The 72,089-nt window shown below is 38.9% G+C and overlaps 1 protein-coding gene across 1 annotated transcript; it reads right to left on the bottom strand.

Moving 5' to 3' along the window:
- Nucleotides 1–25,761: 25,761 nt before the first annotated feature.
- On the bottom strand, nt 25,762–58,969 carry LOC139742289 (uncharacterized). Its single transcript, XM_071652868.1, has 3 exons — nt 57,541–58,969; nt 53,820–53,965; nt 25,762–25,858 (listed from the first exon to the last, which is right to left on the bottom strand). The coding sequence occupies exons 1-3, from the start codon at nt 58,966–58,968 to the stop codon at nt 25,762–25,764; spliced, it is 1,671 nt and encodes a 556-aa protein (XP_071508969.1). The 5' UTR covers nt 58,969.
- Nucleotides 58,970–72,089: the final 13,120 nt, after the last annotated feature.

Genomic DNA, 72,089 nt, shown 5'->3' on the forward strand with positions numbered 1-72,089 from the left:
CAGACATTGCTTCCCGTAGGAAAGCACCACGGCTCTATCACACAAATGCATGTGAGATGTTTATTTTGGGCTAAGAAAACACACACACACTCACTCACATACATGAGTAAAGACGCAGACACACGCACACGCGCACACAACACACACACACACACACACATCCACCCACCCACACACACGCAAGAAAAAGAAATGACCCGGCGTCTGATATCATGCATGAAAAACTTTTAATGAAGACAGAGAGAAAACAAACCAATAAAACTGTATAAAAAAATACACAATAATTCAATTGCGTTAATACGTAAATATTGTTGTCATCCTAGGTGTACACCATATTTTGATTGAGAAGATATTTCGAGGAAAATTAAGTAAATATAGTTTTCTGTTGTTATAAAAAGATCTAGTGTAGTACTCAATGTTTGTCGTAAAGAGACACTGCTCACCAGTATGGTTTGACAACTGGACGCACATTCCAGTCAGGTCTTCGCATATAATCTAAATCACTGATAAATTCTAATTGGTTAAATGCCAATAAGAATTCCACGTTAAGCCTTCTAGTGTTAAAAAAATCGTAGTTTGGAATCTGAAGAAAAAAAGTTTTTGTTTGTTTGCTTGTTTGATTGTTTAATTGCTTGTTTCTTTCTTTCTTTTTCTTATCTGAGAAGATGACTGGATAGCCTAAGTCTAATCGAGTGTTTAAAATGTGGAGGTTTTATGTAAAAATTCGACAAAGTAAAATGAACGAAGTTGGAACGGCAAATTTTGTCCATGATGTCAAATAAATTGAAATCCTGTCTCTAGATGTATCTCTCTCTGTTATCCAGTTCTGTACAAGTGACATTGATATGAATCTACAGAGAAAAATGAATGGGTATAAGTTCGTGAGATTCATTGCATGATAATAATATTTTAGCATATTAAAGTGTTGACTTTTTGAAACCGTGCCATTTCCTCGTCTTTTCTGCATCCCATTGTATTCCTGCAAAGCGGTCAACATTGAAAAGAACTGCAACACAAAAATCAATGCAAATGATGCCAGTCGGAAAACTTCAGTCAGTGAGAAGTGAAAGGATTTTTAAAGAATTATAATCTAGTTCTAATTTGTTACTTTTCCTGTGATATTCGTATGAAGTAACATGTTGAGAGTTCAGAATTAGTTAGCTGACGAAAACCTAGGAGGGACTCCTGCATTTCATCATGATTTGACTGCAACTTCGGAGAAAGGTGAAGCCACACCATCTGTTAAAACGAAAAGTTTACGAAGATGAGTGTCATAACGTCAATTTCATTTAAAATTGGGGAATTTCCCTTGCAATTTACACTCTCTTTGTTATAAATCTGTTTTAAGGCCAAACTTTAAAGATTGATGAGAAATAAATTCGCAATGGACTATGATCAGAATTATATATTACAAAAAAAAAACAACATACACACACACACACACACACACACTCACACACACACACACACACACACACACACACACTCACACACACACACACACACACACACACACACACACACACACACCCTTGGATGCTTTGGAAACCGAGAGGAAACGGGTGGATGAAAGCTGCCCTGTGCCAAAAACTAACGCTAAAGAAAAAGCAAGACTACTCACTTGGCTGCCTGCAAGTCGAGCGGCATGATAGCGTAAGCGAGTGCGCGAGCTAATGCACTCCTAGCGCCGCAGCCAGTGCGAGAGAGATGGTTAGCAACTACCTGTTAGAATACACACGTACACATTCGGCGGCGCCACAAAATAGACCTGTGGAATTGGTTGGCGTCGTATGTACAGTATAACCAACGGAGAGTTATGATTCGGGTTAGGAAGGGGCTGGGTATATGCCCCTCTCTTCTTTTGCTTCCCTCCCCTTCTGTATCTGCCTGCGTCTTACTCTTCCACTAGGTTATTTCAGCTTATAACAGTAAATATGGATATTATGAATCGAGAACTTTAGCATAGTATTTGTTTTACTAAACAAATACTAAACTGAACGTATGGAATTACCTTCAGAAAGAATTATTACAGAGAACTTGTATGCGGTTTTGATGATACTGATGGATGTAAGTAATACAGTAGTGCCTTGCTGAAACCCTTATTTTCTCTTTCACACTTGATGTAACTTTGCTGAACTTTATAGCAATTTGTTAAATATCAAATCTCATCACCTCTGAAAATTAATATGATAATAAGATTATGAAAGATCAACAATGAGATCATGGCAGCTTTAAGTTTTTCTTCATTACTCGAAATTTCGTATATACATTTCTTATATTAGATTTCAAATATTTCATGTATTTATGAATCTAGTATATTATGATTTTCTTAGAAAACAAGAAAATAGGCGCAATACCAAGCTCATAGCTGATACCAAATCGAAATCAAATGAAGATTTTGGTCTACAGGGTAATTTTTTTTGTTTCCTTATAACTCTTGTGTTTTCTTCCTCTGCTTTGCTTATGTCAAGTCTGACCAAACGTGACTTTATCTGATATAAACATTGAGGACTTTTCTTCTTGTCCTTCCATCCATGTATCTATCCATTTCTCTTCTAAATTCCCTCCCTGCCTCTCCTTAGATTTCGTCTCACTCTTTTATAGCTGTATATATATTTTATATTTATTTGTGTGTGTGTCTGTATGTGTATGTCATCTATATATAAACACACACACACACACACTCATATATATATATATATATATATATATATATATGTATATGTATATATATATATAGAGAGAGATATGTATATATATATATATATATATATATATATATATATATATATAATATATATATATGTGTGTGGGGGGGGGGAATATATATATATATATATATATATATATATATATATATATATATATCTTCCTCTCTTTCTCTAGTCTTGCTTCTCCAATCTAACCCTCCAGGACTGACGACATAAAAGACGGCAACCCGATCGAAGCCGCAGTCGATAACACCCAGATCGAGTCGACTTCAAGTTTTTACAATCTCGGAAATAAATCTCGCTGACAGGCGCATACTGTCGAAGGTAAATCGAACCCTGGCCCGCTTCGTTTAGTTTGTATATAATACCCAGCTCTCTTTTCTCTCACCCCACCCCTCCCCCCCCCCACCCCAACTCCCACTCCCTCTCTCTCCTGAACGTGGATAGGACTTGGGAGTGGACGGAGAAGACAACAGCTCTGTGGCGATATTTCAAAAAATGCCAGATGCTAAAGACTTCGGTAGAAATTGTCAGAAGATATAAGTGACTTGGTGAAGCAAGATGATATCTTATTTTGTGCTGTTAAGTATCACAGAAGTGTCAGTCCATCATTACTCACGTATTTACACATATGGTGACGGACTGGTGGAAGTGAGAGTGTAGTGTATGGTGCATATTTGATGTATTTGCACTTGATGTACCACGACTTGACTGCCATGTAATTGCAGGTCGTATAAACTGCATTTTCTTCCTCAAATTCAACAGCTGTTTTCTGAAAATGTGTTCTGCTTTGACATGAAAAATATTCCCTATAATGTAGATTAAGAACATTGTAACTCCAAAGGATATGGACATGCAGATACACAAGCAAAAAATAAAATGAAATAAAAGAGAACTAAAGCAGAAAGAACCCCCCCCCCCGTCCCAACCTTCTCCCCAAACCACCCCACTGTTTCAGATTCTTCCCCAGCAACCGTAACCTGTGGAATACATAGAGACAACATCCATCAACTCGCAGCAAAAGCTGTGCATTATCTCTTCTTTCTCTCTCTCTCTCCGCCGCACGATCGATGGGCAAATACAATTTGTGAGAGTGTTTCTCCCTTATTTCCCGCGTTCTCGCTTTCACCCCCCCCCCCCTCCTTCCATCCTAACTCCACTCTCATGACAGCAAGGACGAACGTTTGAGAACGAGGCAGGTGTTTCTGGGTCCTTATTCTATTTCCTTTTATTATCTCTCTCTATCTCTCTTCTTTGTCCTTGCAATTTTGCTTGCCGTCAGACACATTATTTGGATTGCATTCCACATAACTGTACATATTGCAGAATACATTAGGGCTGAGATATCTCATCGTCGGGTGCATAGCACGTAAATAAGAAGAAAGAGAATATAGATGTAGGTTAAATGGTTACTTAGGCTTCTCCAAATCTTATTTAAAATCAATCGAAGAAGACTTTTTAAGCTTTCGTATAATCATGATGGGAATCACTTTAATGAATAATCAACGATAATTGTACAGTCATGAATTTAACATGAAATAGGTCCTGTGAAAAAAAATACACTGCTGGCAAACACCGTTCACATAACAAATAACGAGGAAAGATCATGGAGATTGTGCAAGCACCAAATAAAGCAACACAAATACTAAATAATGGTATAGTGCCGGTGAGCATGGATGATATTGACAACAGTAATTATTTCATCTATCTTTTTTTTTGGCCTTCTGTCAATGTTTTTCATATCACTACTGTATATTCAATTTTCATTGTCCATTTCAGTTCAAGATCTATTCAGTTTTTGATTTTTAAAAACTCATGACATATATTTTGAAGTATATGCTTAAATCAGCGGTTATAATCCTCCATTAAAGCAGTCGATTTTCAGTTGGACTTACGCAGTTCTGACAAGAGCACGTGACAAAGGTGAGAGTCATGTATCGCAGAGAGAGCGAAGATGTCTTGATCTTTACTGATTGCTACGAGGAAAACACCAGAAATAGCTCCACACCTGGTGCTCCGATATAACAAAACTAAGAAAAAAAATCTCCGCCAAGCTACTCTTCCCTTGTTTGTATTTTCTCATAAATTCGATATATGGCCTATCGTCTCTATAGCTCTTCTAAGACTCTCGGCGCCTAATGCGAGTCCAATCCAGAAGTCATTATTCCGTAATTACGACGAGCTCTTAAAATGCAGCTCATTTGAGGGGCAACAGGCTTGCAATTATTCCCAGTTTCTCTTTTTTTTCTTTTTCTTTTTTCTTTTCTTCTCATGCTATCGCCGTTCCTTTCGCTAATTGCAATATCTTCCCTTGGATTCGGATGGGAACTTAATTGGTCGATATATGAACCGGTTATTGCCATAATGGGATGAGCAGATTAAAGACGCGACGGGAAAAAATAGTAGCAGGAAAGGATTGGAAATCGGAGGACTTACTCAGAAGAAAGAGAGAAAGGGAGACAAAGCCACATGAATATGGACATAATATAGGCAACTCTGAATGAATAATTGTGGAGGCAATGCTTATATATATATATATAAATATATGTATGTATGTATATATATATATATATATATATATGCGTGTGTGTGTGTGTGTGCGTGTGTGTTAATGTACAAATGGATGTAGATCTATATGCATGTTACATGCAAGGCATTTATAGTATACCTGCATAATGTTTCTGAATGTGAATTTACAAGAAAAAAAAAACACGTAATTTCATTGGAGAATATAGTTTTTTGATTAACAGAATTGTGTTTTTACAGACAAGAAGAATCAAAAATTTGTAATCGTATTTTGTATTTTCTATTTCAAGCTTACTTATTTTGATGGTAATCTGTTGAATGATAAGTATTAAGTAAAATTGGTTGAAGATTAGATATTTAGCTGAAAAGTTTAGAGTGTGTTACTTTGTGTAACATTTTCACTGATGTTCTTTCTACAGAAAATAATATTGATATTTTATCTCAGTATATCATTATGAATTGTTTATTTACTTCTGATAATACAGATGATTTTTATTTTGTTATTATATTGCATATCTTATATCTTTGTTATGTTTGCTACTTGTATAATCATATTTAATCAAATATCATTCTTCAATGCTACATATTTGGGCTGGCCTGCTCGGAAGCGACAGCAATTCATATTGCTTTTGGCAGCCCAGACCAACATGTAGCATTTTTCTCTCTTTCTTGGACTGTGCCATCTTTGTGAGCAATGCATTTGTATTTGTACTGACGTACTGTATTATTTCTTGGTCAAATATCTAATGATATTAATGATAGATAGATAGATAGATATATAGATAGATATATGGATGGATATGTGGATAGATAGATAAATGGATAGATAGATGGATAGATAGATAAATGGATAGATAGATGGATAGATAGATAAATAGATAGATAGATAGAAAGATAGATGGATGGATAGATAGATAGATGGATAGATAGGAAGATAGATGGATATATTTATATATTGATAGATAGATAGATGGATATATGGATAGATAGATAAATGGATAGATAGATGAATAGATAGATAGATAGATAGATAGATAGATAGATAGATTAATAGATAGATGGATAGATAGATAGATAGATACGATATTTAAATAATTTTGCGATAGACATGGGAGAGATTTCACGAAGTCAAGTTCGGGCAGAGAAATGAATAGCTAGCCAGATAGACAGACAGGTATATGAACAGACTAAAAGAGGCAAACATGAAAATGAAATATCTACTATATGCGAATATTACACAGAAAAAAAAAAGGAAAGCACGCAGAGCAAAAAGTGATATATTCTTTGAAGAATGATATGTCCAAGATATACCTGTAGTGATAAGAATTGTAATTTGTTTAAAAAAAAAACCCGAAAGGAATGACAACTTTGGAGAAAGGCAAAACAACGGACAAGTAGTCAAGTAACCACAAAGGATTTTCTTTGTCAGCCAATGAGACATCCTAACGATCAAATGTCTTCTTGTACAATCACAGTTGTGTCAGTGCTCTCATCTAAACCAAGTTGCCATCTTGGATATTATACTTCAAATATTAAAACACATACGTCATTGCAAAATTGTTATTTTAGAGGTATTATTGCAGGTTTCCACTCAGACATAATTATATACACGTGTAAAACCTACAATGTATGAGTGGGTTTGTGAGAGAGTGTTTTGCTAATATTTGTGTGTGTTGAAAATCAAAATGAACGAATGTATATCATATATGTATGTGTGTGTGTGTGTGTGTGCGTGCGTGTGTGTGTTGCGTTGTGTGTGTGTGTGTGTGTGTGTGTGTGTGTGTAATGTTACTACCATGATAAACACTCCAAATTGTTCAATTTCCCCCAGAATGCCAAAGTAACTATCAAATGGTAATTGGTATAAAGTCTCCAATGCACCTGAGACCAACCCCCAACCCGAAGGTTAATCTAAAGGATGGACATCTGCATATAGAAAAGCCCGCCTACAATAATTGTATTACGTCTAATCCAGCTATTTCCTGCTGCTACTGAAGGCAGCGGACAATTGCTCGCAATGTTCCCCAGTGCTCCCGGGGGAAGATCCCGACAATATGCGGAGAAGAGAAAGGTAGAGTTTTGAATGAGAGTCAATATGAAAGGAGGCGCTGTAACGGCTCTATAGTTTAATAGCAGGGAAGGAATGAATTCAATATGAAAAGGCTCAAACATTTGGTCCCGTAATCATTTGACTGTCAATATTGCTTCATTCTCCAGTCTTAGCCGCTCATTAGACTTCCCCACTTTCCGAAATTAATCCCCACACTCGGACTACCGTGTGTTTTAGCAATTACTCGCCCAGCAAAGAGGGCGGTATATTTAACAACAAAAAAATAATAACTCGCCTGCCCCACTCCTCTTGAGAAGCACGTGACCAGTCCATAAAAGGTAAAAACCAATGCACGCTCATTACGGACACTGTTCATTATGACGATTTGGGCAATCGACATTGATTACCTCACACGGCAGTCATCAACCTGAAGAATGGGTCTGTCGCTCTCAGCGAGACGTTCCTTATACTCGGTCATTGATTTTTATCACGTCTGCGCAGAAAATGGATGTCTTCAACGCATTTCCAGGAAAGGTGTATTTAAGCAGAGCTAGAAATTATGATAACATCAACTGCACAATTCTCATAAGAAAATCGTCAAGACTTACAACTTTGTGTGTGATCTTTATGTGGATACAAATAGATTGTAATGATTTTTTTTTAAAGGAGACTTTTCACACTAACGCACACACTCTCTCTCACACACACAGACACGGACACACACACACACACACACACACACACACGCACACACACACACGCACACACACACACGCAAATATGATAATTATCCACAGACGTGAATATGCATATATTTCTTATCCAATTTGAATAGAAACGCTCTTAGAAGGACCAATTACCTTGCATGTGGGTTTATGAGATAACGGAGGGAGACTAACTTCATATCTACCTCAGACAGAAATAATGAACCTAGACGCCATTAGAAATAAATGATTTGAACTAACTCATCTCGCACTATGCCAAGCGTTAGGAAACTTTTTTTTTTCGGGAGGGGGGGTGAGCTCTAGTACGGAGTGATTTGATCCCAAATGTGAGCCTTTGGGATCATCAACCTAACTTAATCAATGTATAGAACGCACTATGCGTTCATTTTGAGAAACAGTAAAACTAGACAGTTGTTCGGTTCGAGTTATTAAGTGATTCATAAGTTATTAATGTTCGGTTGAAATTATAACATCCACATCGGATTTTTCTAAATAAAATTGTTAAGGAATATCTTTTGCCGATGTCGTCGAGAATATTACGCATCTATATTGAACACTTCGTGAAAAACAGTAACAACGAACGGGGTGCTTGATATTTCTTGGCTATTTCATGCGTGTAACGCTCAGAATTATTACGTAACTGCACGACAAATATATGGGATATTTAAAGCTATTGAAACAATAATTGTAAGGTTCACCTCGTCTCTCTCATCTCTAAACAATGACCTTTGTAAACTGACTGATCTAATCGACGTCTTGTTAGTAGTATGAATCGTTTTTCAAATCAATCTCATTATTGATCACCGCTCTTTAATTTCTTTACAGAGTCGTATATCCATTAGTACTTTTTTCAATCCCTTCTAATGGAATTACTGTATATTGTAATATGTATGACGGACATTAACGAGTAGCACAATCATATCAAAATAATTTGAGAAAAACAAACTTTGACATTTAAAAAAAGAATTATCAATGTGCTCCAAAATTGTGCGAACCCTTTGGGTTCAATGATATCGAATTCATTGTTACTTGCCATACGATTAAAACTTTTTTGTGTTTCATTGTCAGGATTATATTACTTCAATTCCAGTTGACACGCTTTCCCAAATGCGAAATACAAATTTTCCAGGCGGCAATTAGTGTTAGAAAAATTATCTCCGTGACACTGCAGGTTTTAATCAAAATATAAAGCTTCGAATTGCACAAACTCGATGAAGAGTTCATTAGATGACTCCATTCGTTTTATTTGACAAAGAATGTGATATAATTGAATCTGTGTAAAGGAATCTGTACTGTGGAGTTAAGTGCAAAGTTAAGAATAAAATCAAACCTGTATCGACGGACGTGTAGTTTCACGTCTGTATATCAGTGCCCTGGGGATCTTTTTTATTTTCATGTGCGAACTGAAATCTCATATATTAACCTTTCCGGAGAAGTAAGAAGACAGTAAAAGAAATGAAATCAAATTAAATGAAGCTCAATTCTCACAGTATGTTAAATGTTTGCATCGATATGAGTGTCGTTCATCTCTCCATTTTTTCCTCTTTTTTCTTCACGTGGTGAGAGAAGTATCAAAGCGTATCTATTTCCTTCGTGTAACCAGTGAGAACTGTGCTTCTCTGAGGAATTGTTGATTGGCATGGCAACAAGATAGAGTCAGCCTGTAGCTCCTGGAAAATTTCATTTCGCCTAAAAGTGTCGCCTGAAGAAAGAAGACCAGCGAGGAGAAGGATAATGGCAGAGAAATGCAGAGGGAGAGGGAGAGAGATGGGATAGACAGGGAAAGGAAAGAAAGGGAAAATGAAATTATAATAGCGATAGTGCAAGAAAAGTACACATGGTCTTGTCGAAGAAGTTCACGAAGTACAGCGCCGAAGAAGGGTGCGTGATGGAGGCATTTTCTGTTCATCAGAGACCGGTCCGGGATCCAGTGGTGTGTGCAATATGCACACGACTTGGTGGGAGATTCTGGTACACGAGCGCATGAAACCAGATCTGTTTACTATCGAAAAATTATCCAAATATGACCGACGCGACGGCAAATATGGGTTACATTTACGGATTCTCCTCAGAACGAGCAGGAAAATCAATGATGACGTCATCCGCGTCTCTCTGAGGGTGTATCCGTGTCGCCAATGTTCCAATTCTTTTTTTTCCTTATTTCTGGTAGGTCGACTTCCATCTCTCTCTCTCTTTCCCTCTCTTTCTTCCTATATCTTTCTTTCTCTCTCTCTCTCTCTCTCTGCATGGTTCCATTGCCAATCACAGTATTCGAGGAGCACATCAGCAGGGCTGCCTGTACAGAACGTTTGCCTTTAATGCCGACTTTCCAAATATAGGTTATGGGAGACCCGTCTCAATGTCACTTACTTGATTGTATCAAGAAAGCAGGCGGGTCCCAGCGGTAGCAAGCAGAGCATACAGTCTCGTGGAGGTATACCCCTAACTAACTCTGTAGGCGCGGACGATGGACTCTTCCATGCTATAAAAGATCACGAGAAGCGAAAGGTTAGGCCCTACTCAACGTTTGGAAGCTAACGTACTAAAACTGAAGAGTGAGGTTGGTTTTAACCCTTTGAATACGAGTCCCGAGCACACTCTCCGATTGTTCGTGTCACACGTTTTGTTGTTGTCGTTGTTGCTGTTTTATGTTTTATCTGTCCCTAGATCGACAAGTTTAATGGAGATACCTAAAGGCAATGAAAAAAGGCGGAAAAGTAGTATTTATTTTGTAATGAAGAGATTAAACAAAATGCATGTAAAACGTATTTAATTCCGGTTATGAGGTTTACTAAATGAAGATTGAAGAGGCAAAATTTGGAAATTCAGTTTTGCACTCAAAGTTTCAGATAAAATATTCTCACAAAATGCGGTTACTGTTTAGAGTATGAACTTTGACGTAATCTCTTCATAAAAGAGAAACAAGAAAATGTAAAGGGAATAGGGAATGTAAGGGAATGTAAATGAGTAGAGAATGCATCGTAAGCAAATGGTAGAAGATACTGTATGCTCCTGTCGCGTAATTTCAGAGTGATAACATCATTTTCTCCCCCCGGAGGAATCCCAGTCTTATCCCAGTTTTTATATCCCTATCTCTCTCTCTCCCAAACACACTCACCCATCCACCCTCTCTCCCTTTCTCCCCCCCCCCCTTCTTCTCTCTCATGTGAGGTGCACAGGACTTTTGCCAGACTGTGATGCCAAGGTGGTGACCGGTTTCCCGCGATCAATCCGGGCAGTCTGATGTTTCGGCGACCGGGGATTTGTAGCGCGAGAAACTTCCGCGCCACTTTCTGTTCCAGGCGTTCGATAGATCCACACAATCACATAGCAAACGAGCCACTCCAAACAAGGGCCCAGCTATTGTTACAGCGCTGAGTGCATGCATTCTTGGCGGGAAATTAGAGCGTGCATTAAGTGGCCTGTCGAAATCAAGCTCGGATTCGAGCGCGCCGGCAACACGATACGACAGGGAAGTAGCTAGGCACGCACGCAACAGGCTTAGCTGATAATGAGGCATGCTCGTCAGCGAAATTGAAAAGACGTGGGACAGCTAGCAGAGTGAAGGGGGAACGGGAACATGAGGAGAAGAAGTAGGATGAGAAAGAGGAGGAGGAGGAGGGAGGTGACAGCCAGTATGAGAAGAAAACAAACCAAGCCCAGCATAAAAGATGAGAAACTGGCCAGATAGAAAGGTGACAGATGAGTCGATCGGAAGAATGAGGACAAAAAAGCAAGCAAGAAAGGCAAGTTACAGATATCTTATATTGGAATAGAACCCCAATCACAGAATACAGGCAATCGGTGAGTTGGTACTCGGCATACTTGTTATGAATGTAGTCACAAAGAAGTTTCAGGGTCCCGTGTCATAAAGCTTGTTATCAGTAACAACTGCCACATTTTTATGACAAATTTGCTCTCAGCCAATCAGATGCAAGGATTTCAGTAGCTTATGACAACTATCTTAACTTGTTATTGATAGCAAGTTTTATGAAATGGGGCCCTGAAGTGACAACAGACCAATAATCCTGAAGCGAATACAATGTATAACAAAACATACAATATTAACAACATCACGAGACAGAAGAGAACATAAAATAACGCCCCACAACACAAGCTTATTGAGTAGGCCCTATGGTACATAATCAGAAGGGGAAAATACATTCTAGTAAACCAAACAAAAAATAGATGATAGGAGTGCGAAAACATGAGAAAGAGTGGGGGGGGGGGGGCTGGAGAAACGAGATTTGGTCGAAATGAGATTCAGAAACACCAGCAAGGCAGAGTAGCTGAAACAACTTGATACCTCGCAGTCACCAAGCGAAGGATCGCACCGGCGTGTTGACGAGGCGGAGCACGTGCTCGCGATCGCATCACGCTGGGTAGCGACGTGATGAGACGAAAACTCGTCCTTGTCCCATTGTCCCTTTTTTATTATTTCTTTTGTTTCCTCTCCTTTCTTTCTCAAACATTTCTGATAGCTATCTGCACTTTTTTTTTGCCCAATCGTCATTTCACTTGCGAGAACGCGCAGAACAGAGACCCTGCAACTTGGAAGGTGACAGAAAGTGCACTGAATGAACGTTTAATGAATACGCCTATTTTAGTACGCCGTGAAGAGCTCTGTAGTATAGTGGACAGGCCTGAGCACTTTCGAACAAGAGATCATTGGTTCGATCTCTGTTAGATGTAAATACCCCTGGACAGTGTTTTGACCCATAATATCCCCCTCAGTCGACGAGGTAAAGTAGGTGTCCGGCATGATATGGAATGATTGTATCAGGTTATTGTACTATCTACAGGATTAATACTGAAGAGGCTATCCTGAGCAAAACAAAGACATCATACATTGTACCTGCTACGAGATTTCCATCGTGACCATTATACACAGATTGTATGTGATTCAATAAATACTTGAAATGTCTATACAACAATGTTTCACATACAATAGGCCTACATGCCCTCACGAATTAAACTCTATAGCTTTTCTAAGTCCATTTGTCTTGTGACAATTTGAAAGGGTTTATTTCTCTCTTCATCCTCTTTTCCTCTAAAGTCTCAGCTCTGTTGAGGGATTGGTGGTTTATTGATACAAATTTTTTTTTTCCCTTCCACAGGGTGTTTTATTCATACACATATTCAGAAAGTCACATTTACAAATAATTTTTTAAATACAAAACATCGACAAAGAATGGCCTACTGCACTTGTACATATAACATATAACTTATATCATTTTTTTTATTTTATTGGCAGAAATAACCCTGAAAACACTATGAATATCATGCAATTTTAATATTCAAAAGCACTTAATAAATAAAGCCCATTTCTTCACAAAAGTTTTTTCTCTACTATTCATTTGACTTATACATTTTTCCATCTCAAAATAACATTTTATCTCAGATATTATATGTTCGAATGACGGAACGGTCTTTTTTAATTTCGCTGAAAAAATTTCTCTTCTTATAACAATCATCATACAGTTTAATGCACTGTTGTTGAGACCATATAATCCGAATAACTTGTGTTGGTTTGTAAATACAATTTGTTTATCTATCTTCAAAAGTAACCATCGCTCAAACTTATTCCATATATTATTTGAATAAGGACATGAACAGAATATATGCATTATGGTTTCCTCACTGTCATTACAAAACGTACACTTTTTATCTGTTACAAAACCAAATTTTAAAAGAGCATCTTTCATATATAATATTCTATTGAGAATCTTAAATTGAAACCACCTCATATTAATATCAATAGTTGATTCAAAAGGAATTAAACAGTATAAAGACCATGTTTCATCATCAAGATCCAACATGCTACTCCACTTAACAAAACTGTTACAATGTTTTGACGTGTGTCTTAACAACGTTTGATAAATATCAGAACAACCTTTCTTATGTTTCAGTATTACATTTAAACCATGAGGAATAAAAGGGTCTGCTATTTTCGACATGCGGTTTTTTGCAAATGATTGGATAGAATTACACAGTCCACCGTGCTGAAGAAAGTTAGTTTGTATATCAAACTTCCTCTGAAATTCAAAATATGAAAGAAATTTTCCATCATTATCTAACAAGTCATTTATAAAACGTACACCTTTTTCACACCAAGACTTAAAATATACAGTGTTATTATTCATTTTAATCATAGGATTATTCCAAAGAGGCTGGCTTGCCCAATTATCATTTGTATTGATTTGTAGAAATTCTGAAAAAGCCAGAAGTACCTCTTTCCAAAAATCATTAGACATTACATTGGCAAGTTTTTTGTAGTACAGTGACCCCATAAATAAATGAAACGATACTGGTTGGGGCAAGAAAGAACGGAACATGTGGAACGTATAATTTTCAGTCTGCGGATCACAAATAAACCTTCTGATCCAGGATATTTTAAGAGATTTAGCATGCATAAAAATATCAATCATTTTAGTACCACCATGACAATATAGCTGGCACATTTGATTTCTATTTATTTTATCAGGTTTATTTTCCCATATAAACGAATAAAAACAACGATTTATATCTGTCAATGTTTTAAAATTTGGTTCAGGAAGTGATAACAACAAATAATTTAATTTTGACATCAATAATGATTTAACTACAGTAATTCTTCCTAAAACAGTAAGTGATCGTTTAGACCAGGAGGTCATTGTGTTTGTAATATCTTTCATTTTTTCACAATAATTTTGTTCAACCATTTCATATAATTTAACTGAAAATTCTATTCCCAGGTACCTAAAGTACCTACCCTGAAAAATCCAGTCAAAATTACAATCTTCCAATAATTTAATTCTACAATTCCGATTCTTTCCTATCCATATTATTTTAGTCTTTCTGGGGTTAATTCTTAAATTCGATATATTAGCAAAAGTATCAAAAATCTCAAGAGCATCTTTTAGATCTTGATCTGATCCGTTAAGTGTTAAAAGTGTATCATCTGCGTATTGTAATACTTTAAAATTTTTTTCATTAATTTGCAACCCAACCACAGAATTTGTGTGCCTAATCATAATTCCAAGAATTTCACTGACCAACAGAAAAAGGTAGGGTGACAAGGGATCTCCTTGTCGACAGCCCTGTTCTATTTTGAATCTATCTGTAAAATAACCGTTCACTAAAACACTGGAAGTAGCATTGTTGTAAAACAACTGAACCCATTTTTTCATAGATTGGCCAAAGTTAAAAAAATCTAAAACTTTAAAAAGAAACTTATGAGACACAGAATCAAAAGCCTTTTCGAAGTCAATTAAAAGTAACAAACCTGGTATATCATGTAACTCTGTATATAAAAGTATATCATACAGTAAACGAATATTTTCACCAATGTATCGACCTTCCAAAAATCCGGTTTGATTTCCATGTATCAAATATGATAAAAATGTCTTAAATCTGTTTGCTATACAACCAGATGCCAGTTTATATATTACATTCAATAAAGAAATTGGACGCCAATTCTTTAGAAACTGTCGGGGTTGATTTACTTTTGGAATTAATGTGATTACTCCCATTTTTTGTGCTCCCGACATTTGTCCTGAAAAATAAGCATAATTTAAGGAATTTAACAAAAAAGATTTTATTTCCTTCCAAAAAACACGATAAAACTCCACGGTAAAACCGTCTAATCCGGGAGATTTATTACATTTCATATTTTTTAGCACAGAGTATACCTCTTCTTCATTTAAGGGACCTTCTAATGATAACGACATTTGTTGTGATAGTTTTGGTATGTCAGAAGATGACAATAATAAGTCTAAATCTACATCTGTGGTTTCTTTTTCTTCATACAAACTGGAATAAAACTTAAACACTTCTTTCTGTATATCGCACTGATTCATAATAATATCATTTTCACAAAAGAGCTGACGAATTTGTCTATTAACATTATTCTGTTTTTCCAAGGTTAAGAAATACTTTGAGGGCTTCTCTCCTAATTCCATCCACTTAATCCTGCTTCTCATTGCGATTCTTTCATTTTCTTTTGAGCGTAATATTTCAAATTCTTCTTTCTGTTTATTTATTTCATCTAATATTTCGCTTTTATCATTACACAGTAATAATTTTTCTTCTAAATTTTCTATATTTTTCTCCAATTCCTTTTCTCTATCAATATTTTGCTTTTTAATATAAGAAGCGTAAGAAATAGTTTCCCCACGTATTATCATCATTAAAGTTTCAAAAAATAACTGATCATTAACAGTCAGCTGACATTCACCAATTACGTTGTCACTGTGATCAAACTGGACATTTCCCTTTGCATAAAATATAATTGTATCTTTTATAATTTGTTTAATTTTCTGAACATATATTTCATCTTTCAATAAAATATTATTAAATTTCCAAAACCCTGGTCCCCGTTTAAACTCATTAAGATTTAAACTAAGAGAAACTTTAGCATGGTCAGTACGGTAACCTGAAGAAATATCAGTGTTACAAACTAAAGAGAGCAATTCGGAGGATATCAAAAAGAAGTCTAATCTACTTTGTTTAAAGGGATTTTGTTGCCGCCACGTATAACATCTTTCATCCGGATTACATATTCTCCATGGATCACATAAACTTAAATCATTTTTCATTGTGTCTAATTGTTTTTTGGCCCTAGGGTTATTTACATGTACATAATTATATGTATCGAGGGTTGTGTCCTGAACTAAGTTCCAATCACCACAAAGGATAGTATGTGGGTTTTCGAATTCTAATATAATCTTTTGAAGGTCAACAAAAAAATCAGGTTTATCAGTATTCGGACCATATAAAGATATAAATGTCAGATTATATTCATATAATTTCAAATCTAATATCACAAAGTTTCCTGTTTTATCTATCATAACTCTATTAACTTTTACTGGGATTGTGTCTTTAAATAATATGGCGACACCTCTTGAGTTTGAGGTATTACATGAAAGAAAACATTCACCTTTCCATTCCTTACGGATTTCTGCCTCAGTGCTCGGTATAAAATGAGTGTCTTGAATACAACAAACATCATACTTTTTTGACTTCAGATACAAATTGTTACATTCTTCTGGCAAATATTTACTTTACTTTACTTTGTTAAGTAAATTTGTTTGGCAAATATATACTTGGCTTTGTTTATATGCAAATGTCATATTGTATACTTCCGTCGGAAATGAAATGAGATGAAATGAAATATCACAAAGTATATTCGAAAGATGAACAAATACCACCTTTCAAATACAATTGACTTATAGCTGGAGTGTGATAGCTTTGGTAATGAAACGATGGAAAAGCATGTAACATAACAAAATAATACTCACAAGTAAATCAAGATATGTATCACTATTTTACATACTACCCGTCGGTACAAGTCTGTATGAAAATCTGTCAAAGAATAATGATAATATCATTAAAACACACACACACGTTAACACTATATACAATCTAACACATTCGGGCTCAGCTGTGAGTGTCAAACGCTCCATCAGAAGCCGATATTTTTTTTTCATCATATCCATTTTATTTTGTGGAGTATTACAGCTCTGTAGGACTAAATTTCTACCTAAGATACGCACCCTCGATTTCATCTCCCCGTTTTCCTAAAACAAAAACAAAAAACAAAATCAAAAATAAAACAAAACAACTGGCATCTTCTCCGTGATTTTCAGTACGATAAGCCCCGTATTCGACTGAGCCCTGTATAATAACCAGCTGAGCAGGTGGTTGTTTCTCAACTTGGCTTCCCATAGGGTGCACACGCTCCGTCTTTCGCCCGCACGTACGGTCACTAGTCCCCCACCGGTCCCCCCCCCCCCCTTCTCCATTCACTGTTAATCAGCCTCATGCGAGTGCAATTTCTATAAATACTTTGTACAAGTTTCTCGCGTGCACGTACCATCGGGTCGCCTCTCCAATCTCCTGTCTTCTTTTAATCAGCCTTTTGCGAACCCTATTCTTTTAATGTGTCGTTCAATTCTCGTGCGTCTTCCAAGGGGAACTTCATCTCTCCTAATTAGCATAATACAGACAATATGACGACGAATTTTCCCGCTTTTTTTCTTTCAAATACGTAACGAGTGTAGTCGTATAATCATGCTTGTGAAATTTGTGTTTATCTAAGTAATGTTACATGTTCTTGTATCATTTTAGTAGATTGAGGAGATAGATTGAGAATAACAACGTCAACAGAATCAAGAAAATTTAGTGTTTGACTGTAATGTTTAAAGAGGTAGCCTGCTCAGAGAAAGGAGTGACCTAGTTAACTAAAATAATTTGAGAACCCTATGGCGTCTCGCGATCACGTGTTTTATTTAGGTCCTTTTATGATATGAACCAACTTTTGCACGGAAGCAGAATCAACAAGTCTAGAGAGTGTATGATAATAATGGTTGAGATAAATGAAAAGATATAACTTATGAATCTGTTTGATTCTCTACCTCTCGGAAGACGTTCATGCGATGGCCTAGATACAGAGGTTTGATTTCCATTAAAGTGCCTATGTGAGCAAATCTTGACTAAGTACGATTAAATCTTTACACAAGTTTTTGTGTCACTTCGGAGAGCCATCATGAAAAAGGAATTCAAAGACGCATTTTCTCTCATTTACATGATTTGATCTTGTACGAAATCACTCAAGTGGAGAGGGGAAAAGATTCATCTGTGTTAACTAAAGTTACAAATGATTGTACCTTTATAACACTGAAATTAAGCATGATACACTTATCAATCTTAACACCTTGTCTTCCTTCCCATAGTACATACATACATAAATACTTTCACTGATAATAGCGAATACAGTAGATATTACTGAACGTTCTAATAATTTGTTTCACCTGTGCCTCCATTATACTCCACTCCTTCTCTTTCTAAGACTAGGCATTCTTTCAAACTATTTCTTCATTATTCTCTCCATTATTCTATCTATCTCTCTATCTATATATATATATTTCTATCCATCAATCTATCATCCTCTAGTCTCCCTGTCTATCTATTTATCTCTGTCATTTCTTGCAGGCATGTGACCTATTCCCCGGCATTTAGACGTCGCAATCAGGGGTATTAAATGGATCGGCCCCAGCCCTCCTGGCCAAACACTATTGACTGCAGCCTCTCTCTCGAACAGGGACTCCAAGGCGGTGTTCCTCTCCGGTGGCGCCGATGAAAATGTCTCTTCTCCCTCCCTCTCTTTCTCTCTCTCTCTCTCTCTCTCCCTACCTTCCACCCCTCCCCCTCCTCGTATATTCAGATGAAAAATCCCGCCTCTCCATCCATTTGAATTCTCTCATTCGTCTTTCAGTCCAGCCGTAACTTTTTCTGCTTTCTATCAAGAGTGGATAGAGACCGCCATTTTTTTTTCAAAGTTTCAAGGCAGTCACTGACCCCTTGATAGTTTGAATTCAACTGAAGCCCGCTGATGAAGAGCCAAATCTCCAAATTAATCGTAGATTGGGATCAAATTTGACAGTGACAGAAATTTTACAATTTTTTTCATATCCAGTTTTGCCACAGGAAGAGAGTCAAGCTAGATAAGCTCTAAAAAAATTAGAAATATCCTACATTCATGCAGGATATCATCGTTATATTTGGGATAATATCGTTTTCATCAATGCATTCCTTTTCACACAATCGTCAACGTCTATAATCTTAATCGCTATATTTTTCGCAATCATCGGCAGCTCTTTAGACGGTTTGTGGTGGGTACAAACCATCCTTGCTGACGAAATCTATTCACCTGTCAATCAAACTTCCGCCTGTCTGTTAATTCGGGGAAAAAAATCCTTCATCGACACACAAAGTCATTCACAAAATACACAATAAAGAGTATCGGAAATTGCTTTGAGACATGCCGGAAAGCAGGAGATAACCTTTTTGGCACAGCATGCATGCCGGCATTCCGGTACTCGAAGAAAGAGGACTAGCCCGGGGTGGTATTGATTGGTAACCAGTGATGTTGCCTGCAACTACTGGGTCCCTTGTCAGCCCGCCGGAGATATTGCTACACATTACACGATGAGATGTTAATAGTCCCCATGAATGACGTTAACAAACGTCTCGAACTCCGCGGAGAGCGCGCATCAAGAGTGTAACTGCAAGCAATCCTACCAGACTTCACCATTAATAACGAGATATGAGAAAAGACAAAAAGAGAGTCCATTGTTAAAAGTAGGTTGATGCGTTACTGTCGGCAACACATAGACAATAAGATGGGCTATACCAATAAGACACAGAGCTTGGCATTACAGAATGCAGATAACGTGTGCATGAATTTGGTCCAAGGGCTAAGTATTGCAGGAAAAGAGAACGTAAAGAGAACGTAAAGAATTGTAAAGTACAATATCGTTACAGGTTTACAGGGATTACCAACGTTTTCTATCGCACTTCCCTTTCGTGAGATAGCCACGATGCTGACATAGTGGTGGAATGATGACACAATGTAATAGTCACTTTGATTATGACATCATCAGGACGTCACCATCTCCATACTTCGTATCAAATGCAGCTAAAGACACAGGAAACGACGAGGAATCATACGGCGCTCGATTTCTTCCATCCATCCACTCCTGTTGTTTTCAATGTTCGAATTTGAGCAAGTTTATCTTACCACATCTTCACGGTGGTACTGTTTCTCAACAAACTTTCTCTTTTTGGCCATCGAGTTTGGCTGTCATTTCTATTCACAAGACCGTAAATCGTATTGCATCCGAAATGAAGTCATAGACTCTGGGTTTTGCAGAGGTAAATCTTCCCCTGCAGCAGCAAAGCATTCACTCCAAAACATCTGTGGCAATGTCAAGAGAATAATTGATACGGGTTTCTAAATCTTGATAACTAAATTGATAATGTGAAAAGACGTCGTGTCTGAAAGGTCCTTTGTTCCATGTTCTCTCACTGTTGTTTTATTTTGTTTCTTCCGGCGTCACTTATTCAGAAAAACTTTGGAATAAATCCCTGCACATCGAGCGTGATCAACTTGCTCCCAAACCACCTGTTTACATTGTCTCGTATCTCTCTGTTGAGAATGAGTGTGACCTGGGAGACTTTAGATTTTTATCGAAAATAACTTCAGGTGGTTTTGGAAAGCAGGTGCAGTAAAATAAGACATTCGTGATTAGTTATTCATTTCTTCCTCGACGGAAAGATTTCGAAGAAACCATGCAGATGTCGATGTTGACCCATCATTATGAAACGTGTTTCTGTGCTTAACTCACTCTATCCACATTCATATCGATCTCATTATTTTTTTTCATGGCGATGGCGAATGGTGGAAAATCTGCGAATGGATAACTCCACTTGACTGTAGTGTTCTCTGGTTTGCATATTATTATCGCAGTCTCGAACAAGGAGTCCGAACACGAATTGGTCATCGTCTAGATGTGAGTTCGTTCGCACTAACATCATACTACTAATCTGCTGCTAGTCTCATGAGGTAATGATCATAGCATTTCATTCGTGGATTGCTGTTTTCAAATAGCATAAGAAAATCATAGTCAAATTAGTTACTCATTTTGGCATCAATGCGCTTATCAATGGTTGTATCGAAGTTTTGGGTTGCGTTCATCACGTATATTAATGACAAACTACACACACACACACACACACACATTTGCACATATATATATATATATATATATATATATATACATATACATATATATATATAGGTATATATATATACAAGCTTGTATATATATATTATACAAATTGATTCTTATACAATGACTGGTTCATCCACTAAAAGTCTGTATATTCAAATATTAACATCAGACAATGTGTACACAATGTACAACTAACATCACAGTCAATGTAAAATAAGTCGTGTAAGGAAAACGACACCATCCCTAAGACTACCGGGAACACAGAGAGTGGTCTCTTTTTCCTTTCTTTCCTTTTTGTTAGACCTGTTTTTCGGACATGTCACAAGGACAGTGCATACATGATAGCCATGTAGTTCCACCCATGGATGGCGTCATTGAACGGATGGCTGCGCGCCTTCATCTACGTGTTGCGCGTCAAGGGACACACGACAGGTGTTCTTGCCATGCATTGCTTCACACGTTATTACGAAACCCACCGCATTAGCGACTGGGCGCACTCAAATCAACCCTACGAGATGACAGACGCTACCACAGGGTGTTGTGGCAAAAGAAAATGGAAGATGGGAGATGGGCGGGGAGTGGCTCCCGCGAGAGCATTTTACGAAGCAACTCGACCAACGGCTGGATTCTGGTGGAGAATCCAAAATCCAAGCTGATATGCCGATGTATGCTGAGGGAATCTTTGCAAGGTGTATTAACCATTTACACTTTTCTTCTTGGGGGCTTCCCTATAATACTTGAATCGTTAAACAAAATAGTTTGTTTTTACCACATCCCCCATTGATTTGTCCAATGCAATATCATGTTATTTGCAATAGTTGTTGTTTGCCTGGCTATTGTTATTCGTAGTTATTAGTATTGTTGGCATAATATCAAGATAATACCATCGCAATTTTCTTTTCTGAAGAACGATTATTCAGCGACATATCACCAGGTTTTGAGGCACGGTTATATCTGTGAGACAAATGCGATACATGGGTAAGGTAGTCTTGTAAAATCCCCCCCCCCCCCCACGCACACACACATGCACATGAAGTCAAAATATACCATAGTGGTTTAACGTTCCACTCGTCAACCACGGTTATGTCAAATATCCTCTCATGCATTTTATTGCACTGCAATGAAGATTGATGATGCGTTCTTTTCAACAAGTCATAATCTGCACGCCTGGCGGAGACAGCACATCCCAAACTTGTGAATGATGACGCCACTCAACAGTGTGTAGGTATCTCAATGGGCGATTCTGTTGAAATCTATCGTGACAACTGCTCATCTGTGTATTTGCGGTGACTTGTGGTTGTATAAGTTTGTAGTAGTGTATGTAGCTCATAGTTGCTTCGTCACATAGCTTTCATATCAGAAGAATTACATTGCATTTTGTTTCGTGAATGAATATACTTTGTGTAATGTATGATGCAGAAATTAATAGATTAGAAAAACCAACATCACACACATATACTGGGCCTATAGACAAAATAGATAACATGGTTTTCTGGTTTTCCTTCACTACCTCGCCTTCACCATTCTTTTCATACATAAGCAATTGGCAGGTAGTCACGCGTACACCTAAGGTTGAAAGAGAGGCTCCTAGGGTGAAATATCTTGTCCATGCACAAGATGTACGTGCTGGACAGAAATCGAACCTCGGATCTCCTGTTAAAGGGTGTGTACAGTTCTGGTCGAGGTGAGAATTTAGCTTTTATGCGAGATATTCAGAAACCACTCTATGAGATATCAAAGAGCATGCAATTATAAAAGGTATCAAAAGTTTATTTGATGAAAATCGGTTTTGAAATGGCCGAGATATCCAAAAACAAGGTGAAACAAAGAGATCCTAATAAAGTTGTGGCCTGTAGTCTTTTATTATTATCACTTTTTTGGATATCTCAGCCATTTAAAAACCAATTTTCATCAAATAAATGTTGAATCCTTCTTGAAATTACATGCTTTTTCATATTTCATGAGAGGTTTCTCATTATCTCACTTAGGAATGTAAAAAACATGAATCCCCACCTCAACCAGTACTGTATAGCCCCTTTAAATCCTTTTTGTTCATTGAGCGTCGATTGGTACACTGTCCAAAGTCCCTGTGTTTTTTTTCCTTTAATGCGACACAGAGAAAATGCCTATAGCTAATTTCAATACAAACTACACATCGAGTTTTAATGGCCGAAGGAATATACACTCCTTTCATGTAACGGAACATCTGAAATCATTGGGTTTTTTTTTTTTTTTTTTTTTTTTTTTTATCCATGTGATATGCCAGTAGGAGAACAATATCGTCACCTCAGTATGACGTTTACACGTCTTTATTTACTGAAGTACAATTCTAAATTCCATTTCCCCCCACATCTATCATATATATATATATATAAATATATATATATATATATATATATATATATATATATATATATATATATATATATATATATAATATTTGTATGTATCTTGAATGGTGGAATTCAATTCAATTCAATTCAATTCAGTTCAGATGAGATTTTATTTCCAATATCACATTTTTGTTGATGCAAGTTCAAGGGAGAAAATACAATGTATTCAACAATACTCCTACATATACATGTGAAACTAATGTTCAAAACAATCGTGTTATTGTAAAAGAGAGGCCCACGTAAAAGACAAGCTTGAAGAAATGTGGGCCACTCAGAAAATCAATGACGTATAAAGCGCCGAATGGTTGATTCTGGCTGTATATCGCCTACAAATACAGTGCATCAGAAATGACACAATGAATCAAATGGATGGAGTTAGAGACAAAGTGAAAGAGAGATAGAGAACAGGAGAAAGAAAATAAGGCAGAAAAAGAAAGAAAGAAAGAAAGAAAGAAAGAAAGGAGAGTCAATGAGTGAAAAAAACACTGACTGAAAGGCCTGGAAGGAGGTGAGGCGTGACGCTGAACATTTCCTGCAGTGGAAAGCTGATTCGCGACAGACGTGGTGGTGCCCGAGTCTTCTCCATGCGTGTTTTCTTTCATTCGATCGCTGGAGCAATCGAGATTACGACTTCTGCAGCATGGCTACATGAGCAGACGACGCTAGCTTGCTGTCTTTTGACACACCCTGTACAAACTCATCACACATTCAGGGCTTCGATTCTTCAAATACCCATATGTGTGCCGAGCCACCATTTGCCTGTGCGTGGTATGGGCCTTAGCATCATCCCTAATTTCTCAATAACAAACCTTCGGGATAATTTATCGATTCGCTGACACGTATTAGCAGCACCGGCTAATTAGGCTCAAAATCAAGCTAGATGCACGGCTGCGGACGCACGTTTCTGCGGTAAATAAAGGCTCGGAAAATTGGCGGGAAAAGGGGGAAAAAAAAGCTTGCGGGGAGAAAAGACTTTGCAGTTTTGCTCTTTAGTTCTTTTCTGCGTCTCTGCCATTCAATCCCTTGATGTTAAAGGCACTTTGTTTCAGGGATCCATGTAGGAGAATAATGGATGAGGGGAACGGGAACACAGACTGAACAAAGACATGAAAAGGGACGGAGGGAGGAAAGGACGGTTGAAACGAAAGAAGAAAGGACAGTGGAATTAATACGTGTCACCTTCAGATTTCAAACCACACTTACAATAACGAATGAGTGAATGAGGTCTTAGGAACGACTCCAAGGCTGCTAGAAGTGTATAAATCTCACATTTCAGCGGCTAACTTCTTCCATGTTTCCTTCTTTCTTTTTGGCTGACAAAACGTCCCTTTAACATTTTGTGATTATTGATGGGATTCATGGTACGATTTCTTTTTCTTTTTCTTGTTTTACTTGAAACAAAATAAACGTTACCAAAGCTTTAAAAAGGAACAAGACCCCCAAATCCAATCGTTCAAATAGATTTTGACTCTTCTATTGCTCACCCAGTGAAAAAAAGGTTTAATATTAAGTTTCGTCGTAAATTTCAACGAGTCATTTCATTTGCGCAACAAGTTGGAGAGGCAACCTTTAAGAGCTATTCCTTTGCAATATGGCATCTTTCTCTTCCCTCTCTCTCTCTTCTTTCTCTCTCTCCCCTTCGGTCGGTAGGAGATAGTGGATAATTTTCGAGATTAAAGTCGAAGGAGGGACTCGTATTTCGCATTAAGTGCCCGTTGTATTTACAGTGGTGAAATATTAACACGAGGCGGATCTCTTGCCCAGCGTGGGGGATTAATCGCTCGATCTATTGTGTTTCACCCGCTATTTGTTGTGATTGAGGGCTGGCCTCTCCTCCTCGAGTACGCCCATGACAAGTGATGGGAGTTGTGCCTTTGGAATGAAGAGACCATCGACTTCCCTGTCGACGTTGGCAACGACAAGAACAGATTGATCTAAGGTTTAAACGATCTCGAGAGCGTGGGTCGATCTGCTTGGGCTGATTTCGACCATCGCAGAAGTAACCAGTTTAAGAGGAGTAAACGTGAACAAGCTTTTGAAAAACCAATTATTCCTCTAGGAAGGATGGAGAGAAAATGAAATTGGCAAATATAGAATTCACTGAGGAGATATCCGTTATTATACAACACCTCAGAATGATGTCGAATTGTGATTGGCCAAGAACATGTCACATGACATTCAATAGAAAATACCTACCAAACTCATTGAGAGTGACAGCCATACAATAGGCCCCTGGCATGGGCCTATTGCACGGCTCGAAGGTACTATAGCACGGCTTCGTGGGGGGCTACTAATGCATGGCCGCTCACAGAGTTCTGTGGCTCACAGCAGCAAAGCGCCAGCAAACTACATTGTGCTGGCCGGCTGCGCTGCGATGCGCTGCCGGTAAACAGACCAGTCGCGGCGGAGTACTGCAACGTTAACGTGTACGCGCAGCTACTTTACCTAGCTAGTTGCATGTATTGCGGCCTACCTACTGCTGTGTTTTTAGTTTTGACTCTGATCTGCTACGTGGACCACAGTGATCCCAAAATCAAGACTTCATTTCAAGTTGAGAAACCGTAATTTGATTATTTTTCTGTGTTTTTATACAAAATCATTTTCGGAAATAGAGAAAGTCTAGACCTACTACTAGATCTACCGACATCTCAGATCGGCTTAAAAAGTCAGGCCTAACTCGATCTAACGTTAGCGTAGAATGGGTATAGACCCTGCGGAGTTTGTGATTCCTGTGACTGTGTGGTCGAATCATGACGAGTGTTTGAAAGCAGTACACAGGGTGGTTTACAATTCTCGGCCTAATTGTTACATTTATTTTTGGGCCTTCCTGAGTTAGCGGTCACTAATCTAGTACTGTGATTGTGGACAAGGTGTTGTATAAAACGAATAATGTATGATTTTGTTCGTGCATTGGGGCACGTAATACCGCACTCGGCGCGAGATTCGCCACTGGTCTATTCAACGCGGCGCTACGCGCCTTGTTGAATAGACCAGTGGCTTATCTCGCGCCTCGTGCGATATTCGTGCCCTATGCACTCACAACTCATAAATTATTCGTATACTAATGCTTGACGTTTTCTTTTTTTTTTTTGAATTAAGAAGCAATTTTATCAGGTTTTCAGTCCAGTCTTCTATCACAGTGCAATTGTCTATCCTTCCCAACCCCCCCCCCCCAAAAAAAAAGAATATCATTCAGATCCCTGTTTTAATACTACTGGCAGCTTGAAAACGACTTCTCCCCTACTCACAGTTGAGGGACAAGAATATGTGGGATAGTAGATCAATTCTAGTCCGCGTGATTACAAAGCCCGAAGAAGAACCAGATTTTGCATCTGAGAGCAACAACAGGAATACAAAGACGTCATCTTTCCTTCCTTCCTTCCATTCCCTCATTCTAGATAAGCCGATAATTTTTCTCCTTTTTCCTTAACAAGCAGTGAGGGAGAAAACGGGCCCCTCTTAATCTCCATTCTGTTTAGCTCACAATGGATTACGTCTAGTAAAGGTCATGCTTCATGATGGGGGACTTATGAACTCAACCCAGTTTTTCTGGGCACAGCTGTTGTTTATTGTTCTCTTTTTCTTTTATCAAAATATAGAAGACACGTGTTGTTGATGTAATTTATCAATTGTCAATTCCAATGGTAGATTTCACAACAAAGAGTCCTGTGTGAAAATTACATCAGTTCGAAGATAATATGATGTCCCTTACAGTTAACAGAATGCGACGAAGTACCCTACGACGAGGAATGCGACGGGGTATTTTTGGCGAGTCGGGAGACTGGTCTCAGCTGCCGTGAGGTGAAAAGGTCAGGGGTCACTGTAAAGGTTATGACCACCATCTGTTGAAGAGACGTCGAACACATGTCATACATCTTGCCGTTGACAATCATTACCGTTGTCACAACACCTAAAGGAATGATTTGTTTGTTTGTTTGTTTGTTTGTTTGTTTGTTTGTTTGTTCATATACATGTACTGACCAAACAATCTCCAGGCCTGAGAAAATATTTATTTGTTTATCCCACTGGAATACTTTTCTATGAGCAATTCAGAACTTGCAATGCAACTCAATGGAAGTGACGAGTTCCAACGCTTGCTGCCGCAAAGCACCCATCAGTCGCTGCCCGATGCTGTGACGTCATATAGAACGGTCAGTCAGTCTGCGCTATGTGTGGCGACACACACACACGCACACACATACTCTGTGCTAAATGCCAGAGGACTACGATTTATTTTTCCCTCAGTTGATACGCGCGACTAAGCTGTAAATCATTGATACGACCACGGTCAATCTCAAGTCAGATTTAACATCGATTCCTTAAATAGGAATAATTTGCTGTAAAACCATCCCCGAGATCATAAACCTCGCTCAGACGCATAATTTTTTTTTCAGTAGTTGCACATATACATTTCAAACTGCAGTATCTCTATGATTTCTATAAGTATTTGAATCAGTAGTTGCGCATAAATGTGAATGAAGTGTTTACATGATTATTCATTAATGTTAATGTCCAACTGCTAGCGTCCTCGTAGTGATCGTACTAGGTGAGGCTCGTCGTATGTTACTATGTACAATCCCAACAAGTTAGTGATCATTTGCATAGGTAAGGTTTTGATTAAAACTGGTACAAACTAATGACATGAGGCACTGAGAACTACAGTATGACTTTTCTTTGTTGAATATTATTACAATCATTATGGCACATCTTTATATAACAAAGTACAGAATGTGTGTATAAATGTGTGTGTGTGTCTAATTTTTAAATATGATACGTACACAATTATGCATATTTCTATATGCACTTGCATCTAAATACTGCATACGCCAAGGATATCATACACATTCCTACTTGAACATGTTCAGAATCATGTGGTCCAATAACGAAATCATCACTTCATTCCTGCATTACTTGTGATATACCTCCACTCGTCCCACCACATGCAAAATCATGTTTCTTATTAAAAGCACACGTTTCTGAGAAAGATTTTTGTGTACATAACAGACCCAATTGAAAGGATCGCGCGAGACAGACAGGTGTAAAATATTTGATACAAAGATAATGGGATTATTCTACCGCAAAGAACATATCGACGTAAACAACCTGTCAAGATCTAATGTTTTATCAGCCAGTGTTGTTTGCCGAAGTCATGGCTGTATTTTTTTTTTCATTCGTAGATTCTCAACGCATTGTGTAAAGACTACGAGCACTAAAACCTACGCTATCACCTAATCCGTGCACTTAAATGCCTCAACAGATGGTCTTCATTACGCACGTCTACCCAAGATGTGGACCAAGTTGTTGCCCTTATCACTCGCAGACCGCTCGCCAGGATGCTCAACACAAGAGCACGTGTGGGGGGAAAGAAGCGACGGGGAGGAAGGGGGGGGGGTGGTAGGGGAAAGAAATGGATGGATGGAATATGTAAAGCAGATGACGTGAAGGAAAGGGGTCAACAATGTCCATTGCTTTGAATACGCTGGGAATGTGCAGAATTTATTTTGATAGACAGTTATATAGATGCACATTAATACAGATACGTATATACACACAGGATGTTATTCATGCGTTGCATCCATGCAGCTGCAGTGACAACATAAAGAATAAACTGCAGATGTTGCAGATTTGTGTTATTTTGTATGCATCAAGGATATTGAAGAAGATAAATGGTCCACGCCTTGGAATTTTCAGTTGCAAGCACATTCACTTAAAACTAATTCTACCTCCCCTCCCCCTTAAAAAATTCCCTTCTTTGACAAAATTTTACAACGTAAAGAACATGTGCTAAGGTGTATTTGATTAAGAATAAATTTGTCATAGCAAAACTTGTAATAAGATCATATAATCTTTAATCAATAATCATACCATGTGACCACGACATTTTAGGTGTTTATGTCATTACATCGCCAACTGAATTTCACACGAGAGTAATACTTGTGAATGAAACGCTGACTGTCAATACAAAGCGCGGTTTGTTCCGTCTTGATTCTAATTGTTTTGTTCTTGTTATTATGGAACTGGAATGAAAAATGGGTGAAATCCTGCTGGAAAGGGGCTTTTCAGATGCTCTACGTTTCCTCGGGAACGAAGATAACGTGGTACGAGAGAGCGCCCCTGATGTTGTCTTGTATTTTAGCCGGGCCAAACTCGGACACTCTTTCCCAGCCCACGGGGAGATAAGTAGGGCCATAAATCAGGCAATTACCGTTTATTTTTATCTTTGTTTACCTTAGCTGCGTGGGCTCATTTTTCACATCCACTCGCACTGTCTGCTTATATGTCACATCATCGTCAGTTCTCCCTCTCCCTCTCTCTCTCCCTCTCTATATTTATCTCTCTTTCTTTCAACCTATCTCCCTCCTCTAATCATATGTCTTTTTATTTTCAGCTCTTTCTCTCCCCCTCTCTCTCTCTCTCTCTCTGCTTTTCTACCCTTTATCTCCCTCTCGTTCTCCTTGCCCGTCTTTTTCTCTAACTCTCTCTCTCTCTCTCTCTCTCTCTATGTTTATAATTATATATATCTTTTTCTCCTTTACACACACACACACACACACACACACACACACACACACATATATATATATATATATATATATATATATATATATATATATATACTATATGCTTGTTCTTTTTATCCTTGGTGTACCATTAGCTTTCGGTCGGTATAGATCTTCAGAGCCTTTTCTCTCTCCGTGGTTCCCGAAGCAAGATAACATACATTAATGAATTGTCTTTATTGCATACATCTACTGGTTGCTGTCGATGGCATTTTCGATGACTCCTTGGTTTTTATAGTTTGACCACACCCACCATGTTTCCTTGGTCACCACCTTTTGAAAAGCCTAATGGTTTATTTTTGTCATGATTGTTATATGTGTCTAAAATATCCGTGTCTAACTGAAACTATTGCTCATGCGCTGAACATGACCTTTGTAAGTATTCATCTGCAGTAAAACCTTAAACCATAATACTATCTGTCAAAATTAGACAGCAATATCAGACGCACTGACTTGTTTATCTTTACAGCAAAGCATCTGGTGATCACAATGTTTGCAGGATCACTGTAACTGATGATATTGAGATTTCTTTTTCTATGTTCCCTTGTTATTTTTTAGCTGTCTTGTTTATTATTGTCTTCTTGATGTTTCTCGTGACAGATAATAGTGAAAATGAAATGGCATTTACCACTAGCTATGACCTAACCTTTCAAAATCGATTTTGTGTTTTCTGTATATCCACGCACAAAATGCGAATATTTTCATCTAACACGATGGCAAAAAGAAAACACTTCAGTACAAATGTAAGCAATGCTACATGAAAGGACATTGGTAAACTTCCAACATCAACTTTCAATAGAGCGCGAAGTACCCTCGTTGTGTGTAGATACACACATCGGTACATTCACAACGTGGTTGCAGATTTGCGTTGAACTCGAGACATGGCGGGATTTTTTTTTTTTTTTTGTCAGCTTTGTAAAGCAATTGTCCTCAACGTAGGTGGCGTAATTTGCGGACGCCAATCTCGGCATGGGCATGATTCCACTGTCAGTGTAAGAGCGCAGTGTGGATGATAATCTAAACCAATAGCGGGACGCTAGTGATAAAGCAACTGCTCTTCTCTCCTTCTTAAGCACAGATTTGCTCTTGACCTTAATGGAACGAAATATTAACGGCATATCTACAAAATGGTGCTCTGACACGGCTTGCACTAGTTCTGATGGGAAAAAAATTATATACATGTATATATATTTGGCGCCTAAATCTGGAGCTTTGCTCTTTCACTTCTATGACAATGCGTGTTTCTAAAATCATTGCTGATTTGGATTCAGCTCTAATGGATTGACCAACATCTCTTATAGAGTTATCGTACTTCATAATACACTGAAGAGGTTATCCTAGTTATACAATACCATTTTATTTCAGTTTTATACTATCATGTTCATTATTATTGTCATTATCATTGTCATTGTTCTTCTTCTTATTATTATTATTATCATGATTATAATTATCATCATCATCATCCATTATCATTATCATCACTATTCTATCATCATAATCATTTTCTTGGTCAGCTATCCTTCAGTATTTATTACTCAGAAAGATAACGTAACACCTACAAGTTAAATTTCGTAGAGTTAAGAGTTAAAAACATGTTGACTTTTCTGTTCATTAGAATGTTTGTCATCAAGACACACAATCACATTTTAATTTTAAGTTTTTACTTTGACTAGCAAACATCCTATCTTCATAAATATTATTTGTCATGCAGACGAACAAAAGGATGTAATTTGTGTGACGTAAAAAAGAAAAAAAAACGAATTTCCAATTTCGATCATCTTCCCACAAACCCCACCACTCCACCCCCCCCCCCCCCCCAAAAAAAAAAGATAAAAAGAAACACACCTCCAACAATGATAAAACTAACAAAGAAAACAATTTTGGCGCAGTGAAAGAGAAAAGGAAAAGACTAAGATTTAGAATTGGATGAAAACAGTTCCTTAAGTTCAAAGGGCGCATACTGTATATTTGTGTCTTTTTTATGTCTCCTTCAAAATATCTCAAGATTGCTTCCATGCACACCCCGGCCCTCTCCACCCCACCCCCTGCACAGTCTCGTCCTTGCGGAGGTCGAAAAATTATTTCAATCGAATGAAAAGATTAATTCATCTCAAGCTAACATGCCAACTGCTGCGCGAATTTTCCTTGCCGCTGCTTTCCATTCATGAGCAAGAATCCAGGATGTAACAATACGATAATTACATTTACACGTGTACACACGCTATTTATGAGTCAATACGGGCAGTATTATGAAACGGTGTGTAAATAGACCGAAATAGACGTAATTCAATTTCGCTGCTCTCATTAAGTGAATAACCGCAGTATTGCAGAGAGCGCGGGGCTATATCACACTACAAAGTAAACAGAGACAGACGAGGAGTCAACGAATGGGTAAATGCTTGCCCTCCGATTGGGGGAGAGGAGAGTGGGATGGAGGGGGGAGAAAAATGAAGGCAAAGAAGATGTTGGAATAGCACATAGCCGATAGGCTGTCTCTTATTACACTCAATCAATCTATTCAATTAGGGGAATGGCTTAAATCTAGGAGAGTCTTGATTAATCGGCAGGCAAGCAACCAGTCAGTAAAATCTGCCGGTGAGAAAATACCCAGCAAGCTCCATTTATTTTCCTCACTGGAATCCCCAGCCGCCGTGTCTTTCGCTTCTGTTTCTTTCTCTTTGTTTCCTTCTTGCGATTTGTGAACGGTTTTCCCCAGCAAAAGGTCGTAAACGTATAACTTTTACAGAGCAGGCTCTCCAGTCAGCTTTACTCTCCTGGTGTTTGAGACTGTAATTGCTTTGCCGTCTTCCAAGTTGCCTAAAACTCTTTGTCCAGAAAAAACGCGCGGTAAGCCCCAAAACAAACAATATTGGTCATGTCTATATACGATTACAGCCAACGTCTTATGATGCTCGAATCTGAACTTTTCATTGCTATGCTGTGAGCGCACTGCAAGAACAATATGTATGCGATAAAATGACCTCATTACAGAGTATACGGTTCTTGTACCCTAACGCTATCAAGTATAAATATTACACTGTTTAAAAATTTTAGATGGTGTAATACATTATGTCGGAGACCTATCTATGTTGGCATTTGCTTTTGCCTCCTCTATACCCTTATCTCCCAACATATATATATATATATATATATATATATATATATATATATATATATATATATATATATATTTATATGTATATTATATACATTCATGGCATTACTCAATTCGTGCCTTTTCGGTATGTATCTCCATTGTGTGCCGTCGAACCTCTCGCTTTTCACTTCTTATAAATGTTAGATGTTGTCATTGTTATCAGCTTCAAGGCTTATTTCGGATTGTAAAAGGAGTGGTGTCTTTAAACAGTTCTTTCTATACTTCCTTATACATTGATTCGTGTTCTCGTATAGTATCTCAGTCAATCTCTCTTTCTCCGTTCCTCCTTTATTTCACCCCCCCCCCCGTCTCTCTCTTGCTGTCTGCATTACTGTAGTCCCATTTCCTTGGTTGTTTCCTCTCTCCAAACCTCGTCTCTCTTTTAATCTAACGCTCTGTCAAACGTGTCACACAACCTCCAGTCCCGTTTGTATTCAATCCCGACCCACAGTCGTTTGATCCCCTCCGTGACAATACACTCAATTTTCGGGAATTAATCCGTATATCAAAAATCCGCGAGGACCGCGCGAGAACGGGTCCCGTTCACATTCAAAATCTAATGGCTAGCCGAGCAGCACTCGCAATAGTCTTTCCTTTTCTGGAATCTATGTATTATTACCTAAGTCCAGCGATAAATTAGAGCGACGCTAATTAATAGTTCACGTCATATACCAACATGATCACCTCACATATCACCTGGTAAGTATGTCTAAAGGTTGGCATCACGTAATATCTGCTTTATAACTTTACTGTGTGTTACTGTACATTAATACGACTATACACGTAATTGGTACTATCACCAGATGCACTGATGGTTAGACTGCACGCATACTTACATCAATAAATTTAAGTTCAGTAGCGTTTTAAATGTACTGATCTCGCATCTGCTGATAATAAAAGAAAGCAACGTCTACAAAAAAAAAAAAGAACTGGTTTCTCTTTCCAATATTTCTTTCTTTAATTGCAGGAAAATACTTACACCGTTGTAGGCAACAAGTTACTATGTTGTCGTTGACTGCCGTCGAGGGATGAATTTGCAAATGTGAACAGTGAATGTGAATACTTTGAGTCAGTATGTGCTTTCCCATTGATTAATTCGGTAGAGGCTTCGTCATGACAGCCTACACCAAGTAAGGTCAGAAATAAACGACATGTATACGTCTCATTCTTATGATTAGTGCTAGAGAAACAAAATCCATTGCTCACTTGATATCTCAGAACTAGGAATAACGTTAATTTCTCAGTGTGGACTAGGGCGAACCAATCGTCTGCGCTGACCGTTAAACAAGCAAAAAAGCGCGCGCACTGTCAGCCGAATCAAAATATTTAGATTTCATTTCGCACAATGATTTAGGGTTTTATAGCTTTTCCCCTGTGCGCAGTGATTAGAGAATGGCCTGTTCTCATTTTCTCGCTTTGTGCGCCCAAAAGTAATTCATTTATCCAGGACCTGATTGAAGTTCTGCTTCCTTCTTTCTATTTTTGCCTCTCTCTTTTCTTTTCTTTTTTTCTTCGGATGTGTTCCCCCACCGTATTCCTCTCTTGGAAAGATTAATGGATTTGGTATCATTATACATGTGACATTACCGTCTTTGTTTATCTTCCTGAGCCGGAAACCGAGTGTCTCCCAACCACCGAAAGCCTGCGAACACTTCAGATGCACACGCCGCCTTCTCGGGCGCACTCACTGGATTAGTCTGTCCATATCTCCCAACCTGTTACCTTGTTGGTGGCTTCACGCATGCTGCTTGCACGTGACGAACTACTTTAGTATACACTGGTATAGGAACAAAGATGAAATAAGAAAAAAAAAAGACATGTATTCAGTATACGCCACGAGCACGACTTAATGGTAGGTCATTTCTCACACCATGCAAGTTCTTGGCTATTGATACATTAATGCGGCACCGTCAATGTGGAATACAGTATTTTACATGAATATCCATACATATACAGATACAGACACAGATCATATTAGTATATATATATATATATATATATATATATATATATATATATATATTGTTTGTGAGTTGATGTTTGAGATGTACAATTTTGCATACATTTTCAAAATAACTTTAGAAATGACGGTCACATAAAGGACGCTCTTTCCCCTCGCTGTTACTTCGTAGCTTCGTTGATTTACCATCCTCTGGGTCAAATATTTGTGTAGGATAAAGAATTGCACGAACACGGAAGACAATTATGAGTTGTGTATTTATTATGTATGTCGTATACAGAAGCAGTATGACTGGAGTGATGGAAGGTGTGAAAGAGAGATGGAGAGGGGAAAAAAGAGAGAAAGAAAGGGAGATATGGGATGCCACGACTTCTCGTCAACCACTTTCGATCGTGTTTAGCCCGGAGCTTTGTTACGCTGCATGACTTTCTTTAAATTTTAAATCAACAGATCTGCTTCCTCGAAGCGAGAAAACGGGAACACACGACGGGGTTGCCACACGCATCCATATCGAGCCTTCTAGCCACCAGCCTCAACAAGTCCCTGAGAGTGGGCAAACATTTCCCCTTTTTTTCTCTCTCAGACATGACTGATGATGGCCCGATAAATTATTCAAGTTTCTTTTTACCTGTAGCCGGAAGATGCATTTACATTTAGATCGCACATGCATACATCCGTTTTCTCATGGATGTGTGAACGACGTCTGAATAAAAATAAGAATATTATACGAACAACTTGATGGTGTATTTTAAATGATAATCCACTAACCCAATTTGTCAGCTGCATAATATAACTTAATCATAAAATCACCTTTTTATTTACATGCTCGTGTTTCTCTTTTTAAGACTTTCTCTTTTGACGCCTAAATCACGCAATATCAAGGTTGACAAATCATTTGCTACATTCATAGATGAGAGTTATTTTAAGATGCGTCATTTCTTTTTTCATGTATGAGCATGTAATTATTGTACTTTGTTTCTTCCCGGTTTATTGTTATTAATCAATTTTGTCAGTTCCGTAGAGTTCTTAGAATCAAAGATTTGAGTTAAAATGTTTTAGTAAGGATAAGCCTATGAATTCGCAAGTCAACCATTTCAATTCAAATTCATTTTAAGAAGTGTGCGTGTGTGTATGTGTGTGTGTGTGTGTGTGTTGTGTGTGTGTGTGTGTTGTGTGTGTGTTTGTGTGTATATTTGTGTGTGTGATGGTGCTTGTACACTTCTTTGCGTATTTAATTGAGTGTGCTCATGTTTACAAATTATAAACAACGTATTCATCCCACCAAATATAGTGAACAGCTTTCAACAGTAGTGTTCTCGGTAGATTTCTTTTTTTTTCTACAACATGTATAGAAATAACGTCATCTTGCAGTCGCTGCACGGGGTGCAGAAAATAATTGAGGTAAGTTGGCGCTAGAAGTATTCGCATTTTTCAAGCTACAACAGTAAATCACATTAATGCTGAAAATACCTTCAAATACGAAATTCAGAAAATATGTGTTTGTGACCGTGCCCCAGTCTTTTACACTACCTCAAACTATTCTCTGGAATTTCGTAGGTACATACATTTCTTTATCAAATGTAAAACTACATAGTACTTTATATACAAGATAATGGATAAACACAAATTTTAAGTAGCACACAAGGAAATTGAATAATTAAATTGGCAGAGGTTTTGTCAAGATCAGTCCCAATGTAGCAAATCTATAGAATCAATGTTCTACATGTGTTACAACCACATTCACACTGACAGTGATCGCACAATAATAAACAATTAATTCATTTTCAGGTGGTTCATTAATAATGATATTTTCGGCACGAACACTTCAGTAAAATCGTTTTAATACAATAACTTACACTATTTACAGTTCCTTGTTACAGTAAAGTGATTGTTTTAGACACGTTGACATTAGCGGAATTAGCATATGCAAATAGAATGAGGTGAGGATATCATGGCCTCATAAGTCTCCAAATTGACATTAAATTTTGGTTTCACTAAAAATTTATCTAAATTTCATTTTCTATGCCCGCAAGCAGACAAAAAAACATTTTTTTTTTTGCTTGTTGTGTCACAGCAAATTAGAAATAATGACTTTGAAGAGAGGAAAAGGTTAAAGGTTAGAGGGCTTGTGAGAAAACCAGTGGTACAGTTGGGGCTTATAATGATCATACAATCACCTTGATTAATTTGCATGATTAGGTTGCAACCGATATTGTCCGGTGAAATATATGAATATTTAATATCCCGCATTTTCCATATTTCTAGTCCAATTTAGAAGAAACTTTTACCATTCTAATACTATATATATATATATATATATATGTGTGTGTGTGTGTGTGTGTGTGTGTGTGTGTGTGTGTTTGTGCGTGTGCGTGTGTGTGTGTGCGTGTATAATAGTATTGAATATAATTATACGTACATGCATATATGTGTATATGTATAAATATATTTATATATACGCTACTGTGTATATGTTTTTAAAAACCCTGTTTTATTATATGCATACGTTATCTCCTTTTCAAGACTTAAAAAGATTACAAAGCGGTTAGTAAGATTCTTTGTTGACCTTGTTTAGTTTATTGGTAAGCATTGTATCTGACAACTTCAATATTCGATTTTATCGATTTCATAACTGTAAGAAAGGGCTTGCCCCCCCCCCTTTTTTTTTTTACCCCGGAAGTACAAGTTGTACCAGAGCGATTTCTTTTTAGCTTGTCAACTGAAGAAACCCGGAAGTGGAATCAGAAAGTTGCGCTGAAGGCCTTGTTTTGCTTTGTTTTTGCCTGTTAGCTGATGAAACCCTGAAATGGTACCAGAAAGATAAACTGCCCCCCCCCCCCCCGCCCCCTTTAAAAAAACGTGGCGCCGGCCATATACACGATGCGTCACATAGCAGCATATGTGCTCTCCGATTATTTTGACTGCGCTTGCGCGATAACACCGCTGTCAGGTGATCGAGTGTCCAATGGTGTCGTATTTTGAATTAACTATAAAACCTAGTTTCTATATAGAACCTTTTAAAACAAGTTAGAGGTTGGTCTAAATTCAACAAATCTTTTTTAAAATTTCGTTAATATTTACAAATTTCATTAAAAAAAAGTTTCCCAGAGTTAATTCTCCATGAAAAAAAAAATGAAATGACTGTAAAAAGAGTCCTACTATACCTTATTGCGGCCATACCTATTTACAACTCGCACTTTCCAAAATGGACAATGAAATTAGAGATGACTCATTTGAATTGTTGTTACCTTGACCGCTATATACACGCAACATGAACAACTTGGAAACCTGTTAAATACAACACAACTGTAAAAACACGTCATCCCAAAAGGTCTCCCTAAACAAAGAACTCATATTTTCTCAATGTCATTTCCTTAAATTTGTGATATCAGACACATGAGGCATCCTCTTCTTCTTTTCATTCTTCTTTCCATACATTTTTTTTTTTCATGACTATGACTCATTCAATGATGACTTTGCTCATTCTTTGGACTGCGATTCATAAATCAATTTGAAGCAATTACGCCTTAATCATCGCTGGAGATGATGTCATTGTTTTCTTCATTCCCGCGTATAAGCTCCACCCCCTGTATTGTCTGGTCTGACACACACTCACAACAAGCACACGTAATTATCGTAGAATATTGATTTTATGTGATCCACCAAGTTATCTCTCTCTGTTATCAGGCGGTGGAAAAAAAAGAGGAAAAACAAACGAAAACAAACCGGACGTCATGATGGCATCACTGCACGGAATACGCGAAAAATGGGCAGACGACCACAAGATGTACTCTGCGAGGTGTGAAGGCGCGAAGTCGCGGGCGCGCCATTAGATCCCGGCGGACGGTAATTGCCGCCGCTGTCTGACCACCTGCGTACCCAACACCTCCCGGGGAGAGAGCTGGGCGCGCGAACTTGCTCACCTGAGTTCGCCCTTGATACGGCCATAACATATTCTACATCTTTTCATCCCCCCCCCCCCCCCTAACAGGAGTGTTTTTAGGAACAAGGCACTGCAGGAAATTAGAGCTTGATTACGGATGGCGGTAACGACTTCCAATAAACGTGGGTTCACGTCGGGTCTCTGAGGACACAATTGAAAAACATCTCAACAGATGGACACTGAGTAGTGAGCAAGGTAGTCACCCGTGACCAGAGAATAGTGCCCCCTTTTAGCGGCCGCGACCGCACTTTTCTGGTGCACAGAACTAGATGGCGCTGGTCACCATGTTCATACAACCTAAAACTGGCAACAATAAGATGTTGTTGATATAGCTCCTGGTCGTTGGAGCTGCAAGAGAATGGCTTGTGAGTGGTCATAGGGTCAATTAAATTCCGTTGGTCAGGTCACGTATATACTGGTATGATCTTTGACAGATTGTACTTGTAGAGAGAAAATGAATATTCGCGCGTATATCCGTCAGATATCTTTAAATTTTATTTCAGCTTTTTTTTTGTAATAGCATAAATCTGTACGTTGATTAACGAAAATAATATAAAGAGGATGATGCCGCATATAAACCAACCAGTAAGCTTTATTCCTGTGGACGTGTGTGTCCGTTTTGGGGGTTGTATTCGATTTGTTCTCTTCGACATAGATGGAATGCTCTAGTAAATTAAAAGAAAAAGGTACCACAAATTCATTCTTGCCACCACCTCCATTCTTTTTTCTTTTTCTTATTTTTTTTTTTTGGGGGGGGGGTGGAGGAGGCAATGAACCAGCGTTGGTCTTATTCATGTATATTCATGATTTTCAAACCATGCAATATAAAATGATATGGAGAACGAACTCGATAGCGAAAGTTTCTGAACTCTTATTATAATTATGATACTTCCGAGGTTGAAGTGAGGGGTGAGGATGACTTTCTCTAGGTTAAAACATCTTTAATCTTTTACTTTTCTACTCCACTTCAAATTTCTTCTCATTATTTTTTCTCTATTAAATTATTTCCCTCTTTCTTTTCTCTTTTTGTCCCTTTTTGCCTTCCCGATTTACATTTATCTTGCTGCTTCTGCCATTATGAAAATCCTGAGCACTGTTGCGACTCTTCGATTCTCCTTCTCAGCCCTGGTATTTATTCCCAAATTAGCAGAGGAGGGGTGGAGCCCTCTTTTCACGCATGCTCATAACTTTAATGTTCATTGAAGAAAGTGCATAATATATTCCCTTATCCAACGACTCTTGTAGCAATTTGAAAGAAGTACAACATGTTACACATTTCTTGTGAATAGAAGGATAGTACAACGAACCTTCTCGAAGGAGAGTTTAATCGCCTCTCATCAAGAAAGAGATGGAAAGTGAAGAGATAGTACTCGTACAAGTCATGATAGCCCAATATTCCCAGTGGTTAGTAATGGCGAAGAAAGCTGTTGCGAAGTTTTGTACCGGAGACAAAAGAGCGTACCTCATTTTCCTCATGTCCCCGCCAAATGCGCCCCGTGACAAATCAGCAGGACTGAAAAATTGATGACATAACAACGTCCTATTAACGGAGCCAGTGGAAGGTGTGAGGTGATGGTTTTAATCGTCATGAGAGCTCTCCCGGACCCCTTTTGCCATATGTCTCCGCGGACGGACCTCGACATTCCCGTCCCCATTCAAATTTTACAAAGTGCGCATGCGCAAACGCGTCGTCTGGTTTTTATTCACCATTTCCATTCATTCTTTTTCCCTTATTTTCCATGACGGATCATCACCAGAATTGCAACACACTGATAGGAATGGGGTTTCCATTGTGCGTTGACAAGCTTCAGGGTTATCCTTTTCTGTGTGTGTGTGTGTGTGTGTGTGTGTGTGTGTGTGTGTGTGTGTGTGTGTGTGTGCGTGCGTTTAATACTGATACCGAGCGTTCGCGAAGTCATATTGAACAAAGACGCCATAACCTAATCTCCTGTAGGCCTATACAGTTCTGTCCGTACTTATGTCTTTCCATATTCCTTGTCGCGAGATAGGACGATTTTTCCATCTGGGATGACACTCGTCAGGTCGACATTGCTTCTCGTCGAGATATTTACGGCGAGTTCCCTCCCTGTGACGATGCCGGAGGGGCGTCTGGACCAACACGATTTATTATGCATGGGACTACTATTTTTACCGGCGTTTCACGGCCAAGGAAGGCTCTGATTTAGTCAAGCATGTCACTTACTCATCTGCGCTCCATCTGCCTTACAATTTTGTCTTCTTTAGAGGCGACTCTAAATTATTTGTTGCGTCTTGTTTCCCTGCCCGCTCCTCTTTCTCCACCCTCCCCCATCTTTTTCGCCCCGAAGCATTGTCTATATTCACCGACCATGCAGTACATTGTTGCGTCATTAGGAGCGTGCCTATCCATCTTGCAATGGGAGCGGGTGTTACCAAAGGTCAAAGCTAAAAAGCGCCGCCACTGGGCTTTCGCACCTTGTGCATTTTTACCGCGGAGCTTCACGCCAATCATTACTGTATATTTCTAAACCGATTGATAAAGGAGAATATGACGCGGTTGTCCGTCATGGTATCTCTCAGACGATAAGGCATAAGTGTCCGGTAGTTAATTGCCGTGACGCACCTACTCAATATCAATCTGTTATCCCATTTCGGCGAGATGAGCCTTACTGCAGGCTTTCATATTTTGTGGTAACTGATAGCTAAACTTTCATTAGTGAGCGTCATCTTTGTTTTCATAAACTACACACTCTCAGAGCGGTGTGTTAGTGTAATGGGCACCTAAAGTTTATCCTCGCCTTCTCTGCCCCGTCATTGCAGCAGTGAACAAGCGCTCTGAGTGGCCAGCTGAACAGTGGGGCTGGTTTTAGTCCTTGACATTCTATAAATCTCGTATTCACTCCTGTGTATCTTGACAGTTCTTTACGTATTCAGTATGAAGACAGTTAGTCCACCAATTGCTTATTCCGAAAGATGGCGTGAACTTTAGTTTCAAAATGGTGTGTAAAAACATGGTTGTACTGAACTGAACTAAGTCATCTGTTTTAAGTATAGTAAATACAGATGCAGTGGGTTATTAGTTTGTAGGTGTGTTTTACGGTAAGATAATAATGCATAATCTGCTTCCAGAATTCAATGAGTCTTGCTATAGGATCTTTGCGGACGGGTATATATAACATTATGGTTTGTAACACTATTAACTACGAACAGCAGGTCATTTTTTATAGTCAATACAGCTATAGGACTACCTACATCAAAATGAAGGTGCCATTTGCATTTTCAAAGCAGATATTCTATAAAGCACATGATTGTGATCATTGAAATGTTGACGATGATTATAACAATGATGATGATGATGATGATGATGATTAAAATAGTAATAACAATAACAACAACAATAGTATCTTAGTAATAATGATGATAGTAATGATTATAATGATGATAGGCTTATATATATATCACAAGTAACCGATAATGACTTCAATTTGTATCTGTTAATGTACTGAGTTCTCAGATGTCCAAGGATTCAACCTATTCACATCAAATTTTATTGTCGGTTCACCTTTTGGGAATTTTTACATGGCTCATTATTACTATTTCTCTTATTATTCTCATACCGGGGAACTATCTTGTTTTACAAAACACCAATGCAGTAATCTGCTAGCATCAAATCAGTTACTGGAGGTTCCGACATATTTGTGGTATTTTGAACTGTAAAAGATCGGATTTTGTAGGGAAATGAATGAAATTTACATTAATTGACAAATAAATAAAACATGTAGCCGTTTTGATGCCAAATCTGATTGTAATCCCGACCTCGGGAATGCTTGTCAAGGTACGAAATGCATGCGCCAATTAAGTGCGTCTTAAAACCTTGTACATGTATACATGGAGGTCCGCGCGCGTTGTACTTGTAGCGCGGCCATGGCATCAATAAGGCCTTAGGACCACTTTGGCGACTTGATGCCTCCCAATCGATGTACCCCCTCCTCCTCTACCGCCCATCCTTGCGATTCTATGATTGGTATTTCAGTGATTCACTCATCTAGCTACATTGCCGAAATCCCAAGGCTACGTCCTTTCGTGGGGATACTCTCTACCTTGTGCGGCTCAAAATATCTAAACCAAAGAAGCCAAAAAGCCGGACAGAGAGAATGGGGAAGGGGGAAGGGGAAGGGAGAAAGGGGTGTAAATAAAAGCCCGAAAGCTACTCGCTGGGATGGCGGGTAAATCGAGACAGCATGGGAATAGGCGGGCGGGCGTTATTAAGTTACCGACACGATAATCGCACGCCTAGCTGCAAAAGATCAACACAATTAACGAAATTAGGACGAAATTTCGGGGCGGTAAAAGGAATTGAATCGATCTCTCCTCGAGGTCCAAGAGTCTCAACAGTTGGATTCCTCTGTGTACCCAACTTCAGCAATCCCTGTTCAAACACACAACTCAATTTCATCTCATAAGTTTTATGCTCTTTCAATCAAAGTAAGATGGATAATTACAAAATGATGTATTGCCATCTGAAAGTGAAACGCTACTCCACGTACGCCAAAGTTGACTCCTGTAAAAAGCAAAATAGATTTTTTTTGATAGTAAAATCAAACAATATTGAACAGTACAGTTTAATGGAAAGAAAATGTAAGGAAGTTATAGACTAGCAAAGTTTCACAGGTTTTCGTGAAACAATGACTTTGGTCGTAATCACTTCTACGAACCAACAAATTAGGTGATTATGATATTGTCTCTTTTTCATAGTGGCAAGCACAAAAGTTATATCCGTGGCGTCAGATTAATATTTAGCACTTAGGCGTTGATTTTTTTTTTCAAGAGTGGGTCACAATGGCTCCCTTATTGACCTTCCACTGCATGATTACTGCAGTCGGTTTGCATACAAACTGTTAGCTTCATCTGAAGTAATAAACGGCAAGCATTAAAAAAAAAAATGCCTCTCGACATAACTGGACCTCTCCGTAGATCTTGCCCCTTCTGTAAAACAGCAATGTCATGATGGTACAGCTGTGCTGCCACATTTACAACCTTGTATATTTTCCATTTATTATATCATACGACTTTTATTGTTATGTGATCAACAACATACATACCATTATCAGACCATGTCAAAACCGTTTGTCATCAAGAGTAAGCCAGAGATAGCTAAATATTGACTTGATACAGAGCCTCTCGCTTTCTCTCCATAAAGATATATGTCGCAAAAGTCCCTTACTGAGTACATTATGTGCTGTGTTCTGTTTTTATCAACGAACCCCTTGAACATAAAGTGAGCTTCAAACCAATTACCAATATATACTGTTTGGTAATGAAATGTTTGATGATCCCAACAATGAGATTGCAAAGTTTGTCATCACCGATTTGAAACTTTTGACTGAATCACAACAAATTGCTAGTGGTTTTTTTTTTTCCACGCACTAAAAAGCAACTGTAGAACAGGAGAGTTTGTTTGTGCACTTGTCTTTTGTCGCAAGCATGTGTATTTGTTTGTTAGTTGGATTTTGTTGCGACTGTTTTCACCATTGATTTAGCTATTGTGTTGCTCTGCATAGAGCTTGCAGGGTAATTTGGGGGACACCTGTCCGTTTTAGGTCGACCAAATGTCAAGGATTGCTTCCTTGATAGTCGTTTTCGATGAAAATATTATTGCGCTTTTCTTGAGCCATGATACTGGAGCGGAGTTAATCCATATCCATGGCGCTCCTCGGGAAATTGCATTTCCTGCAGCAAAGTGCGTGCTTGTAATACGGCTTCCCGAATTGGTCATCGAAGCGCGCCCCGGAATCAGCGTGAAGAGATGCTGACCTGAGGAAGTCCCCCCGCTGGAATAACCCCGAGGTCGTACCCCCTACAAAACCCTAAATGAATTGAAAAAAGGACGAAAAAGAAAAAGCATTTCCTCACACCTACCACCCCTTCCTGCCCCTCCTCCTTTTCCTCCTCCTCCTCCTCCTCCTCCCATATATACTCTGCAACATCCTCAGTTTGCCTATTTCCTCTCTTTTAGCCATTGTGATACCACAGCGCGCGGCTGAACCTGTTTCGTTGTGCGTGCACATCCCGCGGCTTCGGTAGGAAATGAAATCTCGGTCAGTACAATGGCGGCTGACTGGAAGACATCTGTTATTCGCCCGAAAGACAAAACGCAAGGACGTAGGAATGGAGCAAAGGATGTATAGAAAAACACGGCGTCATAGCGGGGGTTTCCCTCTCCATCTAAGCGTAGACGATATCTCTGCAGATGTATCTGCTAAACAGGAAAAAAATATTGGGTATATTAAAACAACATTCAAGTAAATTAGAAGAGTCATTGAAAAGCAATGAAGTTAGCTAATTCTTATAAAGTTTACAATTTTCCTGCATTTCTGCATCGTCATTATAAAGAGCACTCGCCCAAGTTTTTTCCCTAACGATGCTTTTTGACAGTGACTTGCGTGACATGAACTACTTATAAGTAGATTTTTGTTCGTTTTACTCCTACAAAGTTTGTCCAAAGTCCGAGTGTGTACTGCTTGCTTCTTCTGAGAATAGGACTGTAACGGTTCCGCGCGCGATATTCATTCTAAAGTCCAAAGTAGTGGCAGACAACGATAATAGCACCTCTATCGATACAGTAATTTCCCGTACTCGCTTCCCTCCGTCAATCGTATCATCTCCGGTATCGATTTCTACGTGTAAATTGAGGCGCGCTGGTAGAGCGACGATAGCCTGTAGCCGCGCTGGAACATCTGTATACGAGAGTGAGAGAGCATGCGTGCGCATGTCATGTGCGTGTTGTTTGTCAATGTGTATACAATTTGTGTGTGTCTGTGTGATAGTACTACGATAGGAGGCTATACCTGCGAAACAAACAAACACTCACAGTGGTCATGTCACACCAGCTGTCTCGTCTTGAGCTATGATTAAAACGGGTCGACACCAACTAAGCATCTGCCTAAGATATGAAGTTAGCGGGTGTGCGCAGATTTTGTGCAAGGTCAGGATTTAATAAGCCTTGTGAAAAAAACATTGAACAATGAACATTGAACAATAATAATTGTACAACAAAAGAGTTACACCCCGGTCTGAAGTTAATAAGTATAATAAATCCTTAATTCTATATGTAATTGCCTTATGCTTCGTTGCAAATAACATTGCGTTCTGCAGGCTTATAGAAACATACGTATTTGGTCTCTGCAGAGTATGATGAGCGGGAAAGTAAGGTAGACGTAGTTCTATTCAGGTGAATTCATTATCGAACGTGGCTGGTCAGTCCACCTTGCACGTCAACTCGTGAATGACACTTTGAATGAAATTCAAGTCAAAGGGAATCTAAAATCACATTATGATCCATCTATGAATTATATTACTGTCAGCTGACTCTCGAATGCTGCCTTCGAATGCAGAGGCAAAGACACAGTTGCAATTGTGTGTGTGTGTGTGTGTGTGTGTGTGTGTGTGTTTGTGCGTGAGTGTGGGGGATCAATAAAACATACAAACGATCGACGGATGCTGGAAGCAGTAGAAGTGACTGGGAGCTAAAAATTCGATTATATCATCTTTTTTTCGGCGAAGAGGAGGGAATTGGAAACCACGCTGTTTGAAATGTCCGTTGCACACGACACCAGTGTACTTTTTATGGAGAATAGTATGTCTTCATTTGGGATTACGAAGTCCATTCACTGGCGGAACTGTAATGCACTCCATAACATTCGCCTCCATCTCAACCCAGAGATACCGATATTTCCACATGGTATGAAAATAACACGACAAAATGGTGGGAGAATAAAATCATTGCTAAGTGCGCACCCGATGCGAAGAAAATTCAATTACCAGTTTCTCCCTTGTTCTCTTCTTTTCTTTTTCTTCTTCTCTCTACATTACTCGTCTCTCTCCCTCACTTTCTGCCTTTTTTTGCTTCTATGTTTTGTCTGTCCCTCGCTCCAAGAATATTTCATCAAATCTCTGAAAGCATCGGGGATCAACTCGGCGGTACATCTTTTTACTCCCCTCACAAAAACTCGCGCTGATCTTGTTAAAACTCCCCAATCCATTTGCATTATCGAATCTGCGGGCTTAAAACAGCAGTCCCGCCAAGCCGGTGAACAGGTAAAAATCCACAAGTGCCTCAAGGGAGATCATCGTATTTCTGCCGTCTTTGTATCTCCCTTCTTTTCAGGGGCGTGTTCTCCGTGTCCTAGCAGACGGGCAACGCCACATAATACCTTGGATTCCTCGACATGGTGACGGAATAACAAGTCAACGGACTGTAAGCATTTTGATTTCAATCGAAGTTAATGTACTCCTTTCTACATGGCGTGTATCTGGTGGTTACCCTCCACCTGTAAGGTGGTAGGATTCTACTGGTATGTCAAATGCACAAATTAATGGTGTGGGTCCTGAACTCGCTTTCCCTCTCTTTTCATCTGCGTTCTTTTCCTCTTTTCCTTGCATTCAAGGTCTCTTAGACAAATAAACCACACCAACACTTACACACGCACACGCACACCCACACTCATCAATAGCTCTTACACAAAAGTACCGGTAAGCATAATTATAAATGAACTATCTGAATAATATGTTTGTGTTGCATAGTGTACTGTTTTTATGAAATATAAACGTTGTTTTGCAAGCATATCCCATCAACCTAAAACAGAAGATAGGCAACCAAGCACTTCCATCTTAGCAGGAGGAGCGAATCGTAGGATGGGACGCTGTTCAATCGGGCATAAACTTGACTTACCTCCCATGCCCTTCCCTTGCACTCTGAGGTCACTGTATAAGAATGTAGGGTATACATACATAAACTCTATCACCACACCGTGCTCTGAACTGGCGCTCTCAAAATAAAGATAAATTGCCGAAGCTCGTCTATGGTCCTACCAAACTGGGATGTTTACCTTCTATCCGCCCCAATCAGAGCTCGCATGGATTCAACAGGCGTACGAGATACAGAGGGGTGGATAGCATGAAAAAGGAAGAGTGAAGTAAAGGCAGAGGCTGAGGGGGACAGAGGGAGAGCGAAGGGGGCCAAAATGGAGATAAGAAGACGAGAGAGGATGGATAGTCTCACATTTGTGGGGGAAACGCAGCTTGTAGCCTGCCGAGTGGTGGTCGCAATTAATCACGTTCCGCCCCGCTCGTCTGGCGACAGAAATGCCACGGGTCCGGTATGGAGAGGGAGCGAGGTGTCAAATACGCCGCGGACTGACGCCACTCCATCTTCCTGTTGCATTCTCAAAAGGAGAAGAAGATGAATGATTGTACCAGCACATAGTTTCCTCCAACAGCATTAAAATTCCAAATAAATGCTGAATTTCCAAAAGACATCAACTCATTTTCCCTTATGTCCTCCTCCAAACGCAATACGCCCTCTTTGCTTAGCTATCATGTAATTAAGAATGAAAATGATAATGAAGATCGTGATATGTGAGAATGAATGAAATTAAAGTAACATTTATAATAATCACAACATCATTGATTCAAGTTTCTATTTGTTGCTGATGTATTTCAGTGTGTACATGGTACTATCTCTACAATATTCTATCATTCCTTTGAAACAGTCCTCCTGATAAACACGCTCGTTCATGACTGACTTATTGTTTGCAAAGTAAAGAATTGGGGGTCGATCATGTCATATAAGTGGTCATATCTCAGGAGCGATTACACTACAGACATCACAAACTGCGGATTCTTTGACAGTTTTCCAGCATACTATCCAAAAGCAAACCATTTTTTTTTTCAAGCTAGCATATGATTAGATATGTATTTTGTTTCTCTAGTCTGCGTCTATTCGTCTTTCTGCTGATTGTGTTCTTAGGCGTATAATTAGCTGTGCATTTATGCGTTCTAATCGTCCGCGCTGTGTTTGTAACTACTAGTATCATAGTTTATGCACTTGTGCCGCAGTAAGCACATTGATAATGTCATCATACTGTTCATTAATTATCATTACATATGCATGATGAATCATTTTCATTATTATTGTTTTCATTTTTGTTATCATTATCGTTGTTATCATTGTGCCGTTTTAATCGTAATTGGAAACATCACTGAATTTGAACTCAATAGTTTAAAAATCTTTTGAGGGGGTAAGGTTGCACAAGGGCTGGGGATTTAATCTGAGGGTGTCTAGATTGCTAAGATTTCCGATTCTTCTGACCCATACAAACACAAATGAAAAACATGGAGAGAATGCACAAAGGAACAGGAATTCATCTATAACTGATAAACGGTAAAACACTGCATGATTTATGCCAGAAATCAATATGAACAATGATAAGAACATTAAGAAGACTGTCACTTGTCGATTTTTTTTTTTTTTTTGGGGGGGGGGGTTGGGGGGTTTAACAGATTTCAAGATTTTAAAGTGCATGGTAAAAGATTTTATTAATGTCAATTGGAACAATGCTCACGAACAATTTTTCGAAGAAATTCCACCAAGTTTGTCAGCAATGACGTCAACCTACGTAAACAGTGACATAGATAATAGCAACGACACGTTAGTCGCGAAGCCACGTGTAACGCACTTATACTCTTTATCAATCATTGCAATGGACTTATAATGGCAACGCAAATGTGCACAAGACAGCCTCCCGTATAAAACCACAGGTGACTAGCAACTATGCTTTTTTTCCTTCTTTTTATTTTCCTTTGTCACACCACAAGTCCAGCTCAATATGGACGATATAACATAAGTGAATTCAAACAGGCAAATAAAACAGAGTATACAGAAAAACGAAAACGAAAACGTGAAGGTAAAGTTGAGTCAATGCCTTCTTAATTGACTTCTACCTCATGCGGTATGGGCTGGCACACAAAAACGTACGGTACGCTACAATCTCCGCTTGAGAACACAAAATTAGGTCTTCCATTTTATCCCTTGAATTAAGCACATGGAGCAGAGCACGAAAGCCTCTTCTCCGTTCCTTTTCATACGAAGAGATACCTGCTAATCTAATTTGGTCCATATTTTGTCGGTAATTTCTGTGGCAGCTCTCCATTCTCCGTGCTGCATCTTTCGACGCCATGCGCGCAGAGTTCTCGCTCGTAGTCTCATACAAGACGCCCAATTTGTCAAAACTAAGAAACAATCTTTTCAGTCTTTAGATATAAGGGAATTGTATACCCACTCTCTGAATTTAGTATTTGTACTCAGATAACATATTTCTGATTACAACGACCCAATGAATCCCGTGGGTGGCAGTTTTAGCAAGCGTATTGCCTTTTTATACAGAAAAAAAAATCTGCAAGCTTTTACGAAGGTTGACGACTGACGGTTGACTTAAAAAAAAAAAGGTATGGGGGAGCTGGTTTGCCATGGAATATAGTTCACTAATTGCTTGTAGACAAACCAGCTGGCCTTTACAGAAAACAAAACTTTTAAGGGGATAGACAATTATCACTTCAGTGAATTATGGTGAGTTAAATGATAGTGTCGGTGTGCCAGTATACATAAACGTCACTTCATCCTAATCACGCCGGTTCCATGACATTTGATCCTGCGACAATTTCTCCCACGAAATATCTGCACACTAAACTAAACATAAATCTTACCCACAAACATAACCCTAACCCTTATCCTAATCATCAAATCAAACTGGTTAGAACTAAAACCGTATCACAAGCCTAATCCTAACCCTATAAATCCTCGGAGAAGATAATACCGGAGCAATTGACGTAGGAGCAAATGTTGTGTCACCAATCACGCCACTTGTTTTACCTGACCTCATGTAAATGTTTAGTCTTCTTCTTCTTATTCCTGTATTGTGCAGAACTTCCGGAGAGTATGATTTCACATCTATGGTAGACTCTAAAAAGCGTAACAGACATGAGACTCGAGGCTAAAAACACGACGGCTCTTGTATTCTGTTCTTGCAAGGAAAGGATAAAACGTTTATCATCTTGCATAATTTAGTCTCCAATCTCTATACGATAAAACATATCATACAAAATGCATTAGGCTTTATCTCTATGTAGATGCATTTTTCAATGGCATAATTTTCGATGGTGGCGGTTCTCAGAATCTAAACTGAAATGGATCTAATTTTCCAAAATTCTTCAATTTTGAAAGATAATCTGCAAAATTGATTTTCCTTGGAGCAAGGCTAGCACGCAACATGTTCATGAATCAGGTTTGTCCGTGAGCGAGCAGCGATTTCGCGCTTCGCTCATCTAGAAGCGATATCACCCCGATAATTTGATTACGACCAATCGCGATCGGAAATGATATGGGTCGTTGTTTGTAATAAAGGCCTAATGCTGCTTCGTGTAGCATTTTGTTTTCACTCCCTTTTGTTCACGATATTTCATATAACTTTTAAAAACGTGTTACTTTTTTATATCGAATTTCCTAGCAGAATGTCTAATTAAGTGAATCCGACGATCACAAGACATGATTGGACAGACATAAAATATTTCTCCTTTTTTTGGGGGGGGGGGGGGGGTGCTGAATAGAGATAGAACTCTGGATAACTTTTGCTGATAATTCACTTTTAGATTATTAGTGACGTGAATTACATTATTACATAAATGAAACAATGAACTGGAACATTGCCATAAACTTTCAGTAGACTCATGATTATTCTACTCTGTTTTTTACACTCACTTCTTTCTTCTTCTTCCGTCCTGCCTGACTGATCTTCTTTCTTACAATCATTACAATCGCTCAAGCCACAAAATTCCATCTTCCAAGTCGCTGTTTGTACACTTTAGACATCATTCTTTCTTTATTGTATTTCTATTCTAGTATTATTAATATTCATCATTTCTAGTATCTTTACTTTTTCAGAATACATTAATCTTGGTCAGATATAGGTTCACCATCCGGTAAAGAAATGGACACCCGACGCCATTCTTCCCGGGGAAAATCGAGCAAGCAGACGACACCTGAATCACGTGATCGGTTCATCTGTCCGATTGCGATAACAGACGCTGTAATTGAATCATTTCGGGGGATGATTCAACTCCTGTTGCTCCTTGAAAAATCGGGCGCGCGCGCAACGACTGACCTTAAAGGTATTGTTTACCATTGGGAGCAGTGATTTCAAAAAATGTTCGAGGTATCACATTTGATGCATATGTGTAAGTTGGTTGTATCACAAAATATCCTACCATATAATAATTTTGCAATAAAGCCTGAAATATATGGAGACGTTACTATTTTTCTCACTAAACCATTACTGTAGATGGTTTATTCTATAAACAATTTTATAACTATTGTTCACATTAATAATTGTACATTTAACAATACTTAACATTGCTTATACTGATGAACATTTTTACATTGGTTTTTTCTATCCCTATCTCATATTTTAGAAGTTATTTTGAGGCACCAATGCTGGTTTTTTTGTTTCAACTGCAGATGATAAATGATACCTTTAATGATAAAGATTTGGTGTTGCTCTGCTTTTCAGAGAGTGACGTAGTGTTAAGACAACCAAAATAGCAACAATGTCTTGAGACGTTTCATCCTCACATCCACCCCAGGCCCGAAAATAGACTCTGTCTGTGCTTCCCTGCGGAAAACATAGGATCATGGTATCTTGGTCTCTTCTAAACATCGACTCCATGGTAATTTCACGGTGTAGTATGAATACCTTCATGCTAAGATCCCCTTTTCGTTCGTGCTAAGAGGAATGAAAAAATTCAAAGCCATTTGGTGACAAATTTATATTTCAGTGGCGCAAATTTTACAACGTCAATGTCGTCCGAGTATGAGTGTATTTTCGCATGACTGTGTGTGGCTGTGTCTGTGTGTGTGTGTGTGTGTGTGTGTGTGTGTGTGTGTGTGTGTACATAAAGTCGTGCTTGCAATTTGATGCGCTTACAGGTGATGACGAGGATGAGGTATAATAAACCTTTGAATATGAAATGTATATAAAAAAATATTATCAGCTCTCGAGTTTGTCAGTGTTCTATGAATAATTATTTTGCCTAGTGAATGTTTGTTACTGTGTTTTCTCTTATTGTCTGTTGTCACGACACTCCTGGAAGGTTACAGATGAATTATTTCTGAAAAAAAAAGATGTGCTGACACTTAGTACGATCAAACATTCCAGATGCTAGAAATAAAACCAGAGATGCAAGATGAGCACAAAGCAATTCCATTTGATCGTCATGTATGCAAGAAACGTCGCATTGACAATCAGCAACGGAAACCATGCGAAGAAAAAAAAGATAACTTTTAAGTCTCTTTCAGCCACACACGCACTCTCTCATTCTCTTCTGATTTCTTCTTTCCCTCTCTCTACTCTCCTATTTACTCTCGCCAACCTTTCTCCCAGCCCATCCACGCCCTCCTCGGTCGATGCCCCTACTCTCTGATTATCTTCCAATCCCTGTGCCATAGACAAATTGTCCTCGTTTCCCCATCTCTCAGGAAACAAAATGTCGGGTATCTGAGCGGTGATTTCAACATACTTGCACGAGAGAGGAATGAAGGGGGAGCTCGAAAAGAGACTTTCATCACGCAAACACAACCCATGGTGTCCCGGTTCCTTCCCCTCTGTTGATTAATCAAGATTCTAAACATTTCCGGTCCTAAGTACACGCTAATCTTCAACCGAAAACCTAGGAGGCACCAGTCTCCCCGATCCCCATACCCCTTGACGGTGAGGGATTGGACAATAAATGGTCCCAGAGACCTGTTGACAGACGCTTTATTAATTGGACGGGGGAAATTCAACAAGCGAGCCAAATGCTGCCACTGACTTCGTAAATACCAAGCACGCTATCATTATGTGAGAAGCTTCGACACGTTTGGAATGGAACGCAAGATGGGATTTGACCAGGGAGGTTGGAGTAACTTCGACTGTTGGAGCTCATTACGAATGGTAAATAGTAACACTCACAAAGAGAATAGCAAATCATTCTGTAGCCCCAAATTGTACATTGCACAAAACCAAGTAAATCTACCTTGAGAATACAATCATAGTGCTTGTCATTCTCTTTGACCTTAAGCCTAACCCTAGAAGCGAGTCTGCATTTTCGGTTCCGGAAATCTAGTTTAATGATGGTTTAAGAAACTGTCATGTATGGGTTCATACCCAAGGTTTAATATTAGACATTTTATTTTAGGCTGAAAATCTCTAACCCTTTTTCACAATTGCAAAATGTAGTTATCGGTACTAGTACTTTGCAGAACAATGTAGATGAAAAAACAGCCAGTTATTTTGATTACTCTTAATTAAGTGGCCGATATACACATAACCATACGTGAAAATGATTATTTATCAGAAATGTGAAATGGAGAAAGAGAATATTCACGTGACAAAATTATATCGAAGCAGTGCTTTTTATCATGTGCTGTTCATTGCAGCATTTCATTCTTATTCAGCTCTGTATAGTGTGTTATGTCACGTGCCTCTGTGCGTGTGTGTGCGTGTGTGTGTGTTGTGTGTGTGTGTGTGTGTGTGTGTGTGTGTGTGTGTGTGTGTGCTGGGAGTGCGTGCGCATAACGAGCTTGGCGCAGCAAGCGTGGTTGGTGCACTAGTCTGTGTCAGGCATTTGATACAGGGAATGGGGGCAATATTGTATGACCGACTCAGGTGGCGCCAATGCGAAAATGGCGCCAGGTTAGAAAATGGCGCTCCACAGAGAGTCCCACAATGACCATGTATCACCTTCCAAGAAACACACAGAAAATTAAAACATTCACGTTTATTCACATTTTCTTGCGACGGGATAAGAAAGATACATAGCTTATCAAATAAAGTACTACAGAACAAGTAAAGAACAATTATGTTGTGTAAAGAGATAACAGCAAGTTAAGTAAAGACAAACGATGTATTCCAAAATATTGCAACACTTGAATATTACATGCCAACAAGTTGAGTTCATAAAATGCCGGATACAGGTTTGCTTTAAAAAATAAAATCTACCAGGTGCAATACCTACGTTTAACAATCTGTAAAATTTATTAAAGCAGTACATCTGGTCATAGATATATTTGAACAGAATCCAGTTAATAGATTTACATATTTTGTTCATGGAGAATATCATGTTGCTTGTCACGCATAGCACACTTTACTACTTATAGTTTATGATACTGTAACAGCATTAAAGAGCTTAATAGCAATGCATATTCTTCTTGTACTAACTTGTTCTTCAGGCTATTCTTATTTGCCTGCTTGATGATACAAAATAAAGCGACATCTTCCACAGATATTGAGCGTATATAAGAATACTGTATGTTATGCACAATGCTGGAGATACATGTAAAAGTAAAGTAATCGTTTCACCAAAAACTTTACTTATACTCGAACATCTCTCCTGCATGAATATGTTTACCTCCAACACATTTTTGCAAATCATTTCCCAAGAAGAGCACAGCAAACAAGGGGAACTTTGAGAGATATTCAGGAGGACATTGCATAGTGTTCATTTGTATATTTTATCACACTGACAATAATAGCTTCCAAATTTGTACAAAATTAGAAACATGCGTTTTCAAAAGGGAGATCAAAATGTGAAAACTGGTCCCCAATTCTGTCCCGTCTTCATGGGAGTTACTCCTTGATCTACAAGAAACAAACTAGGAAGTACACTAACTAATGTACACTGTGTTTACTCAGAGTATTTCTGGTTTTATAGACAAATTTGGTTTTAAAGATTCTCTGATTTGGTGGGCAGAGCGCCCCCCCCCCCCCGCCCCTAAGAGGGCCTTGGTGCCCATGTGTACTCCATCATCCTAACAAAAATACCCGCCAAGTTTGTTAGAAATTTGACCATGCATTTTCAAAAAGAAGATGAAAATGTGAAAATTGGGCCCAACTAGGTCTCGGGGGTTGGCACACCCAAATCAAGTGTTAACATATTCTAAACTGCAGTAGCCAATGCACTTGCAGCATTGAGATCTATCACTTCTGGTTAAGATTCCTTAACTTGGGAGCCTTTGAGACCTTCCGCACCCCTTTGCTCCTTCCAATTAAGATCCTATGGCGTCCCTAGTTCCATCTGCAACAAACTTGAAACTGTAGTCACTAATGAACTTACTCACAGCACTAGAGGCGTTTGGTTTTACAGAAGAAGATATGAAATATTCCTTGATTTGAGGGCTTTGGGGCCCCGGAGGGGGAGGGGGCGTGGTGCCCATTGAATAACTTAAGATTCTATCACCTCAGTGAGGCTACATGCTATTTTTCGTGAAAATTGCTCTCATAGGGTTTTCAAAAAGAAGTCGAAAATTGTGGAAATTGGGCCTTAATTCCCCCTCCCCATCCGGGCCTCAAGGGAGCCCCGAGGAAGGGCACTTCCGGACCCGCAGTGAACAAACTTAAAACTGCCGTCACCTACGTATTTACTCACAGCACTAACTAAGCCCATCACTTCTCACTCTCGAGAAGAATAATTTTGACAATTCTTTAATTTAGGGATCCCATGCCCCGGTCCCATGGGTGGGTATAGTGCCCATTTGAGCAAACAAAGATCCTATCACCCTAGGGATGCTACCTGCCAAGTTTGGTAATAATCTGTTGTGTGGCTTTCAAGAGGAAGCAGAAAATTTGATAAGTTTACCCAATGGACGAACGATGAATGGTGGCAATAGCTCACTTGGGCGTGTAGTTCAGGTGAACTTAAAGAATTGGCATCTATTGTGAAAACAACAAAGAATGATAACAAGATGGCAAAGACATAAACCCAGATCATCATCGCTTCTTTTGGAATGTCTATTATTGCAGCATATATGGGTAAGAGGAAGACATGACCTTGAGCTGAAGAGATTTTTTAAAATGCTTCAGCCTTGACGCAAGATTTACCTTTGCAAATAGAAGTAAACTAGGAAATCCACACTAACTTTGACAAAATCAATCATGACCTAAGCTACTAGGGGTGAATTTAACCAATATGCGCGAGGGACTGTCTCAGATTACAAAAAAGAACAAATGGATGAGATAGGTACACTGAAAATGTAAAGCCTTGAACCCTTAATGAAGGCCAAGTTTCCGTTGGCTAAAGTCCTCAGAAAGCATCTACACGGTCGGCCTTTCTCTACGCTGACGTCTCTGACAACTTCCCGCATGTGCGTCAAGTCGGAGGAATACATCCCGATGCTCACCAGGCCCTCCTGGTCGTCCACCCACGCAATGAAGACGATACCACCGTCGATGACTGCGGGACAAGCGACCAATCCGGGCTCGGTGACTACATGCGTCACTTCTCCGTCTTCATCTGTGGCGAGCACGGTGCACCCGTCCGCAACAACAAGTTGTCTACTCCCCCGCATGGTACAGATGTGATAAGGGACGTAGCCGTCGCAGCGGATTTCAGCGATGGGATATCCACCTTCGAGTGTGAAAGCCTGAATGATCTCAGGTTTCCAGTAACTGATGAAGATTGTATCATCATCAGAAATGGTCATGTCCCCTAAGCCGCCTTCGACCCAATCCAGAGTGTTAAACGTGACGTCAAGTTTCTCTGAGTCTCGTGAGTAGATAGAGACGTTATTGTCCATATCGCGGACGACAAAATTCCCTTTACTTGTGATGGCCAGGCCCCATACGTTGACATTCTGCAGGATTCTGTCTGTAGGACCCCTTGCCATACTGATCTCAATCCCTCCTGTTCTGTACCCAACAGCCACTGCGCCTTCAAGTGTGATGGCTACACCCATCACTTTTTCACTGGGAAGCGAGTAGTCTTCTAGTGTAACGCCTTCAGTGGCATCGCCAATGTTCCGTCTCTGAACACAGTCGAGTTCTCCCAGATCGAGGTCTTTGCTCCCTTTCTTTGGTATGAATTTCAGGTCTTCGGCTCTCCTCTCTATGGCTTTCACAAGTTCATCTCCATCACAGCTCCCCTCAAGGATCTCCTCCAGATGCCTGCAAGCTCTCTCATGTTCGGTCAACGCAGCGCCCTCCATCAGCGCGTTTGATCCATTCCGCACCACATCACATGCGCCACTGATACCACAGATAACGTACATCTTGCTTTCCCTCATTTCATTTAGGGTGGCCATCTGGGCGCTCTCCTCCTGCTTACACACTTCCATCAAGTCGTGCATCCTCTTCGTCAACTCCACGAGCTTTTCTTCCAAGGTTTTCTCGATGTCCCCAATCCTCTCCTGGTGACAGCGGTGTACGGTGTCCTCCACTTTGTTGACCAGGGTAACATCTTCGATCAGCGCCATCACTCTCGATTCAGCTCTATCTTCGAGCGAACGAAGCTTCTCACGGAATTCGTCGACGGCTGTTTTGAGCACCATGTTTGGCTTGAGGTCGGAGAAGTCACCGTTCTCCAATATGGTGATTCGACGGCAGAGGGGACAGTCGACGATGTCATCTTTGGATTGGTTCTGGTAGAGGCCACGCAGGCACTCCTTGCAGAAGGAATGAGTGCAGGTTAGTTTTGTTGGCTCCTTAAGAAGCTCAAGGCAAATCGAGCATTCTAATTCCACTGGTGCGACTCTGTAAGCAGCAGCCATGATGTGAGCTTCTGGAGTAAAAAAAAAGTAACAGAATGGAGAAGAACAGGCATGAGTTCGCTGTGAATACTCATCTACGGATTATACTTTAAAACCATGTGATGATAAAAAGTATTGATAATTCTTTGAAGTGGAATTGGGTTCCACCATTTATTCATGATAGTAAGTAACAAAAGGGTTGCTTTAATGTGAAATTCATGTCAACGTATAACCGTAGCAGCGGAAATATGTCATACACAAGCACATTCCCCACCTCCCTCTCTTTCTCCCTCACGTAAACACACACGATATGGTTATCAATATTCTCTTTCTACTGTCATTTTATGTAACGCTAGATTCTTTAAACAGAAGAGATCATTCAAATTTGCACTCTGCACAAACAGAATATATCAAATAAAAAAAAAAAGCTCTCCTTGGCCCTAACATTTCAGTGGCGGATCCAGAGGGGGGCGCAAGAGGCGCACGCCCCCCCCTCCTTATTTATCGTTAAAAACAAAAGATATAAAAAGAAAAAAATGAAATGAAACCTGGAAGTGGCACCAAAAATGATAGTTACGCCCCCCTCCCTCTACAGAATTCCTGGATCCGCCCCTGCATTTTTCCTGGACCGCTAGAGTCATATTTTACACTGATAAAAAAAGAAGAAGTATAGTTGATCCATCGGATCCAGGAAGTGCTTGTGCCATGTACTATCCCTGAGTGAATAACAGTTGCACCCAGTCGGTAATTGAGAGGAGAGCAATCCTGTGTCATTATTCTATCCTTCAGGCGATGAGTATAGTAAGTTGTCGATATCATTAAACGGCATTTCTTCTATTCTTACACTCGCAGCCTCCTGATTTAGAGAACAATGTTTGGAGTCGCTACATCTGATCAATAAAAGGCAAAATTCTGCGCATAGCGTGTACCAACAAAATCATGGGTCAGAGATCGCAGCTGGAACAATGAGTAGATTAATGAACGAGATAATGGTAGAAATAGGCCTATGTTATTTTCACAATTAAAGTGAATCCAAGAGGCCTACATAGGTTATTATGCTATAAGGAAAAGAGACACACTATCCATAAACGCTCAGTTTTGTTTTGTTTTGTTTTGTTTTTTTGTTTTTTAGAAATTAACATGTGTGTTCATAGTGTATGGTTACCCAATCCAGTTGGTACATATTACTAAACTAAAGTCAGTTGAAAAATGAGCATGATAAACTATAGAAATTATAACGAAAAAAAAAAGTCCCACAGTTTGCGAGGTACTTTTAAAGAGGTCCAGAGTTTATCCCCTATAAGAGTATGAGATTACATGAAATAAAACACTGACAGACATAACGACGAATAGGACTGACACAAAACTATTTAGTCACCGAAGCAATGAGCAAATAAACGTATTAATTAAAATTACAAAGACATGAAAGATGTCTTTGTGCTATTAGCATCCCCATGGCGGTGTTGTGAGAGTTTGTACGCCTTTAATAAATATCTATGGAATGGAGAGGATGCGATTAAGCTGTGATTCCAAAGGTCAGCGGCAACGACGTACGCTCTATACAAAGTGACCTTTGAAATGTACACACTATACCGGCACGAATATGATATTGCATTATGCTGTAGTATGTGATCACATGAATACGCAACAAGTTATCTTTCCAATATCATGTCTACCAGCTTCTTGGTAAATCTTTTAATCTTTTACTGTAGGGATGGGGTCGGGAATGGGGCTGGAGAGGGTATAGGAAGTATTGTCTTCCCTCTTAGCTATCCTTTTTCTTGTTTCAGTTTAGAATACCTTGTGCGAGCTTAATGCTTCCAGCTGAATTGCAAAGTTAATGTCGATACTTGGAAATCAGCGGTTACATAAATAGTAGGTCTTTACCACGGTACAGGCAGCCATGCAACTTTACATATAATAACCACATTGATTGCGGTGTACCGTAACTGCACTTCAACATATGAAAACAAAAGGTATCAACCATTAGACTAATACTTACTGTCTCTATTACAGGGAATCATACCAAAACAAACAAGTACCGGTTAGACATAACAGCTTAATTGCAAAGATTGATGATATGTGATGCAAACTCCAAAGACGGTCATTGTGAAGACGGAGGCTGAAAAGGCCTGAGTTTCATATCGTTTGCAAACAGCTAAACATTTTGAAAACTTTTCACCAGACTGGAATCAAACGCAGTTTAATACGAAACTAATATTGTTTGTGTTCTGGTATCTTAAGTGCTGTACAGCACACTCTGCAGTCATTATCTCGGTCAAGTCAAAAGTTCTTTGTCCTTGTATAGTATGATTCTATAATTCACCTAAACTGCCTTGCCGAACATCCTTGTCTCTTGTAGTTTCAAATATACAGGTAGAGTATGATATGAACTGATTTTTCCACGAGTCCCCAGATTTTTACGCCCGCTGAAGAGCACCATTGAACTGCCGTTTTAGAATAAGATGGCAAGCCCGTAAAAACAGAATAAAGGTCATAGATTAAAATCCTCTCGGAATTCGAATACTAAATCTCATGACTGCATGTAAAGAACTACATTGTATAGGAATTAAACGTTGAAATCATGAAATAAATATCTATCCATCCTCAGCACCGCATGCAATCAACAAAATGAATAGCTGTAATTGTGGACATAGAGAGTCACTATTCTGGCACTGCCCAAGTGCCTACTGCCAACTCCCCATCTTTGTTGAAAAATGTCATTGCATTGATATTCATTAATAGAGATGAAAATAATTTCCACTTATTCATCTTCATCTGGTCGTCTGCCCGGCCGAAGGGCCCTAAAACTTTCAGCCCCCCTCCCACCCCCCCCCCCCAAAAAAAAAAACCAAAAAAATGATGATAGCATACTATGAAAGAGCTTTCAAAATTCTGTCAAATTAACATACACAGACACACACATAGACACACACACACACAGACACACACACACACACACACACACACACACACACACAGATTTTGAGATGAAAGTCCATGCTATAGGTCCTTCTGCGGCTGGCAATGATCTGTATACACCATAAAACTATTTTTCCTTCTAGTTAGAGCTACGCAGAAAGCAGTTTTCAGTTAAGTGTCATAGCTATGTTTTTGTCTCATATATGGGGGCTGCTTCTGGGAAAATTTCAGAAAAGTTTTTTTGGCAAAGTAATAAAAAGTGACTCGAGCCAAAGAACTAAAAAGGATGTCCATGGTTACATGTTGACGTTCTCCTAGTTAACCATCGCAAAGGGTTCCTTTATGTCAAGGGAAGGGGAGAGAGGGAGAGGCGTGGGGACGGGTGGGGAGGAGAGGGCATTTTACGAACCTTGAGTCAGTGCTTCGTCAATGTCGTCGATAAATTCATCCAATTCTTGCAGGACTTACGTCCTCTTAGCACTCACAGCGTAGTGTCATATGGCACGAGGCAAACCCGACTCTAGTTTAGCACGGCATATATATAAGGGAATGGGATGACCAACAAGATATAGTATTGTGTAGATCAGTGCGCAGTGCTACAGTCAAAGTTTCATAGGGAGAATGAAGGCGAGAATTTGATGGGGATCAGCGAGTGTTTTATTCCCGTCCCACGTAAGTATATCACAGCAAGTGACGCAGCCCTCTGTTTATTACATTACTCTCATGTTTGGATACAGTATCTTAGGTAGCCGAGCGTAAGTGCACAGACACGAAGAGCTCAATGTCGATGTAATCGTTGTCTCGATTCTATAAAAACAATATAAACACAACATGTAACTTTGATCATTGCATCAAAAAAGCTTCACAGGAATTGAAATAGGATAACATTTCAATGATACATACCACAGTTACCTATCTGCTAGAGAGGAATCTCCGTCACATTGTTGACAAATCACCTCAAAATCTGGTAACATTTCATAATTGTAATCCCCACTTTCACAGGTGTCTGCGCAAGCGATAATGGCTAAAATAGTGCCACACTCCTGTGGCTGCTTCCAACACGCGCGCGTTCTATAATTCACTTCCTTGCAGCACTATTACTAGCGCGCGGTGGCTTCCGCTGCTTGGGAAGCTGACAGCAGTCCAACAGAGGAGTTTCGACTCAAGAGCGTAGGTTGGGACGAACAAACAGGATTGTTGCGAAACATCCTGTCTGGTCCTCTGGCTCGTTGCAGCAACGATAGTCGAAGAGTTTCCCCCCCCCCCCTCCCATTGATAGCAGGGATATATTAGTATGATGCTCCATTCTCTTTGATGTCTTGGGTTGAAACGGAGATTTTATTGTTCATTTTATCAAATTTAATAGTCTTCCCACAATCGTCACATTAACTGTCATACCCTCACGAATTCCTGTGGAACACTGAGATTAATTTCACATCGTGATTGGGTGTTGACAGCACCGTTATGTTCTATTCATTGCAATATTGCCAAGTGTTGCGACGTAATAAAGATGTAACAACCAAGTATCAAAAGTATTTAAGAAGGTCATAGAGAGAAAAAAAAAAACTGGCTGCAGATTGGTTCCAAATATCACCAATCCATTCCGAGCAATGCAATACAGAAATAGGATGATCGTCTGATGATATCCATTTGCTGAGTTTCATTTCGTAACACATCTGACCCTTTTAACCAAACACAAGATCGTCTTTATCAAAGAGATGATAGTCAAATATTGATGGACTTTAAAGGAATTTTTAGCTGGCTACCTGGATCATATACTGACTATTATAGCCTGTATCATATAAGTTTGCATATTATATAAGTTTGCAACTTACACGTACTTCTAAACCTTACACCCCACGTGTTGTATAGGGCATACGTGTTTATCGCACATTTTGATGTTGCGAAGTTCAATTAAAATCTATATCCTTCAATATTCCTGGGTGTATTGTTGTAAATTAGGTACAAGCAAGTCATTTGCATTTACATTAAAGCAGAAATAGCATTGAGCATCAAAATAATATAGGCACACCTGAGTAACAGAAACTAGCACAAAACAAACGTATAGAACGTGAGAGTTTGTATACACTAAGCGGCGTCAGTAGTGTACAGAGTGCAGAGTTCGAATACTGTAGATTGTTAACAAGAGTTGATAAGGGAAGTGGTAGACGATGCAATCATGGTGATATGCGAGACACGGTACATATAGTGTCAAATCATATCGAAACTATAGATGTGAAATTGAAAACGCTGAAACAAGTTACCCTGGAGGAAATGAATGCCACAGGTCACAGCGAGTTTAGTCCATGGGCGTTTTCCTTCTTACTCCAGGAGAATAAACTACGTCTTGGTTTGACGATGAGAAGCTGTTGGAATAGCTTTACAAACGTTCGGGAAACCAAGCTAAAAAATTGCCCCTAACACGTGTGCAACCATGCAAAAAAGAAGAAGAAGAAGCTGTCTGCGTTAGAATGGCGGTCGTGCACGCTTTGAGGTGCTTGTTTGTTATCTTCCGGGATTCCCCGTCAATTCTCCACGACTAGACTAGAAGCCGTTAAATGAATTGTCTACCATTGGGAGCATTGACTTATAAAAATGTTTGAGTTATCACATTTGATGCATATGTGTAGGTCAGTTGTATCACAAAACATCCTACCATGTAAAAATTTCGCAAAAAACCCTAAAATATAAGGAGATATCACAATTTTTTTTTCTCAATAAACCATAACGGTACATAGGTTTATTCTAGAAACAATTTTATTATAACTATTGTTCACATTTTGTCTATTAAACAATACTTAATATTGATTATACTGGTTAACATCTTTACATTGGTTGTTTTTATCCCTAACTCACACTTTAGAATTATTTTGAAACACGTAGGCTAGGTTTTGGTTTCATCTGCAAATGGAAGTAATGCCTTAAACAAACAGTAATTAGAGTAATAGGCCTTTTTACAGGTATATTTTGAAGGGATCGACATTGTTGGTGGCCTGGTGGCCCGGGGCCACTAAAAATTGACGTTGGGCAACTAAACTTTCAAAAAAATCTTTTGGTGGCCCGACTTGACAACTAAGATTCAGGATATAATATAAACTGCTATGTTTTCTTTAGTGCCAATATATTTCCTTCTCGGGTCACCGACATTTCAAATTCAATGATTTAAGAGAATAGTGTCGAGTCCTGAATATATATATATATATATATATATATATATATATACACACATATATATATATATATATATATATATATATATCCCTAGTTGGCACCTTAGGGAGACATATTGGGGGGAAGTGTCTTCATTAGGGAGACAACTGGTCATTAAGGAGACAGTTTTCGTGTCTCCATTGCGTAAATTGCCATTGAACATGTATTTTAAAATTTGCATATAAAACAAATGGAAATGTCTTCCAAATGACCCATCTAGGAGTATATATATATGTATATATATATATATATATATACACACACATATATATATATATATATATATATGTATATATATATATATATATATATATATATAAGTATTGCAACAAGTTCACTCGGTTGACATCAGGTTCATCCGTATTTTATTGCTACTCGGAGTTTCATGCCACCTTCATTTAGGGGCAATCATCAGGCATGCCCCTAAATGAAGTATTGCCCCTAAATGAAGGTGGCATGAAACTCCGAGTAGCAATAAAATACGGATGAACCTGATGTCAACCGAGTTAACTTGTTGCAATACTTCTGTCTAAAGCTCTTCCTTTGAGGATATCGAGCACTCTTCATAGAAGGATAGAATCACCAAGTGTATATATATATATATATATATATATATATATAGTGAAAGAAATTAGACTTGAGGCGGATATGCTACCCACAATGAGGCACCGCGTACGTTTGGGAAGGGAACAATCCCTCGCACTATCTATCTATATATATATATATATATATATATATATATATATATATACATATATATATATGTGTGTGTGTGTGTGTGTATGTGTGTGTATATATTTTTTTACATATATAATTATCATTATAGATGCCTCTGTATGGCACATCGAACTCAACATGAAATTGCGTAAAATATGTCTAGTAAAAGGCCAGTGTTCTTTACAAGAACGCAAGAAGAATTTAACGTTATATACATCTGACAGCGCTATTGTGATTATCATTCTAAGGATGAGTCAGTCTAGTAAACTTACACTGATAAAAGACCTACTCAAGACTGCTTTTTACTCAAATCAATGTCAGAAAAATAGTAGTACTCCGTAGTTATCTCGGGCACCAAATCAACCAACCTTTACACTGTCCCATTTCAGCAAATGCAATCCTACTCTACCACCCTTGATAGTTTTTTTGTTTTGTTTTCCTCGTCCCTGCATTCCAGAAGCTCATACTCCGACAGAACAGTTCCCTCTGACCTTGATAATGTCCTGAACCATAAATATGACTGAATTATGATACAGCGTTTAATTCTCAATGAATTTCCCGGTATGCCAATGTGAACGCCTTCCAAACTTATTTTCTCTAATTCTGATAATTTTGATTTACGTGCTGCCGTTACGCTTCTGCCTTTACGAAATCTCAAATAAATGTAAATATCCCCCCAGCTTAAAGGAACAAAGATTATTTAGAACAAATCCTAATTTTAATATACCACTTCATGAAATAATTCAAACTACAACTCTCTAAGCTTCCCCATAAGAGTTGTACTTCTTGCCTTCTAAACATTTCTGAGCACTTGTGCAGCAAATTGAAAATGATAGTGACAACGATCTCGTACTTATAAAATGTACACACACACACACACACACACACACACACACGTAAACACAAAGACTAGACTAATGTTGTCGTTGTATCTGTGCAGGGACACAAGTGCACAAATTTATTACACAGTTTTGAAACATATAAATAAGATTCTTTGAAAAAAAGTCCCAAGAGTGCAAATGAAAGTGAAATCCCGGCAGTCTATCAAATTAACATCGAAATGAACGCAGCTCTTAAAACCTTGGGAAGCATGGCTGGATCGAATGTTAGCGACGCCTGAAATCATCAGCCCCAGTAATTAGACTTAACGCCTCTGCGACCACTCTGGCTTCGTCCCGCACTTTTCTGGCAGCTTAACAAGTTCAAGCCCGCCATCGATCAAGGGCAGATTAATGTGGGTTGGAAGGGGCTGGAAGAAAGGAGGTATCAAGTGTTTTCCTGTTACCATCATTAACAAATTCAGCTAGAAAAAAAGGTGAGGATGATTGCTAAAATAATGTATTGGAAGACGTATCACCTACACATTCATGTCAGATATAAAGAATTCATGATACATTTCACATCAGACTAACTCTCATTCATTTTTTTTCTCTCCACTCTTTCCAAGGAGTTTAGAGAGTCAAAATGTCAGAAGATGAAACAAAGATTTAATCCAGCTGGGGCATGATTTCGTACGGAACACAACGGACCTTCCATGATTGAAGAAAGCGTGAAACAAATACTGAAATTCACAAAATTATGACAGGAATATATGTTCGATTATATGAATGACGTTTAAAAGAAGTGACTGACTGACTGAATGAATACACGAACGCACAGACTCGTAATTCACGTAGCCATATCTACATCAACACTAATGAAAGTACACTATATACATTTAATATTTTTCTAGATAAATGCTTATTCATCTTATGTATATATCACGTATAGTAATTAAAGCTTCAAACGAAGGATGGGAGGGGATCAAATTGTCATCCCCTTCCACTTCAGTCCGAGGAGGTGGATCACATCACCCCTTAGCCATACCACTGATTCAAGCAGGTCCCATCCTTGCTCCAAACTGAACCTCCCGGGGAGCAAAACTCATCCCGCCATGAAGAAGAAAACAGCTTCACCTCTACGGCATTCATCAAGTGTGAAATCATTGCACGATAATTAGTAGTGACACTATAGCTACATCGGTCGATATTGGAGTTGAACATACAGACAATGATGATTAAATTTGCTGCTCCCAGTTTGCTTTGCCACACTCTCCATAATATCCCTCATCCCTCTTTGCTTTCCGCTCATCGTAGCCCAGCGAACAAACAAACACACAGATAACCGATAGACAGCCAGGTGATATCGTCATCGGTTATCGTCATCCCGTTCTCCTGTCGTCTGCTCATGATGACGCGCTGTGCCTTTCTCATGAATGAGAATCTAATCAGATCTGGTCCGCGTCACGGCCGATTTTCCCGTTTCTCCGTTGATGGTATCATGACTCATTAACGGGATCGCCAGACTGATGAATATTCCTTTCCCCCTTATTTTCTCTCTCTTTCTTTCTCTCTCTCTCTGTCGTCATACAAAAGTATTACATAAATTTGGGCATGTTCTCTCAATATCAAGGCAACGTGTTGATAAGAATATGTTTTTATTTTCATTCTGATTCTTTTGCACAACAAAAAGATACTGGGACTCTTTTGCGAGGTTTTCCAATTTTGCCATGTGCTAAACTACACGATGTCAAGTGATATTTATTGTCGTCTTCATCGGTTTCCAGCCAGACTTGTTTTGTGCTTCGCTCTCTCTTCTTACATCTCACATTTATTATCATTGGTCGACTTCTTCAAGATCACTCGTTGTTTTCCCATGATTGTTTTAATCCCTGTTTGTGTGTCATTCTATCAGTCTGTCTGAATCTTCCTCCCTCTCTCTCCTTCTCTCTCTCTCTCTTTCTCTCTCTCTCTCTCTCTGACTTTTCCTCCCTCTCTGAATGAAGAACAAGTAGGAAGCACATCGCATAATGTGATTTTAGATATCGTTGTGTGTTTGCTTTGAAATGTTTTATTTTTTCTCTTTAGCGCGCTTTTAGAGCACAATTTAGATTCTAACAATCAGATGCTCACCGAGATTGCTTGTCTTGAATATTTATAATCACATTAGCACAGCCACATCCCAATATCACTGTGGTAAATATAGTAAATGAGTGATTGCTATAACAAGACCATAGAAGAATATGAATACTATGGCATCCATCATAACACAGGGAACACACGAATATATGAATATATTCAGGTTTTACAAGATGAAAAAGGAGTGTCTGAGAATACGCTTTAGTCACGTGCCAAAGAAGTTCGCAGGATGTCGATTGCATGGGATATCAATAAAATTTACTGTCATCACTCGAAATTAGCGTCAGGGAGGATCTAGGAAAGGTGGAATTACTCACTGATTAGTCATGATACACCACTCGTGATCTGTGGGATAAATCAAGAGAGATAGAGTGAGAGAGGGGTCGGAGTTTGCCGAATGGAACACCTCTCCGGCGTTCGATTTCCAGCAGGGATGATAGGTAAACCATCTGGTTCAGAAGAAGAGAAATAAACATATAAGCAGTGAGAGAGAGACGGAAAGAGACAGACAGATAAAGAGATATGTATAGACAAATATATACACACTGATGATATATAAACACACAGACGGACATAGGCTATACAGACAGACAGATGGTGACAAAGAAAGAAAGAGAGAGAAGTCGGTAAGAGGGATAGTGCGAGATGGAGAGACAAAAAATGGCGCCCAAAATCTTTAACCTAACGTTGGTCCGCCCGTAGCTCTTGTTGAGCTATCAGCGATCCTCTGTCCGCAAACAGACACCGCTCTGTAGTCCCGTGGGCGCCACACACCTCTGCTCGTAAGCATAGCTCGAAAGAGAAATCCCTTCCGCCCACTCCCATCAGAACCACCGTCCTTAACCGAACTTTCTGAACAATCAAGCAGACACACACAAACATACAGCACCCTTACATACAATTTGCTTTGCTTCATCTTTTTTTGTTGTTGCTGTCATTAATTCTTAACATACTGAGTCTTTCAAATGAACCATGATAATGTAATAAAATATTTTGCCTTGAGGATCAGCACTCAAATAACATCATATTTGACAAGTTGATATCAACAAGTCATTATACTCCCAAATCTCTCATGCAGAGTACACGTTGTTGGAAATGTGACATAGATGCTGTGTGTGTGTGTGTGTGTGTGTGTGTGTGTGTGTGTGTGTGTGCATTGTTGGTTGATTTTTAATGGATTGTAAAAGAGCTGCAAAGCCTTTGGCAATCCGTTTTTAGGATTTTGAAAATCTTCACAGAATTTGTCCTCATAGATGACAGATTCATCTACTGCTAGTTGTTTGTTTGCTTCCATTGCACTTTTCGAACACTGCTGGACGGTATACTGTATAGTGATATAGGAAATATAAAGACAATGAAAATACTATATAGAACCATCTCATTTCTTTATTTTCTTATGTTTTTATTTCTTCTCTCCATGCGATGTACAATATTCATTGACAATGTAAAATTTTGTTATGTTTCGTGCAATAACATAATGCAATAAAAAATGACGATAAAAAACAAAATCACACACACGCACACACACACACACACACACACACACGCACACACGCATAAACATATGCACCACCCAAAAATATTATTCCTATCCACATCTGTTTGTTTAATACTTTGAAATTCAAAGGACAACAACGCAGACAAACACACACACAAACAAATCCCTCCATCCACATCCCTTTGTTTACATTTTATGTTTTATTATTCCATGTTGTTGTTGCCCTTCGGCATCCAATGAACACGTGTTTTCAAAACATGCTCAACACACATTTTAACACACCTTTTTAACATACGCATTATTATAAAGACAAACACGCACACAATTGCAGGATCCCACTCATTTATTTCCCTTTAAATCATTATGACATAAAACGCGAAATTCCCTCATCAATCGATTCCCTAGTCTGACACGAGGTGTACGCATTCTATAAAGGCAAACTCTGTCGCATGTAATTGTCAGATTATTTGTTTTAAGACTCGGAAGATTTTACGCGATTTAACACGAAGCTGTTCACATTTGAGCAATGAAGGTACTCAACTTAGAGAAGAAAAAAATGAGTAACCGCAATTTGCAATTCAAACACTCCTCGTCCCTCACTTTTCTAATATTTATAACTCAATCGTCCCTGCCGCTCCTCCTTGTCTGAAGCGAAATCACCCGCCACAGGCCCCCGACACCACGGGGTAGGAAATGGCGGTGATTAAGGAAGCCGTATCATTTCCTAAGCCAACACGTTACCAACCTGTTACCATCCACCCGCTTTGTTTCTATTCTTTCCCGTCGTGCGCGCGGGTGACAAAAGTAATTTCTGCGAAGGTGTGAAGGTACAGTCCATCGGCTGGGGATCATATACGTCGTACGCACCTCGTGGGCCCCTGCCAGATTAGACTGGGAAAGCGGAGAAGACAAAGTGAGGAAAAGAAAAAAAAGTTGGAAGAAAATACGACCATATATGAGCTAGATATAAAAGCAAGAATATGTTGAGATGTGTATACAAAAGATAACAAATATAATGAGAATTACGCGCCAATCGCAGAGATTATGGGATTATGTTTGCGTTCATGAATATGGACGAAAAAGAGGAGAAGAAAAAACAACCTTATAGTGTGTATGTGTGTGTGTGTGTGTGTGCTCGTATATTGTGTGAGCATGACGTGATGCTTTTGTAAAAATCTGTCTCCAAACCCATACCTCTGACGGAGCATATACACACCACTGCTGAACGTGGACAACGCAAACTGTAACCGTTCAATAACATCATCGGTTTCGTCAAAAATGACGGATTACCGATGAACTGACGGTGTGACTGAACGTTGTAGAGTTGTTGGTGGAAGAGGTCCATGATAGGTAGCAGAAAAAAGAAAAGCTGCATCGACCCAGACTTTGGTGTTCAATCCATATACTACATAGGTCTACGTTTGAAGGTCTGTACATCAAATACGAATATATACATAATCGATATATATGAAATGAAAAGAATCGATTATATCTAGAGCCTATAGCACCAAATGATTTTAGCGTTATGATAGATATAGTGATGACTTTGAAGAAAGGGCTGAAATTGATGAATCATTGACTGAAACATTGATAAAGCGCATTTATGAATAATCATTTATACATGATAATGGTCCTAACTCTTCTCTAAACGCATCTGAAACTTGCTACGTTCATATTGTATTTGTGATTGACTTAGGTCATTGTTAACGAAACATCAGACGAGCTGTGTCAATGTGCTAATGTTGTAAACATTATCGTGACACGAAGAAACTTTTTTTTTTTTGCTTTTTGTTGAACGTGAAGGACGTTGGCCCTTGAATCTGAAAAAGGGAAACAAG

Source organism: Diadema antillarum, unplaced genomic scaffold (assembly GCF_040938485.1).
Source record: "Diadema antillarum isolate AM-2024a unplaced genomic scaffold, OU_Dant_1.0 seq00000994_RagTag, whole genome shotgun sequence".
NCBI classification, from domain to species: Eukaryota; Metazoa; Echinodermata; class Echinoidea; order Diadematoida; family Diadematidae; genus Diadema; species Diadema antillarum.

Coding starts and splice junctions, on each gene's coding strand:
- LOC139742289 (XM_071652868.1), bottom strand. CDS start 58,968: ATGGCTGCTGCTTACAGAGTCGCACCAGTGGAATTAGAATGCTCGATT. Junction 53,966..57,540: donor AAGTTGTCAGAGACGTCAGC/GTAGAGAAAGGC, acceptor CTCTCGTGCAAG/TATGTTGAAATCACCGCTCA. Junction 25,859..53,819: donor GTGGATGGGCTGGGAGAAAG/GTTGGCGAGAGT, acceptor CAACGTCGACAG/GGAAGTCGATGGTCTCTTCA.